Below are 72,089 nucleotides of genomic sequence, written 5' to 3'. Positions count from 1 at the left end.
CTACTATCTCCGAATTCAAAATAATGATTGAGTTCATGACAACTATAACGAATCATCATTCCTCCATTACATCAACGTATGCCATGGGATGCTTACAGGTTGACAAAGCTAGTCAGAAAGAAAATCCATTGAAACACACAACGATTGACATTCAGTCCAATATATCAATCTCCTATAGTTATGACATGCACAGATCAGTTTCTTCAAGATCTTGAGGTGTGAGGCTGCTGAAAAGACTTCCTAGGTGCCATCAGAATGTTATTTTGCATCTATCTCGCTTCTCTAGATTTGAGTGAAGCCAAATAGTTTTAGGTTTCTGTGCAAAATTGAATACAGAAAACAGATATCAAAAGAAAAGGATTAAGAGGTCAAGATGTGCAGGTCATAATAGATGCTGTGAAAGTAGGGCAAATGTTGAGAGGGAAAACCACAAAATCTTAAAACATAAATCAATCATCACTTAAGAGACCAGAGTGGGGTTACATGCTCGGTCAATTAAATAAAAATGCCAAATTCAGGAATGACAATGTGAGTGAATAAACAAAAAATGCCACGCCTGCAGGCTATGGTGCAAGCCATCAGTGAGGGCAATAAAACATTTTTTTAATATGTGTTTAATAAGCATATTACACTTAACACATATTAATTTGTTGAATTACAAGAAAGAAAAGTAATAAGCATGAATAACAATTCGTACAGCAGAATTAATCAAGTGTAAGCAAGAATAATACAGCTAAAACAATTTTAAAAACTGACTATAAATTATTCACACATACAAGCAATAGGGTACAATGCAGCAAACTACTAAATATTAAGACCATAAGACCATAAGACATAGGAGCAGAAATTAGGCCATTCAGCCCATCGAGTCCGCTCTGCCAATCAATCATGATTGATGAGTTTCTCAACCCCATTCTCCCGCTTTCTCCCCATAATCCTTGATCCCCTTGACAATCAAGAACCTATCTATCTCCGTCTTAAATATACTGAATGACCTGGCCTCCACAGCCTTCTGTGGCAGTGAATTCCATAGATTCATCACTCTCTGGCTGAAGAAGTTTCTCCTTATCTCCGTTCTAAAAGATCTTCCCTTTACTCTAAGGCTATGCCCTTGGTTCCTAGTCTCTCCTACCAATGGAAACATCTTGCCAACATCCACTCTGTCCAGGCCGTTCAGTATTCTGTAAGTTTCAATTAGATCCCCCCTCATCCTTCTAAACTCCATCAAGGATAGACCCAGAGTGCTCAAATGTTTCTCATATGCTAAGCTTTTCATTCATTCTGACAGGCCTGCTGTAACCAAGGTTCCTTTATATTAGGATATTGATAAATCAGAAGATTGTGTTATTTTCTAAAATACGCACACAATATATTAACCCATAAAATTCATATTTATCATCTCGATAAAGAAAATACTATATTCAACTATAGGCAAACCTCACTATGTAATGGGCACACAATTGCAGAGGTCAGTGGTTGGAAAACTATATGGCATGGATGATGTCAATTAGTTGCACAGGAAATACTTCAGATTTGCAGAATTATAATGCACATTTTGTCTATCCAAACATATTTCAGAAGATTTAAATTACTATTGTCTTGTAATTTGAACGATTTATTGTCTGTGCAGTGAAAACTTGTTAAAGCAGGTATGATAAGCTTTACCAATCCCAAAATTTCCTATTTTCCTCCACCTGACTGAAACTTAACTATGTTTCTCTGGAACACTACTTCCTGTTCTATGACAGTGTGGTAAATGGTCTAACAGTTCTATTATGCAAGGATTCAGATCTGGTGGTTAACAATGTTGTGATAACTTTTACCGATTTGACTGAATTCTGGTCATTTTGTTTTATTTTACTTTACACTAATTAATATAGAATTAATGTTGTGGGTTTTTTTTGTCAGAATAGAATATTTTCAGCATTTTATGCCTTTTCTTCAGGTTTCTAATTTTTAGCTTTGTTATTTACCTCCAATCGTTCAGTCCTGACCTGTTTCAGGAAACATTCCATTCAGCTACATTGAATGTGAATTTATTGGCACTGTCTATCATGTCTATGCCTCCAGACTACATACTTGAGATAGTTATCACATGAACAGCTTTTGATTTGGACAGTCTTGTCAGTTCATGTTTCAATTTCTCTTAATTTCCGGAAGAATGGAGAACTGTAGGTGTAAAGTATTCAAGGTAGTTTCCGATATTTCTGATTTATCTTAAAAAATGCAACTAGTTTAAAGTTAGTTTCAGCATGTCATAGCCAGGAACCCTGCACATTACCATGCACTGTAATGCACAACAGAGCAATTGCACATTCCTTTCTGTATTGCATTTGAAGGCTAATATTCTGACTGTCTAACTCAAAAGCCTAAAATCCTGGAAATGCTTGAACGTGGTTCAGGAAGCAGTTCAGAGAGATTTGAAATCACAAGTTTCAGTCATGCACCTCTCCACAGAAGTGGAAGGTTTCCATGATGAGTGTCATTTAAAAAGAAACGGAACGGGGGAACATAAAAGGTGAACTTTAAACAATGACAAAAAAAACACAGATAGTACAAGAAATAGATGACTTGTAAACATATAAGAATGTTGGACAGGATCTATTCACCCTGTTACTTATGTCTAGATGATCTGTCCACCATGATACAGACAATCCATACTCAGAATATAATCTCCTGGGAAATAAAAATAAAGATAAAAGTCTAAGCCAGTTAGGAAAACTAAATCTGGAAAATTTCTCTTCAATCTCTTCAGGCATTCAAAACTAAGACAGAAAATTCTGACGTATGTAATATCCTGTGATCAGTTTCAAAGTCAATGGGAAGAAAACTCGGGATGGATGACATATGGGCTGTCAGCTCATTCTTACCATTTACTCCACTGCATGAATCTACAAACTTTCTAATGATACCTGATAAAATTTAGGCCAATTGTATTGTAACAAAAAGCAGAAAAAGATGCAAACATATAGTAACTCTCTGTCATGGGTACAGACCCCAGATCAGTTTCACCTCACTTCTTACCAGATAGGTAGATGTGTTAATAGCTAAAGCAATAGCCCAAGAAAACAAATGTTGCTATTACATCAACAGAAAGTGTATATGTACCCTACGTAATCACACTGTTGCTGGGATCCAAACAGTGGCAGGTGGGACAGCCATCACAGTGACATTATGAAAAGCTAGCCCTGTTGTATTTGCTTGGGGGTTCCCTCAAGGAGATATTTTTGACCTCAGATCATGTTGAAACGTAATTATAAAATGACTATTATACAGGATTGCTTTTTATCTTATGTCAATGAAGGAATGGTTTCCTATATGCATCAGGCCCTGTCTTTTGATTTATTGAACATCATTAATTGTGTAGGTGTAAAATGAATTTAAATTGCTTGTTAATGCAGGGAGTTCACTGCTAGAAAAAGTAAGTGGAAGATAGGAGATTCTACGGAAAAAGGGACAATAAAATCTAATGTCCAATTTAATATAGTTAGGCTAAAGCAATAGCTCGAGAAAACAAATGTTGCTATTATATCAACAGAAAGTGTATATGTACCCCACATAATCACACCATTGCTGGTATCCAAACAGTGGCATTGTGAAAAGCTAACCCTGTTATATTTGCTTAGAGGTTCCCTCATTGTCAGTCACTCAGTGCCTGATTGAGGGATGCGGCATCAGAGAGTGGAGGTCCTGTTGAAAGCCATCCTCTGCCCTTTCTTCAAAACTCTAGGTCATTGCCAGCTAGGGAGCCCTCCCTGTAAAACCCAATCCCTCTCTCATTCACTTACGGCCTGGAGCTACGATCTCTGGTGGTACATTGCCAACAGTGAGTACCACATCCCCCAGTGACAGTGATGACAGTGAGGTACCTCTGGCCTCTGATTGGCTAGTATAGCCCCATGGTGATGGGATTGTGTCCCTGGTGCCTTGGATTTGGAGAAACCCATTGCTGGTCACGTCAGTGCCTGACTAGCATTTAAAATGGTGAGCCTTCCACAAAGGAGTATAGAGGGACTGTCTTATAAGGGTGTGGAAGAGAGGTGAGTAGGGGCTGGGGGAGAGCGGCCAGCAGTGAGGGTTTGGAGGTACCGCCCAATAATGAGGTGTGTTGAAGGCAACATCAGCAGTGGAGGTGGTTAGATCAGCGACGAACATGTTCCTGGGGTCAGCCAGAAGGTTCTATCATGGTGGTGGGATGTTATTTCCGCTGTCTGTATATGCATGGTTGACCATCTTTGGCCACCTTGCCGTTGGCAAAACACACAAAGAGACAAACAGCTAGCTTACCATTCTACTTGCTTGCAAGCCTGAAGGATGAGCAAATTGACTACATTTTCAGCACAAATGTGAGCAAGCTCAGAACCAAACAGTAAGAATAATTCATATTGTAATGAAAATTTAATAGAAATGCTCCCTAAATATTCATTATTATTGTTCTCAATTATATCTTCATTTGTAGCTCTAGAAGTAAATGTTACAATTATATCTCAAATTTGCAATACATTATTGGATCAGTACACTGCCTTTTTGTTTAGTATTACGGAGAAATCTGATTAATGTAAGAAATTGATTCTTTCCAATTTCAAAGAGCAGTGCAGTACATATAGTGCCCTTAGCTATAATTGCACGGACTTTTTTCTCTGTAAAGTGGTTTTATATCTGATTCTCAACTTTCCATTGGAGTTCAATAAATTTAACCCAGTGCTGCTATCCAATTTGTCAGCAGACATTCTGGATGGTTAATGACAATGGAGAAAGCAGGTTTCAATGCAGTTACTAAGCTTGTACATACAGTACCTGAAATCTAACAATACCTGAAGTGTATCAGACAAAATAACTGGATCTTGACTTTGGGTTGAATTTAACCAGCCTCTAAACAATGTGAGTTATGTGAGCTACAGTGAGGCAATTGGGTTAAATAGGTGAGATGAAAATCTAGATATTGACAGAAAAATTTTCCACAGAAGATTTTATTGGCTCGATGAGAATCTTGCTTGTGAGCGGTGAGGCATCTCAATTTTACCTCATTTATGTGCAGATTACTAATTTCTAGGTGGCAGAGAGAATGTAGATGATACAAATTCCTGACATAAAAGCCAGAGCAGTTACTTAACATTTGCAGGTTGCTGGCAAATTGTCCGAGAATTAATTAGCCCCAACATTTCTCATCATCTGTGGGCATGCTCCATGGGAAGCCATCGCTTACACCCTTTGACCCACGTGGGTTGGCATCAGCAAAGCACCAGTCTCATCTCATCATCGTGGCAATTTCAGATTAACACGTGATAGAGGTCGTCATGTCAATACAACACTTTGATGCTCACTGTGTATTGTCCTGTCTTTGCAAAAGCATATGTATTTGCTTGTATTTGTGCATGTATGTGTGTGTGCTCTGCATGAATGTATGTGTGTGTTTGTTCGAGTATGTATGTGTGTACATTAATGTGCATGCATGTATACGTTTGTATATATATATATATATAAGTGTACTCAAGTGACTGTACAAATGCTCTATGTTTGATGTTGCATCTTTATTATTTTTCTCAGATTTAGCAGCTAATGCATTTGTTCTTTCTTTAACTTAAGAAAATATTTTGACTGGCTCCGTATTCCTGACAATAATAATAGATAGCTACATTTTGATTAGGTGGAGTTAATGACATAATGGTATTGTCACTGGACAAGTATTACAGAGATCCCAGGTAGTGGTCTGGAGACCCAGATTTCAACCCCACCAAGGCAGATGGTCAAATCTGCATTCAAATAAAATCTGGACTTAAAAAGGCTAATTTAGGTTCATGTAATCATGATTGATTGTCCAGAAAAAAAAACTATCTAGTTCGCTTGAGGAAGGATAATTGCTGTCCTTACATGGTCTGACCTACATGTTATTTCAGACCCACAGTGCTGTGTTTGCCTCTTAGTAAGCCACTCAGTAATATCAACCATTAGGAAGTCTCAGAAAAGGAATGAAACTCTAAGGATCACCTCAAATTAACCTAGACACCAGAAAGACAATGGCAACTCAGCCTTGTCGATACTGTCATAGTCCTCTTTCCTGACATTTGGGAGCTGGTATCAAAATTAGGAAAGCTGTTCCACAGACCAATTAAGCTACAGCCTGATATAGTCAGCTCCTTAGACAGGACCTTCCAAACCATCTAGAAGGACAAGTGCAGCCAATACATGCAAACACCACCACCTGAAAGCTCCCCTCCACAATGCTCATTATCCCGAATTCAAAATACATCGTCTTCCATAAACTGTCGCTGGGTCATAATCCTGGAAATCCCTGCAGACTGCAATGTGGGTCTACCCGCACCATGGACTGCAGCAGTTCAAAAGGCCAGCTCTGAACCAGCTTCTGAGGGGTAATTAGTGATGGGCAGTAAACACTGACTCCGCTAGCAAAATGCACATTCCTCTGAGGTTTTGTCTTAAACTGGGACAAAGTATAGCTTCATATTAAAAAGAAGGTAAACCTTTGTCATGACCACCCAAGAGGGTTGACCTCAGAGCCACCTCATTGCTTCTTATCTCATCGTAGCAAATGGTTCCCATCTTTGTATGAAAATAGTTATGGCAAATCACTGATACGCCCATAATAGTCTCTTATGCCGATAACAGTAAGCAATCAGAGTCCAAACCAGGCTGAGGAGCACAGAAATCAGTTACTTAAAAGCAAATGTGTTATATTCACAAACTGAAGGCATATGCACATTGTTGGATTGGCATCATTTTACAATGTTTCATTTCAGCAAGTTCCACATACTATTGATGGCAGCCAACATTCTACTCCTGTCTGCCCCCACCACTTGTCCTCCTTATCTGAGTATAGTGATTCACCCAGAGTTACCTTTGTGCCTAGTCAATAGTCAGAAACTCAGATCTCTACTTGCTTTTTTTCTGAAGAAGGGTCTAGGCCCGAAACGTCAGCTTTCCTGCTCCTCTGATGCTGCTTGGCCTGCTGTGTTCATCCAGCTCTACACCTTGTTATATCAGATTCTCCAGCATCGGCAGTTCTTACTACCTCTCTACTTGCTAAACGTCCTTTGATTTCCAGGTCTTCTCCTGAGAACCAGATCTAGGCACATGCCTCCAACATTTCTACAGAACCAAGCAGTGGTTCTGGCCTCACGTTTCAATTTACTTCTTGCACTGTCCACATCTGCCAAATAAAGAATACCAAGGTGTAAGTGGAAATGGGGAATTGAGGCCATAATCAGATCAGCCATGACATTATTGAATAGCAGGTAGGCTCAAAGTGACCAGCTCCTGCTCCTAATTTGTATGTTCATACCACCTAAAAAAATAGGGAAAAGTCCATTTTAAAATAAAAAATCCATGCAGTGTTTAAATCGAGATCAGTTTCCTTTTTTAAAAAAAAGGGAATTAGAAAGATGCAGTGAGTGGTGAAGTTTAATTTAGATGACAAGAATCTTTCCATTAAGGTGTCACTTTAAGTGGCTAGCAATGGGTCCTTTCAAGTTCCAGGACCTCAGGGTAAAGATCCTGCCTCTGATCTCTTTCATCTCTATTCCAGGTATTGCCACAGGGAGGGGAGAGAGATGGTCGCTGTCTGGGACAGGTGTGGTGGTGGTGCTGGGGTGGCTCTCAGCCATGCCTACTTTTCCGATGCCATGTTCCCCCTCCGCCCCACCTCCCAGAAGCTCTGTACATAGTGACTGCTCCATCCGCCTCCGGTTTAACAACGGTAGAGGTGGGATGAGGGTCATAAGTGGACATGAATTGTCCATGTAAGTTGGAAAGGTGATGCTTCACTCTGCAAGCTCCCGCCTGATTAAAATGTCATCTGCCTCCAAACCCCACCTTGGAGGAGAGTATTAAAATTCACCCAATGAAACTAAGCAAAAGACCATCTCATGGGAAAGTGATACCGATCAGATTGTGAAGAACAAGTTTATTGAAATCCATATCATAGTGAACAGGAACCTTAATCAGACCATCTCCCCATGCTAGATGCTTCAAGTACATCTATTATATCCTTTTGTGACAATTAATTACTTTCTATCTCTAATCTTACTTTATATAGGGAACAAAATAGTATTGACAGTGCACTGACCCTCATTAACGTCTGCTTCAGAATTCAAACATGAATCATAATTATTTGAAAATGTTTTAAATTGTGATGTCAGTAACAGAGAGTACTGCTGCAGGCAGATATTAATGAGGAGCCCTATTAATATAGAAATTTTTATGATTTCAAATTAAGTATATTACTTACATGAAACTCTATGGGTTTAAGCTGATGGAAAGACGAACAATATTCTAATGCATCTTGTATAAAACAACCATTTCTCATAATTTTAGTGAATTGAGCAATGTGCAAAGTCTCAAATGTGTTTTATTTCATTTCCAAGCAACTACCTTGGGTATTAATTAATGAAAAGTTCACATAAAGTCAGCATGATAAAGGGTAGGGAATTTCATTTTTCTTTTAAATGTTATTTGATTGCGTCGCAATACAGCAATAAAACATTAAGGGAAAATGGTAGTATGGTGGTAATGTAATAATGTCCCTGGACTTATAATCAAAGGCTCAGATTAGCATTTCTGAGGTCATGGGTTCAAATCAACCCCAGCAGCAGGTGGGAATTTAACTTTACTCAATGAGTCTGGAATATAAAGGTAGTCTCAGTAATGATGACTTGACATCTATCACTGATGTTTATAAAAACGTATCTCATTCACTGGTGCTCTTTGGAGAAGAAAATCTGCCATCCTTACCTGATCTGGTCTACAGACCATCAGTAATATGGTTGATTCTTAACTGCCAAAATGACCTAATCAAATGCTACCTTACTATCAAGGGCAGTCAATCTCATTTCACCACTGGAATTCAAACCTTCTGCCCAAGTGTGGCATCAAGGAGCAGTACCATTGGAGTTTAGAAGAATGAGAGGTGACTTTATGGAAACAAGAAGGATTCTTAGGTGGCTTGACGAGTTAGATGCAGAGAGGTTGTTTCCCCTTGTGGAAGAGTCTAGTACCAGAGGGCATAATCTCAGATTAAGGATCACCCATTTAAAACAGAGATGAGGAGATTTTTTTTTCTCTGTCTTAAAGTCTGTGGAATTTGTTTTCACCGAGTTAAGAGGTTGAGTTATTAAGTATTCTCAAGACTGAGGTGGGCAGATTTTTAATCAGCAAGAGAGTCAAGATGTATGGGAATAAGGCAGGAAAGTAAAATTGAGGATTATCAAATCAGATTATCAGATTTGATCTCATTGCATGGTGGAATAGACTTGATGGACCAAATGGCCTACTTCTGGTCCTACCTCTTGTGGCCTTATGGAGGTGGAGATTGATAAGACCAGAGTTGGTTTGCTAAATGTCAACTTTTAAGTGCAGTCAAAACAAATTGCTGCAAAATTACCTTAAAATGAGAATCTTGACTTAGAATACCCAATGTCCCACATAGGTGTGCATATCGCTCACTTTTTTTTCCTTTATCTATATCCAGCAGTGCTCTTTTTTCCTTTATTAGTTTTATGTCCAGAAGTGCTCTGACTCACAACTGAATATTTCTATGCTCCCCCCCCGCTGCCAATCACCAAATCACCCTCGTATTTTTTACTTTTTAGCCACCACCAGTAAATCACCCGTGTTTTCCAACTGATTAACATATGTACTGAGCCCCTTAAAGGCAGTGCAATGACCCCAAAGGAAAGGTGGGGAGAGCAGGAGGGGTCAAAATAAAACTGAAGTTGAAACAGAGTGCCTCACTTTTTTTTTCATATCCAGAAGTGTTACCACATACAGCCAAATGGCTTCCCCAACACCAAATCACCATTCTTCTTTTTTTGTTTTTAACCATCAACCAACATCAGTAAATCATCCATGTAGCACATTCTCCCTGTGTTTGTGTGGGTCTTCTCTGGATGCTCTGGTCTCCTCCCACAGTCCAAAGACGTGTAGGTCAGATGGATTGGAAATGCTAAATTGTCTGTTTTTTCACATCTCTGCAGACCCATCCCTGAGTCTGCTTTCTGTAAGTTTAACCTATTTTTCTAATTGACCTGTTATTACACTTGACCTGGGACTTGAGCCTGGGCCTCTTGGTCCAGGAGTAAGGACTCTACCACTGTGCCACAGGAGGGCTCCCAGGGGTGCCTCACTTATCTTATTCTAAAGATTAACAACAGCTGCCTCTACATTGGATTATTGCTTGAGTCTAACCGGTAACACTAAAGCTATACAATTTACCAGCAGAAGTCAGAAATAAGCTTATTGATGAAGACCTAGTGGGAAGGATCACAGAACCAAGTATCACATCTACCTACACAGGCAATGTCAATGAGTCAGGCCAGTTGGTCAATTAACAATTATTGTCTAGAATAATGTGAACCCACCTGGCTGAGTTATTATCCATGGAGCCTGTCAGGGAAGATTTCCTCAGCTTCAAATCCCCAAATGCGTGATATATTGCATTCAAGTTTAAAGGCAGAAACGGAAAACCATGGAGACACTAAGCAGCTCAGGCAACATCTGGCAAGAGAACATCAATTAGTCATTATTTCAGGTACAAACCCTGACACAGCTCTGCAAGATAATATAACTGTGTAGTAAAAGAAAGAAATAGAATAAAGGGCTAGGTTAAAGCAGACAACAACCATAATGTTCCTTGATTATGGAGGACATTTATGATTCTAGTTAAGTTTTTGCTATAGGCATAACATGCTTGAGGGTTGCCTTTTGTGTTGATCAGGGAGCAGCATGATTCATTATAAAGTGCACTGCACACTCCTTCCATTATGGCACAGACACTTCCTCTGGACTGGTTGTTCCCATTATGATTGTTGATGGTCTGTCGATTCAGCTCCAGGACATCCCTGCAGGTGTTCCTCAGGTTGATGTCCTAGGCCCAAATTTCTTTATCTGCTTCATCAATGACCTTCTTTCCATCATAAGGTCAGAAGTGAGGATGTTCATTGATAATTGTACAATGTTCATCACCATTCATGGCTCCTTAGATACCAAAGCTGTCTGTATCCAAAAACAGCAAGACCTAGACAATATCAAGGTTTGAGCTGACAAATAGCAAGCAACACTTGGGTCACAGAAGTATCAGACAATGGCCATATTCAACAAGAAAGAATCGAAGTATCATTCTTTGATGATTAATTGCATTACTATCAACAAATCCCTCACTATCATTAACCAGAAACTAAACTGGACCAACATAAAATTACAGCGATACAAGGGCAGGTCAGAGACTGGGAATTCTGTAGAAAGTAACTCATCTCCTGCCTCCCCAAAGCCTGTCCATCATCTATGAGGCACAAGTCAGGAATGTGATGGAATACTTCCCACTTATTTGGCTGAGTGCAGTTCCAACAACACTCAAGAAGATCAACAACATCCAAGCAGCGAGTGTTTCCACCACTCCTGCAGCACAGTTCCATGAATAGGAGGCCAGTTACATAATTAACGAGTTGAAGTGCAGACTGTTGCATGAAAAAAGTTGGCATGGGCTATGTCAGACCATCTAACATTTTGTTCCTGTGACTACTGCAGTTTCAAAACTTCAATATACCATTCCTACATATGACTCCCCATCTGGGCTCCTTTAATTAGAAACCCTTCCTTTGATAAATCCAGTGCATGATCCTTCCGCCATCCCTGATTAATTGGGGAAGCTGGAAGCAAGATGCTAATGCCATGGTTTAGTTAAAGAGCCTCAGCAAAACCACTGCAGTTGTCAAAGGGTTCCTGACCTTCTGCGTGTTCCATCAATTCAGCAGGGATTATCAGTTCCAAATTCCACTCTCAATAACTGCACGTCTCTGTAACCATATTATGGTCAGCAGTGAACATTGGGTATAAGACCTTGAGGAAGGATTTGTAGTGGTGCTATCAGATGACATTGATTCTCTGTTGGCAGACAGCACTGTGTGTTGCTACTTGTTGCTATCCATTGTTGTCACTGAAGATCAAATTAACAATCCGCCAAACATTTTCCAATTTGTGGGTTTGAAGATAAATATTGGGCCAGTATATTGTGAGAAATTCTTCTGATCATCTTTCAAAGAACATTTTGAGATCCTTTTTGCATCCAACTAACAGGTACAGTTTAATGGTTAATATTACACCTGAAAGAGGGCACCCAAAAGTACAGCATTGCTGCAGTAGGGCTCTGAAGTGTCAGGGTAGATTTTGTGCTCAAAGGCTCTGGAGTGGGACTTGGACCCCAAACTCTGACATCAAAGTGAGAGTGATAATACTCCACCATGTCTGCACCCCGTTTTCTTAAGCGATTCTTGAAATACTGTTTCTCCAAATGAGACTACAAGTGGAACAGTTAATGGTCCTATGGGGATAAACCCTCCTCTGCCTGCACGAGCATCTCTCATCCCAACTGAGATTGTAAACTTCTGCAGCACTTCATTGAATGCCTGCACCAATGCTGAAAAGCTGTTTTAGATGAAGCAATGAAAAGGGATTCTATTTGTTCAATGTGAGCATAAGCAAATGCTTACTTTTCAGATCTCAGAGTTTTAGTTATGGTGGGTGAATCTTCAAGGTACACACAGCAGTGTTTTGTCCCGATGGAGCTGCGGAATCAGGTTTTGCAGATGTCGAAATGGAACATGGCGGAATCAAGTGAGAAAAGAGATTGGTGGCTGAACACCAATCTGGAACTCTGACCTAATTTCTGACACCAGCCATTTCAGGCATATGAGGAAATGGGTAGATCTGGAACTCTACAAGTTATTTTAGATGTGACAGCAGTGCCATTGTGTTAATTGTTTAAAACGGAGTTTCTGGTGTTTTCAAGAGGACAGATGAGTTTTTGAGGATCTTCTAAACCATGGCAACTCAGTCCAAATGTGAGTGCCATCAGAGGTCATTGAAAAGGATGAAAAAGTTTTGGAAAATTTGGAATTAAGCAACATTTCCAACTCAATTCCCAATTCCTGCCTCACTTAATGGAAATCTGGCCTTTTGTATCTGAAGCAAGGGAACCAAAAGATTATTGAAAGAAGCCACAGAGCAAGACAAGGGGAGGCAACAGCTTAGTGGTATTATTGCTAGCCTATTAGTCCAGGAACTCAGCTAATGTTCTGGGGATTTGGGTTCAAATCCTGCCGTATCAGATGGTGGAACTTGAATTCAATTAGAAATCTGGAATTAAGAGTCTAATGATGATCATGAATCTAGTGTCAAATTGAAGGAAATTGCCATTCTTACCTGGTCTGGCCAACATATGACTCCAGACCCACAGCAATGTGGTTGACTGGGTAATTAGGGATGGGCAATAAATGCTGGCCTAGCTAGATGCCCACATTTTGTGGGTGAATTTAAAAAAGGAAGAAATTTATGAACATGTTTATTTCAATAGATTTATAGTTGAATGGTAAAAGTTGGTTAGATTTTATAGCATTGTTCTGATCTTAAGGATAAGCAATAACTACCGGAGATTCAGCTATAGACAGTCAGTACAATGAACAGGATGGGTTTCATGTATTTTACATTCTTAAAGATTTTGTTTGAAAAGAAAATCTTGCATTGTAGCCATGAATTGACTTTGTTTAGTCATCATGTTGAATTTTGTTTCATTACAGATAAATCAGCAAATTCAGGACAATGTGAAAACTTAAACTAGTGTATTGACCTGCATCAGGCTGCATGTTCATTCAGATTTTGCTGAATGCAAGCTAATGTATTTTCCCAGACAGCTCAGGTTCACAACAAGTTATAAATCCAGGGCAACCACTATGTATATTCATCAGAAGCTTTTTAAAAATCATAGCCATTATACTAGCATAATACATGTAACTAAGTTACAGTGTGGTACAAATCATTAGTTTTCTCTGCATCCTCTATCAAATATGAATATGTATATACCCACTACATGCAGGAACTTGGCAGATGTTATGGAAAATCCATTTCACAAACTTTGGAGTAAAATTCAATAGGCAAAGAAAATTTTATGGGGAAAGATTCCAAGTTCATGCTTTTGATATAGTCTTTTGTTTAGTTTGGGCATAGAAATCAGTGCATTTATTTCAGAGGTTGTACAACTTTCCATTGGTCAGCAAGGCCCGTGTTCGATTCCAGCCTCGGGCGACTGTCTGTGTGGAGTTTGTACATTCACCCTGTGTCTGCGTGGGTTTTCTCCAGGTACTCTGGTTTCCTCCCACAGTCCAAAGATGTGCAGGTTAGATGGATTGGCCATGCTAAATTGCCCGTGGTGTTTAGAGATATGGAGATTAGGGGGATGGTCTGGGTGGGATGCTCTGAGGGTCAGCGTGGACTTGTTGGGCTGAAGGGTCTGTTTCCACGCTGTAGGGATTCTAAAAAAAATTAAAATGAATAGGCAGGAACTATGCAGGCTGTGAATCAGCTACACCCAAATTCACGAAATCCTGACAAGTGCTCTGTTGGGATGATTAACTTGTAAGATTTAATTTTCATCTCAACCTCATAGAATTAGTCAACAGAAGTGGTGAAGCTGAACCAACTTCTTGCAAAGAGAAAGATACATTGCTGAAGCACTTGCAATCTGTCATGAGGAGAACTGTACCTGACATGTGGGCAGGAGGTGGTGGACAATTTACATCATCAGCGGGGAACCACTTTGGAACCATCCACCTGGGCCATTTCCCTGGAGTGTGGGGAGGATGTGGGGGGTTGTCAGCTGGACCTCTTGCCCACAAGCAGCCAGTAGCCAATTCAGCTGCCTAATGGTGTATTAAGCTCTACTATCTGCGGCTGACTGTATTTGTCAAGTCAGCCTCCAGCTCTTTCACCCCATGCAGTAAGAGCCTTTTGGCTTTCATTTGTGACTGTTGACCTTGTCATGAAACCAACTGGGAAAATCCTGCTCATGATAACAGCCAGTGTATGCTGAAACCAGTCTTTGCTCCTTATTAACCGGTGCCTCTGCAAAGAAACACTAGACTAAGCAGAAAACTGACTGAATAACTCATTTGTTTGCGGGATAAAAACCTTGTGCAAAGGTATTTCTAAAATATTATTGACCGCTCATCCTTCATTCATTACCGTATGGTCCAAAATAACGCAATGAGGTCATGCTCTAAAAATACTGTCAGACCTTACATCAGAACATTGGTATCTGATAACTAATTAACTGCCTTTTATACCCTTAAGACATGTGAATACGTTATTATATATAGTAGGTGACACTTCTAGTGTTCTGCCTTTTGGGCAGTGATTTAGAATGTTAAAGCACAAAGAATATGTCAGCAGTGATAATGAACTACCAGAAGTCTATTTGTTTAGGCATTTTACTTCTTCCATAACAGTAGATAAATCCTCAATACAATCATATTAAATTCTGCAACTTTCTCTATGAGGGCTGTCTCATGCAAAGGTGATAATTTAAACATCTATGTTATTTTTATTGTTAATTAGTGCGTAGTAGATGTATTATTCATTCCTGCAAGAGTAAAATTCAATGCAAATTTTGTGGACGAACTATTAAGACAGGGCAAAAATCTGTAACGCTGCCCAAGTGTTGTACATGGAACAAAAAGCTGTTGGGGCCAGTTTGTTAGAAATATTCAAGACGAAGCTGGACATGGCCCTTGTGGCTAAAAGGATGAAGGGGTATGGAGAGAAAATGGGAATGGGATACTGAAAATGCATGGTCAGCCATGAATATATTGAATGACGGTGCAGGCTCAAAGGGCCGACTGGCCTATTCCTGTACATATTTTCTATGTTTCTATGATCTATGATCAAGAGGCAGGAAACAGTCTCTGAGGTTATGGTTCCTTCCACAGAATTGCACAAGTACAAAGCACCTATACCACTTATAATGAACAGTGAAATAGTTTATATGGGCTGGACATTACTTTGCAAAGCTCTTTAGTATGTAAGCAAACCTAGCAGGATGCTACAATGTAAATGGCAAGGCAATTGCGCAATTAAAGCAGCAATTATGTGTGACAGTTAAAAAAATAACAAAATCTAAAACAGGAACAGAATAAAGAGACAGCTGTGAAACATTCACACTGAGAAGTTATTGGAGCACAATGTGAACGCATGATGACCTGCCTTCTACCTGTCACTAGCTGAAAGAATGTGGTTTGGAGTGGATCAGCAGAGGAGCATTGCCTTTTTTCTGAATAAGGAAGCATTTAAGCTCCATCAAGAGTTAACAGGTTTCTGTTGACATCAGAGCCACAGCAAAGCTGTGCACTATATAAAGTCTCAAATCTGTCTGTGTCCACATCATATAAGACAGAAGAAACTCATCAGGACCCTATGGAAATCCTAATGTGCAGACATAATGTGGGAATTGCTTCAGATGTTTAAACATCTGGTGAGCTGACTCTGTGCTGCCAAGGCCTGTCCTCAAATGTCTCTGAACTTGTGTGACTCGAACTGGACCAATGTGATTTACATGACTAGCTATCTAGGAAATGTTAGACAATTTAAAACCTAGGTAAACAACCACATTCCTGGCCACCCAACTATTCCCCCAGCTCATCTACCTCTATGACCATCCAACTACTTCCTGAACCAACTCAACTAACATCCCAACTAGGCCTGATTAACCTGATCCACCCTGTTGATCAACCATCTACCCTCTCACAACCTTCCAACCAGCCCCAGTCTTCCTACCCCATCATCTGCCTACCTACCTCACCCAACTATTCACCCACTTGCCCACTCAGTTACTTACCCACTTACCCTGCCTCATGGTTTTGCTGTTTCACATGAGACAAAGCAGTCCCAATGGCTCTCAACCTAAAAGAAGGAGGTTGCAACATATCTGCTTTATGGTGACTAAGAGTCCGACCGCCTCATAAAATATGATGAGCACTACAGAGGATATATCATACAATGTTTGTCTCAGTCTTAATACAAAGCCAGCGGGCCCCTGTGTTGTTAAATCTGGAGGGCTCCATACATTGCAGATTAGCTTCAACTTGTGTTGAAACTGAGTTGATTCTTAAAGAAACGTACTCACAGGCTTTTCTTCAGATTTCATAATTTTATGCTAGTTACATGCTAGATCAACTTAGTTTATTTTATAGAATCTATGTTGGCCTTACTGACAAATAATACCACTTTAAAAACAAATGGCCATGCATCAAAATTAACAAGAGTAGAAGTTTGACTGCTCAGATTTAAATTAAATTCAATGTACACAAGATTAATACTTCTTCAGTGAAGTAGCAAATGCGTCAGATGGCTTTGATTTGGTTTCTAACTCATAGACCATATTTTACAAAAAATTGCAAAAGAAAGTAGGACATAAAATCTGCCTGTTTCCATGGATCCAATTTTAGTTTGATTCACATTCAGTTTTTTTTTAGTGGTTTTTCTAGTTTCCAATGTGGCAGTATCATATATGGGCTGAAAAAAATATCAAGAAATAGAGAGCTGGAGAATATGTATCCCCACATTGTGAAAAAGTGCCTGCCTCAGCTTCTTTTATTATGATGAGAAAAAGGCATTGAAACAAGGTGTGATGAATGTTCATTACATATTAATGCTGTTTGGGAAATTGGACTTTAAAGTGATGGAAAGATGGAGTTCAGTTATCAGTTTTGGCAAGGTCAGATTTGATTTTTTTTTAAAGCTTAGAAAATAATTTTGATTAGTGAGTTCAAAAAAGCATTTACAAGAAATCATGAGATTTTAGCTTGGAAGACTATTTGGGGAAATATTTGCTAAAGTGTTTATTGATTCATGTTTCATGACTGAGAGAGAAATGATAGAGGCCAGAAGAAATTTCATGCAGAAAGAAGAGGTCCTTAACAGTAGAAGTGCTGTTAATAGCAGTCTCCAAACAGCCTGGGCTGGGGAGAAGTCGTGAGAAATAAACTTCAAAGTAGAAAACTTGGGGACGTGTCAGAAACTGTGACATCCTACAAGACATTTGAAGATATGAGTTTGGGGAACACATGATAAATAATAAACTGGGTGAGATAGTAGTTTGTTTTAGGGGTCTCAGAGAGAGATGTTAACTAAAGAATATAGCCTCAGGTAGACGTGCAGAAATTTTCCCAAAGGAAACCAGTTACAGTCATGCCATGTCTCATTGACATTTAAATATTAAATAAAGTTAATGCCATGGTTAAAGTGATGAATCATTCTTTCTAATATTTGGAATGTAATGATTCTAATTGTTCTTATCCGGTGTAATACAGTTTGTATTTTTCTTTTATGTCACAAACTTCCATGTTCTTTTCTTAAAAGTACATTGACATCTTGTGAATATGTACAGTGACCGATCTCCATGGTAAACAAAAGGAAAATAAATAACATACCATCTATCAAACCAGTCTGGTGTCTGACTTGTTCAGTAATGCCATCAATTAGGATCATACCAAAGGATCATATTAGAGCAGAAAGCTATTTATTTTTGTCAACATTCATTATAATGATATAATACTTTACAACCAAACAAATACTCCAAAATAATCCAATTATTTTCACAAAGAAAATCTGAAATGCAGCTGTCAGGAAATTTTCCTATTGACCTCATTACATTCCCTTGTGACAGAATAAATTGAATAATAAGCATATACAGTTGTCACAACTCTTTAAAAGACCTCATCACTGGCCCATCACTACATTCACTCGTTTCCACTCAACACCTCATTCCCAAATGTATCCATTCCTTACCATTCCTTACCATTCCTTACCATTCCTCCATATTCCTCTATATTGATGTGATCCCATCACACACCCTTTCCCACCAGCTGACAGTACTGGATCAGACCACACTCTTCCATTCCATGGTCAACCTAACTCAGACCCAATTAACATGCTCAATAAAAAGTTTAGTCGCTCAGCATTATTTACGTTGTGCACTTTAATCAGATTAGCAGCTAATTTCAACTGCTTAAACTTGTTTTCTGTAAATAAAGATATAATTGGTTATTTTAAGGCGTTACTAAAAAACATAACTTCCTTATCCAAATCTGATCAAAACCTTTATCTTTCAAATTTCAAATGACAAAGTGTATAGTAGATGGCACTTGCATTTCAGCTTTCAAGATGACAGAGCATGATAGCAATTTTCCGCTATGCTCTCAGGCAGCACACCATGGGCAAGGTTTCCTCTTAAAATACTTGGAAGAACCTAAAGTTAAACTGATATAACCAATTGGGAAGTTTGCATCAAAGGGAATGAGAAAATAGAGAATTGCATGCTCAAAATATAAAGCGTTTAGAATGCATTGGAAAGTCTGCTTTGTTGCCTTGAAGTACTGCCCAGATATGTTGCATGGATTAGTAGCAATTTGAGGCTTCATCCCCAGGGATCATGATGTGAGATGAAATTTTAGAATTACATTTTGGGGAAACAGCTAACTTACAAAAAGAGATGATGGCCAGTAATTTCTTGTAAAATAATCATTCCTATAATGTTACATATTTTCTAGTTATCGTTTTCCTGTTATGCAATCAAAAATGATTTTTACATGATGAGTTTTTGCTGGTTTAGGGAATTCTTTTATATTTAAAAATGCTGCATGACCAGTACTTGAAGAAGATAGGAGACTTTAGCAGGAGTATGTTTCATCAAAGGGTGAGCATCCACGCCAGTAAAATGTCCTGGGAACCAACTGCACTCACTCAATGGCTGATGGTGATCGAATCAGTATAACTCCATAGAAATCCGGTGGAATTATAAAACACTGGCCATAATTACATTCTCATGTTTGGAGTGCTGATAATAGGCCCAAAAGGTAAGGCCAACCAGTCTTATTACAGGCATCAAGCAAATAACTGGTTACTAGAAATGGTGTATATCTACTGAAGCTGAACTTGGATGAAGAGAATTCCATGGAATTTCACTGTTCTTCCAACCAGCTAAGTGTGGTCTGAGGGCACTGGGGCCAATCAGGCTCCCTGGTGATGTGAGGGTTGGGGTGAAGGCAGCTGTTCTTGCCAGTATGCCCATGTTGCTGAGATTTTAGGGGTTTGGGGAGGTGGAGTTGGAAATGGTGGTAGGCAAGGAGTACCTGAATATTAAGACCTTATCAGTCCTGGTCAATTGCCTTTGATCGGCTACTAACGTGACTCAATTAAGCTCTGCACACAGAGGCTAACCTCTACCTTTCCCATGCTAGCGAAACCTCATGGCACAGGGGATAACAATGGGCACTAATTTCTGCACTTTGCCTTGCCATTTTACATTCTCTTCTTCCAGGTGCACACAAACCATTTCTGGGAACCAACGGTTTGCTTGATATTTATAAAATGCAGCAGGAGTCCTGTAATGAACAAAGGTTGTTTGCCTTATCTTTGGACTCCAAACACAAGAATACAATTATAGTCAGCGTCTCATAAACATACCAGATGTCTATGCAATTACGTATATAGTGATACCATCGCTATCACCCACTGAGTGAGGACTCAATACCCTTGCACAGCTGGTTCCCGGGACATTTTACTGGTGTGGATATTCACACTCTGATGAAATATACTCCTGTTTAACAGTCTCCTATCTCCTTCAAGTACTGGGTCATATGCCATTTTTAAACTGGAAAGAATTCCCTAAACCAGCAAAAATTGATCATTTAAACATCACTTGATTGTATAATAGGAAAATAATAACTGGAAAATATGTAACATTATAGGAAGGATGATTTTTCAAGAAATCACTGGTATTCTTTTCTTTTTTTAAGTCAGCTATTAGTTACCTCCTAGCCATCACAGAGTTAGTGAATCCACCCTGCTAGTATTGGCATTTGAGTTGTTACAATTCAGGAAAGCTGCTATTTGTTAACTGTCTATTCAAATTTATATAATTAAAACTGCTTGTCCATTAGTGGCTAGTAGACCAATGCATCACCAGCTTCAGATCTTTTTTCTGACTTTTTTTTCTCTCTGTTCCTATGCTGTGGTATGGTTCACAAGTCTTGTTTTAATGAATACCTCAGCAGCAGTTTATTCACTTCAGAGGACCCGCACTGTCCTCACACAAGGTCAAGAAGTGAAATTACTGCATTGTATTTAGTGCGAGATCATTGGCTGGTCTTCCTCTTTCCAGGTATTTTTTCTACTCAACTGTTCAAAAACATTCTGGAGCCCTTGTGTCCAATTGATCTTGGAACATTAGTTCATTTTATTGCTCAATGAGCCATTGAAGCAACTCAGCAATTTGATTTTGCAAAAGTAAATGATTACACCACTGATGACGGCTTATCATTAAAAACATTTATGAATGTTTGGCTAAACCAGAATAATCTGTACACCTCTGCTACATAATTAACATTCACTGTTAACATCCACCTTAAATATGTTTTACCTGTCCAATCATCCTGCAATTTCCCTTTTAACCCACTCAAATATTTACTCCTTTATTATTCTATCCTTATCTTTCAATGGTCTATTTGAAAATGATTAAGATGATGACATTAATATAATTCTAAACACTGAATACTGTTTCACCAAACGCGAAAGGCGTCCTTGTATTCTTCCGGATATCTCTTTACATGTTCTCTAAACAGTTTTGCACTAGTGAACATTTGGAATGCCAGTCATGCAGTGGTCAGAAAGAGTTCACCACCCTTGGTGACTCACTAGCACACTGAAACTCAGGCTCATTGAATTCACCGATCACAGGAGCAAATCCTGAAAGAAGGCTTTGAAGTTTTTCTTCTGATCACAATCACTTGGCATATTATTTTCATACAAACCTATTCACTGCTCTATAGCACTAATTTAAGAAATATTACTCTTCACTGTAACTGCCCTGCGATCAAAGCAGTGCTAACTAACTTTGATGTCTTTATCTTGCCACGATAAAGGCATTTCCATTCCACACATATTAGCAGGAAGAATGGCAGGAATTCAAGCAAGTGAATTCGGGTAGCACCTGATCTTTAAAATGCAGGGAGCAATGTTTAAAGTAATTATAGGATTCAGAATTTGAAAAAGCCTGAAATGGTTTAATTGGTAGTTATGATAAAGTCAACATTACTTTCAACACAGGGTTCAATGTTATTTTGTGAAACATATTAGCTCTATCCATGAGGCGTTTGGCCCTTATGCTCTATTCAACAAGTATAAAGGTAAAGTCACATTGTCTCAGAGGACCAAATGGCTGCTCTCATCAGAAAGCGGCAACTGATGGTTGCTTAACCTGAGTGTCCTCCGTGCCCAGAGGAAGGACGAGATTGAGGAACAGTGGCCTTCATGATGACCTCAGTTGAAAGACAATATTAATCATATACTGTTAGGGTGGAAGAGAGTATAACCGGGGAGGGAGGGGTCTTTGATTATGTTGGCTGCTTTCCCGCGGCGGTGGGAACTACACACTGAGTCAATAGAAGGAAGGCTGGTTTTTGTGATGGACTGGGCTGCGTTCACACCTGTCTGTATTTTCTTGCAGTCTTGGGCACAGCAGTTGCCATACCAAGCTGTGCTGCATGCAGATAGAATGCTTTCCATGGTGCATCTGTAAAAATCGGCAAAAGTCATAATGGACATGCCAAATTTCCTTAGCCTTCTGAGGAAGTAGAGACGTTGGTGTGCTTTGTTGACCATTGATGTGGATGGGCCAGGACAGATTGTTACTGATTTTTACTCCTAGGAACTTGAAGCTCTTGACCAGCTCCACCTCAGCACCATTGACACGGACAGAGTTGAGTCCTCCACTCCACTTCCTGAAGTCGATGACCAGTTCCTTCGTTTTGCTGATATTGAGGGAGAGACTGGTGTCTTTACACCGTGCCACTAAACTCTCTATCTCTTTCCTGTATTCTGTCTTGTTGTTTGAGATCCTACCCAAGACAATAGTGCCATCAGCAAATTTGTACATGGGAGTTAGAGCTGAATGTGGCTACACTGTCGTGAGTGCACATAGAGTAAAGTAAGGGGCTGAGTACACAGCCGTGCAGGTTGATGACTATCATGGAAGTCAAAGAAACAACTCTTATGTCACAAATTAAGTTAACTTTTCCCTAAACTAGGCTGACTGCCTGAAAAGCACATATACTGCCCACTGTGGTAAGCTTGATTGGGTTGCTGGATTCAATTCACTGAGCTTCATATCAGCAGGGTACTACGGTTCAGGATCTTCTTGGTACAAAGCTGGATCTCACATGTCCTTCTTCCGTCTTCTCAGGTTGCAGGTCTCAGCAGGCCGGTCACTGAGAGCTATTTCCAGATGTCCAATTTTATCCCTTTCTGAGCCCTTCTGGAATGTTCCTTAGATCATAGAATCCCTACAGCGTGGAAACAGGCCCTTCGGCCCAACACGTCAATGCCGACCCTCAGAGCATCCAGCCAGAACCCATCCCCCTATAACCTCCCCTAATCTACTCATCCCTGAACACCATGAGCAATTTAGCATGGCCAATTCACCTAGCCTGCACATCTTTGGACTGTGGGAAGAAACCGGAGCACCCAGAGGAAACCCACGCAGACCCAGGGAGAATGTGTAAACTCCACATAGACAGTCGTCTGAGGCGCCGGGTCCCTGGCGCTGTCAGGCAGCAGTGCTAACCACTGAGCCATTGTACCATGTTCTCTGGTTTCAGCCAATGGGGTCACAGGGCAGGGATTCATAGCATTCAATGAGTTTAGGCCAGGTCAACCCAGGTGCATATGTCCCCTTTCAAGATACAATTAATCCAAGGCGCCAAGGAGTCTGGTTGTAACTGAGGTATGAACAAACATAATTTCTCTCCTTATTGTCCTGGCTAAGAACTCCTTGATGGGTTTTAAGTCATAACGATCCTCTTATTGCTTTGATTGAGCCCCTCTGTTCAATATGCAAAACAGGTCTGAACTGGTCCCTGTTGGCTTTTGACCTGTGGTAACCTTGGCCTCTTTTCATTCATCAGGCCTTGCTTGCAGAAGCTATATTTAATTTAGAGTGTCTAATTCTGCATTGGGCCTAGTTGCTTAGCCTGTTGGCCACTTGGCTACAACACACCGACCATGAATTTCTACAGAGTTCTCCTGCTCTCTGCCTGTACGTTCTTCCAGAGATCAATAGAATATTTCAAGCTTAAAGCATAAATGGCTATTTTTACAGTTTACTGTAGTTCTTCAGAGGTCCTGCCAGATTGGAAAATCTGCGATTTTTCTCCCCAAGAAAGAGAAACTTGAGAGAAGATTTGATAGAGGTATTCAAATTTGTGAGGGGTCTAGGTAGAGTAACTGGGGAAAAACTGCTCCCATTGAAGGAAAAATCAAAAATTAGAGGACACAGATTTAACGTGATTGACAAAAGAAACAACAGTGACATGAGGAAAAGCTTTTATATGCTGCAAGTGGTTGATATCTGGGATGCACTGCTTAAGTATGTGGTGCAGGCAGATTCAAGCAAAGTTTTCAATAAAAAGGAACTGGATAATCACTTGAAAAAGAAGTAGCAGTTGGATCTACAGGGATTGGATAGGTGAATGGGGCTTATTGAATTGCTCTTACGGGGAGACAGTATGTAAATGGTAACCTGAATGGCCTCCTTCTGTGCTGTAATTATTCTATAATCCTATGAACCAATGTCACAGGTTAACATCAATTTGACCTTTTGCAGATCTGGATTTTTATTTTTCAGACTGGGGCTGCCTTCCCTGTTACTTGCGCGGTCCTTCGCATTTACTTGGCCCCAAGGTGAGGCAAAAATGAAATTACACTCAAAATAAAACAGGAAACTGAACTGCAAGCAGGTGCTTTTAGCCTCAGATGATAATAGCAACCAATGTGTGTGAGGTGACAATTGTTCAAGATTGGGCTGGGCAACCTCCTTTATTCGTCAAATCAAGCTTATTACTTGTGTAGCTGGAACTGTGATATTAATCAATGTCTTAGATCCAGAAATGGATAACTTGCATGACGCTCATTCAAGGTGTTGAGTGGTTAAGCGAAGCTAAACCATTCATTGCCTACTGGTAGTCAATCTCTCAAAATTATCAGAGGGCTCCATGTGAAAAATTCTGTTTTGCAGGACTCAGTGTTAGGTTCATGTTTACTGCTGAAACCAGATAGAACTAGTTTTATGCAGCTCATTAGTTAGCTCATATTATGGGAAAAGATTAGATCCGTTCTTTCAAAGATGAATAGTGCTAACAATAATTAATTTGAATAGGAAAACAGAGAAAGGGAAGGATTGAATACACTACAAAAAGCAGCAGATGGTGAGGAGTATGTCTCAAAGTGTAACATAATCTTAGTGTTTCTGATGATAACCACTTAATCTTCACTGCTGCAGTTCACAATGTCATCAGAACTGTTGCACTAAGTAACTTCTTGCAATCCATTCCCAATCGGCTATTATTGTCTATAAATTATTTGTAACTCTAGTGGCCAGGGAATACTTTTAAGCCTTATAAGCAGCAAGCCTGTCTTTTGTTTTTCTGTTAGTTTTATCTGATTTATTCAGAAAGGAATATGGAATATTAAGGAAGTGCTTGTGTGCTACATATCTAACACCTGTTCTTTCAAACGAACAATATGTGTGATTAAAGAACATTTGGAAAGCACAAAAAGCAATCAGTTTCTCAGCTTGCTATTGCTGAAAATTTGTCATCGCACCAGCATCTGGCAGAATGACTCTCACACAAAGAAGGCAATACATTCAGGTGGCTTTTAATAAAGCAATAGCTAAGGCAATTTCAAGGCAAATGTGTTTTTTTTTATTATTCATTCATGGGATGTGTATTACAATGGCTGCGCCAGCATTTATTGCCTAACCTTCAGTGCTCTTGGAGAAAATGGTAGTGAAACACTGAATTATGGCATTGTGAAATCCAATTGAATATTAATTGTAAAACTCGGGGTCTGACCGAATATGAAACCATCATGGGTGCAGTGTATTCAGATAAGACTCAACAATTTATTAAGTTGTCAAAATGAGTACAACAGAAATAACACATAACAAAAACTAAAACAACACTTAACAAGGCAGTGGACACAGCTGATTTAGTGGACTACTGGCCCTCTGTTGTTTGGGGTGCTGTCTCTATGAAAGCTCTTCTTCAGTTTCTCTGCATTCTGCACACTATGCCATTGAAAAGCATACTTCATTAACCTTTTCCCAATCACAACCACTGATGTCCCTGAACTCTGAGAGATGCAAGAAGTGCATGATTAGATTCTTACTAGCTAGGCGAGGCTTGTACAGCGAATGGCTATCTCCTAATATCCATTATTTCAAGACAGGAGCTCATTGTGTCAGATTTTGCTTACTTAGTGAGAATTTTTAATTCAATCCTACACACCTTTCAGTATCTGTGTGCTATTGATTCAATCAGTCACCTTGAAATGAATGACTACATTTTGGATGCTTCCAGGTGGGTGACATATTTTACTGTGACTAGTGTGTTTGGAGTGGCTGTTTTAGTTCTGAAAATAGATTGCAAAGTTATTTTACAACACTAGACAAAGCCAAGTCAAACTAATATTGAGGATTTAACAGAGAATAGTATGTGAAATTCTACATTTCAATCGTCAGTATTTACAAGATGGACCAGTTAAGATATTCTTGTATATTTGCTTGGTAGCAATCATAAGTGATAAATGTCAGAAGGAATTGTATAATGGACTTCAATGTGGACTTCACAAGATTCAAAATCTCCCCTCCCCCTACCGCATCCCAAAACCAGCCCAGCTCGTCCCCGCCTCCCTAACCTGTCCTTCCTCCCACCTATCCCCTCCTCCCACCTCAAGCCCCACCCCCATCTCCTACCTACTAACCTCATCCCGCCCCCTTGACCTGTCCGTTCTCCCTGGACTGACCTATCTCCTCCCTACCTCCCCACCTATACTCACCTTTACTGGCTCCATCCCCGCCTCTTTGACCGGTCTGTCTCCTCTCCACCTATCTTCTCCTCTATCCATCTTCTATCCGCCTCCACCTCTCTCTCTATTTATTTCCCCTCCCCCATTTCTGAAGAAGGGTCTAGGCCCGAAACGTCAGCCTTCCTGCTCCTCTGATGCTGTTTGGCCTGCTGTGTTCATCCAGCTCTACACCTTGTTATCTCAGATTCTCCAGCATCTGCAGTTCCTACTATCTCTGTATAGTCCTAAAGCTAGTCAACCATCAACAGAAATTACACCTTAATACAAAAGGTACATTTACCATTGTACTAACTACTAATTTCTACACCATTTTGTGCAAAGACTAAAGTAGGTACAACAGTGCTGTTAAATAGGGAGTTCCAGTATTCTGGCCCAGTAGCAGTACAGGAACTGCAATATAGTTATAGAGTCATAGAGATATACAGCACAGAAACAGACTCTTTGGTCCAACTTGTTCATGCTGACCAGATGTCCTTAAATGACCTAGACCCACTGGCCAGCAAATGGCCCATATCTCTCTAAACCCTTCCTATTCATACACCCATCCAGATGCCTCTTAAATATTGTAATTGTACCAGTCTCCACCACTTCTGGCACTTCTTCTGTGTGGAAAAATTGCCCCTTAGGTCCCTTTTATATCTTTCCCCCTCACCTTAAACCTATGCTCTCTAGTTTTGGACTCCCCCATCCCGGGGAAAAGACCTTGGCTAGGTAACCTATCCATGTTCCTCATGATTTTATAAACTTCTATAAGGTCATCCCTCAACCTTCAATGCTCCAGGAAAACTGCCTCAGTCTATTCAGCCTCTCCCTATAGCTCAAACCCTCCAACCCTGGCAACATCTTTAAAATCTTTCCTGAACCCTTTCAAGTTTCACAACATCCTTCTTATAGTACGGAGACCAGAATTGCATTCAGTACTCCAAAAATGGTCTAACCAATGTCCTGTACAGCTGCACAATGACGTCCCAACTTCGATACATAATGCACTAACCAATAAAGGCAAGCATACCAATGGCTTCTTCACAATCCTATCTACTTGTGAGTCCACTTTCATGGAACTATGAACCTGCACTCCAAGGTCTCTTTGTTCAGCAACACTACCTAGCACCTTAGCATTGGCCCATCTGATCAAGATCCCATTGCACTCTGAGGTAACCTTCCTCACTGTCCACTGCACCTCCAATTTTGGTGTCATCTGCAAACTTACTAACCATACCTTCTATATTCACATACAAATCATTTATATAAATGACAAAAGGCAGTGAACCGTCACCGATCCTTGTGGCACACCACTGGTCACAGGCCTCCAGTCTGAAAAGCAACCCTCCACCACCACCCTCTGCTTTCTACCTTTAAGCCAGTTCTGTGTCAAAATGGCTCATTCTCCCTGTATTCCTTGTGATCTACCCCTACTAACCAGTCTGCCATGAGGAACTTTGTTGAATGCCTTACTTAAGTCCATATAGATCACATTCACCACTCTTCTCTCATCCATCTTCTTTGTTACTTCAAAAAACTCAACTCAGTTCATGAGACACGATTTCCCATGCACAAAGCCGTATTGACTATCCTTAATCAGTCCTTGCCTTTCCAAATACATGTAAATCCCATCCCTCGGAATTCCCTCCAGAAACTTGCCCACCACTGATGTCAGGCTCACTGGTCTATAGTTCCCTGGCTTTTCCTTACCACCATTCTTAAACAATGGTACCACATTAGCCAACCTCCATCTTCCGACACCTCACCTGTGGCTATCAGTGATCGAAATATCTCAGCAAGGGACCCAGCAATCACTTCCGTAGCTTCCCACAGAATTCTAGGGTACACCTGATCAGGTCCCAGGGATTTATCCGCCTTTATGCATTTTAAGACATCCAGCACCTCTTGATTGATTGATTGAGTGTTTGATTTATTGTAGATATTTTGCAAAATGTCGTTATTTATTCCTCTACGTTGAAGAGCATATTGTTCGTTCCCATGTGTCTGTTGCTCTTGTGCTTTTAGGTGTCACTCAATGTTCACTGCATCAATAAGGAGTCAATTATAAAGTTTTCTTGAGTGCAAAAAGAGAAATTTTTTTAATATCTAAACTTAAAAAGGAATTTAACATACTGTTTAAAATTTTAAGGATGTCCTTAGGGAATAGGGTTGTTTAACTGGTGTCATATAAACTGAGAAATTCAACTAGGCATGGTGAATAAATATAGTGACAGAGGAGCAGGTCAGAGGCTAGAAATAATACAAAATGTGACTCACCTTCTGACATCCCAGAGCTGTCCACCATCTACAAGACACAAATCAGGAGTGAGATGGAATACTTCCAACTTGCCTGGATGGGTGCAGCTCCAACAACACTCAAAAAGATTGATACCATCCAAGGAAAAGCAGCCCGCTTAATTGGCACGACATTCACAAACATACATCCCTCACCACTGATGGTCAGTAGCAGCAGTGTGTCCTTTCTACAAGATGCACTGCAGAAATCCACCAAAGATCCTTCAACAGCACCTTCCAAACCCATAACCGCTTCTATCTAGAAGGACAAGGGCAGTAGATACAAGCGAATACCACGTGCAAGTTCCCCTCCAAGCCACTCACCCTCCTGATCTTGGAAGTATCTCACCATTCGTTCACCGTCACTTGGTCAAAATCCTAGAAATCCCTCCCTAAGGGCATTGTGGGTCAACCCACAGCAGATAGACTGCTGTGGTTCAAGAAGGCAGCTCACCACCACCTTCTCAAGGGCAACTAGGGATGGGCAAGAAATGCTGGCCAGACAGCAATGCCCATACGCCACAAGACAATTTTTTTTAAATCCTGCAAAAGTATATATTTCAGTTCTCCTCTGAGTTCTTGCATTCTCATCTTTTTTTTAATCAGTTCTGTCACCAGGCACTTTCCTTCTTGATAGGCCAAGAGACCACTTCCTCCAGCTGGTTCCAAATGCAGACAAATAAAATCCCTTGTTGCTGCTATGCCAAAACCAATCTTTGAAATACAATCTGGTTTGTGTGTTTCAATGTTTGAGTTCATTGTTTCCAAGCCTTGATGATGTCATTCTTTTCCAATTTGTGAAATGTATCATCAAAGTATAAATTAAAGTCGAAGATGAGGGCCTTTTATATCATACAGCTTGGCTTAGTTTCAATGTCCGTTGATAAAAGATTAATCTCAGTTCAGATGGTTTTGTTTATTTCACATGTAGCACCTGATTGTTGTGGCCATTTTATGTCAATGTTTTAAATAAAAATATTATACCCAAGTCCTGATACGACCAAGTCAGAAGTCACACAACACCAGGTTATAGTCCAACAGGTTTGTTTGAAATCACAAGCTTTTGAAGCACTGCTCCTTCATCAGGTGAAGTGGAGGGAAGCGCACAGGCACATAATTATAGGTGGAGAGATCCTTGCAAGATAATTCCAGGTATTAAGAGCGTCGAAAGATAAATACAAATAGTGTGAGGGGAGTGTCAATAGGATGAATAACAAGTCTTTTCAAGTAATTAAAAGTGCCAAATGGTGTGAATAATTAACAGCTGAATAGCAACTGAAGGGATGCCCTATATTAGCAGGATAATAGGTCAGCACAACATCGTGGGCTGAAGGGCCTGTACTATGCTGTACTGTTCTATGTTCTATGTTCTATGACCTGATTAATTAAGGCAGGGAGATAATTACAAAAAAATCAAAAATAAGATGGTGCTAGAGATAAACCAAATGGTTGGAATAATATGATAGGTATAAGAGTGATATGACTAACCATTCACTTTCTTTATAACAGATTTTGGGTGAAAAATATCCAACCACTAATTTTCCTTTATAAATACAAAACTATAAATTTATTATAAAGCAAAATGTATTCAATGAAATTTAAGCTTGGGGTTAATCTGTGAAAAAAAAAACAAAAAACCACACACGCACGCTCAAACACACACACACACATAAACATACACACAAATGTACGTGCACAGTAAAAAGGTGTAAACAGATATTTTTCTGCTGATATATATTTTAGAAACAAAAACAAACATTCTAGCCAATGGTGGTTATTCCTGAAGACATTATGACAGGGTATAAAATCACAAGAAGTTTGATGGTCTGGTATTCATGTGGTCAAGTCACTAATCATGCATGGTTGTCCCTGGGGTCTTTTCAAGCTCAGTTTGCTTAAGGAACATAATATTAAAGGACAGAATCTTCCCAGCCCTTGAACAATGGGGCCTATGGCAAGAAATTTGTGAAAATCAGGTGAGATATCCATTTTGTCAAAGTCGAGAATAAAAAGTCCAGTGCTCCAACCAAAAGTTAGACTTCAAGATGGGATTCTCACTGGTGAATGGCTATTAGTATGGATTATCGCTTACTAACAGCCTCATTGTTACTTAATCTTGCATAATTAATATGCAGTCTTCCATCCTGCCACCTACCAGAATGGTCTCTGGCTGCTGGGCCGGGTGGTCTGAGACAGTGCTCTGGTGCTGTTGGCACCGTAAAAACCATTCCAACACATCCAACATTCAGGTAATGATGCAGCCACCACCTATTGTTACAAAGCTGCTTCATATTTAATACTTCTTTGAAAAATTGTTTTTAAAGGATTGTGGAAAAATTGATCCTTTCCATGTGCATACTCGGATTAAGTTTGAAAGAAGATCACTGAAAAGCCATTGAAGACATTGGGCAGAATCTTAGCAGAAATTGGTATTGTGTCATTTTTGCCAAGCTTCATGGAGGATTTCTTCTGGGAGGCTGAGTGAATTTCTTGTGCTTTGTTATAAAGGGACCTGAGTACAAGAATAAAGCAAAAGAATAAGTCTTGCAACAACTGTAAGAGGTTTTGCCAAGACCATACTTGGAACACCGTGTACAATTGAGGAAGGATACACTGAAATTGAGTCATAAAGTGAAGGTTTGTTACATCGGCTTCTGCATTGAGAGGGTACCCAATGAAAAGAGGTTGAGCAAATTAGGCCTACACTGTCTGGAGTTGAGAAGAGTGAGGAGTGATCCTATTGAAACATGCACAGTTGTGAAGCAGCTTGGCAGCATAGACACCGAGAGGTTGTTTCCCCTGGCTAAAGGATCAGGAACATGATGAAGACAGTCTTAGGATAAGAGACTGATCATTTAGGTCTGAATGAAGACATTTCTTTGCTTGAAATCTCATGAATCTTTGGAATGGTCTAATCCAAGAGTTTTTGATTTCTCTATTTGAAGTGAACTTCCATATGTTAACCCATATAACATATACCACAGAAACTGAGGGGGGAAGGATTCTTATTGAGACAGATATCTGGGAGTTTATTAACAACTTATTATGCACACTAATATGACATATTAGAATTGCATAGACGCTGGATTCTATGTTTGTCTTAGTTTACATCCATAGTTGACTGGCTGACTAACTGACTGACTGTCTGCACAGTAAGTAAGATGGAGGCCATTTATCCTGAAGAGTCATATGTCATGTTGTTGTCTAAAAGATCTAGTGCCTTTCTGAGATCTATGTAATAACAGCATCATCATTGAATATGAGATAGATAATAGAAATGAATGGACTTTTGGTCTCTCAGGATATCATGAAAATAGGGAGCACATGGGAAAGTGAAGTTAAAACTCATGACCATAATGAATGGTGGAGCAGGATCAATGGGCCATAGAGTCTTTTTCTGCTCCTAGTTGTAATGTTCTTATGTTTGTAGACCTGTGTGAAAATAATGGGAGGCACCACGTGCTGAACGGCAAGATTCCACTCTTAAAATTTCCACAGTTACATGAGTACTTTTGCAATAAAATAAACATTTAAGACTGAATTTCCATAAAGACAAATGTCTCCGATTTAACTAAAATGGTGCCTGAACCTGATTCTGGCATCTGCTATTTTATCACGGGGCGAGCAAATTGTACTTTGAACATCTATGGTTCATAGAGGCAAACAAGGGCAGCTGCCTTCAGTCAGATCCAGTTCCATTGGCAAGATGTCTCAAAGAGAACCTTCAAACTTCAGACCTACCAGGAGAAGTCCTAAACTGGTCAAGATTTTTTAGAGCTATCCTTTTGGATGGGTTCAGGGATACCTTTGGGAGAGGTACGGTGCCATATATGAATGGCAGTGTGTCCTTTGGAAGAGGTTATTTTTCCTTTGCGGGAGGTCAAGTGCTATTTGAGATTGTTGAAAGTTGACGGAGCTATGTCCATAAAGTGAATAACTGCTCCTGAATCGTCAAATCTATTAGAACTGTGAAGCTGTAAAAGGAACTGTCAGACTGGCAAAGCATCTAATTGCCCTGGGCTTTAGATGTTTTGAATATCAAAACTATCTGTAATGTAAAGAAAAAGTCAATGCTCGCTATTTCATTCTGTCAATTGGGGATATAAGCTTGAGGGGTATTATTAAAAGATTTGTGCTGCATGGCTAATTTAACAACATATCATTGAGAGCATGGAGAGTGGTTGAAAGTGCATAGGTTGCATTGGAAAGTATGAGAGGCCATGGGAGTGCATGAAGGGTGTGAGGGGTAAGGATTATTTCACAGTAAAGTTTTTCAATTATTGTGTTAAAGCTGCAACAAAACCAAAATCACTTACATAGGCTTTTCTCACAGCCAACCTGTGCATACACCAACATGACTACAATTTCAACCTGCACTCCCTGGACCCAAAATCAGAACATCCTGGGTTTGCAGAGCCAGTGATTTTTCCTACCCTCAGCTCCTGACCCAGAGTTGAAAACTTAGACTCTAAAAATCGTTTGCTGTTCTATTTAGATACAGTGTAGCAAGATCTCCATTAATGAATATTCTTTGATTCACTGATCTGTTTAAGGATCTATAGACAGAATATGATTGATCAATATAAGACAAGTGTGGGCCCAGAAATAGACTAATGTTCTCACTGTAGATGTAATTAGGAATGGCATGAACAATGACGAACAGAAACAAACAGAATTATTGGAGAAAAGATGAGATGATCAGCTTTAAGAGTGAAGAGTTGCGAGCAAATAAAGCCCAGTGGGCATCAATTCCTCAACAATAATGAAAGATTGAGCTTAGAAATTGCTGTCCTTCAATTTGAGGAAGACACCTTCTCAGGGTTGTAGGTTTCTGCCATTGGTCTTCATGTTGCTGAATAGGCCAACTCATGATCCAGAGATAACAAGGTGTAGAGCTGGATGAACACAGCAGGCCAAGCAGCATCAGAGGAGCAGGAAGGCCGACGCTTCGGGCCTAGACCCTTCTTCAGAAAATGACTCATGATCCACACACTTTTAGGCATACGGGTCAGGATGTTTCATAAAAGAGTGGAGTCCAGAGTGCAGGATTTGCTTCCTTTTTTCTTCTACCTCTGCCAACTCTGTCTCTTCTTTAAGGCATTGGAATCAAATCTGTAACAGCTTAAGTGACCAATTGCCACCATACTGAATGATTGATAGAAATCTCCTCCCAGACATTATTCTCAATGCTCTCTTTAGGGATATCTTCAGAGTGATTTCGAAGCATTTTCTTTGTCCTCGCTTGGAACTTCAGCCAGTTGAAAAACTGGACGTACTCATGGAGATGTTTTTCAGCTATTCTTGGTGACAGCAAACTTCATGCCCAGGCCCAGGTGTCTAGTAAAAAAGACTTTTTCGATTGCAATGTTCTGGAATTGATTTGGATGCATCAAACTTTTTTAAATTGGGCATGAACTGCACTTGGAATTCCTCTCTTGGTTAGGCTGCTTTAGGGCTATTACATTGATCTGTATCCTCTTGGGCCTTTGGACCATGTGATGTTCTTGGTGCTCTCTAGATGGTCATCACTGATCAAACAATTTGGTGGTCTTCCCATCAGGAGTCAGTCCCCTGGGAGGTTTGCAGGATACAAACATCCCTTAGATCTTTGACTCAAACACTGACAAAATCCACAAAGTGTGAATCCAGGATCTAAATCGATTCCAAGATAACAAGGTGTAGAGCTGGATGAAGACAGCAGGCCAAGCAGCATCAGAGGAGCAGGAAGGCTGATGTTTTGGGTCTAGACCCTTCTCCTGCTGTGTTCATCCAGCCCTACACCTTGTTATCTCAGATTCTCCAGCATCTGCAGTTCCTACTATCTCTAAATTGATTCCATGTGGTTTTGAATTTGTCCCCCTGATTAAAAAGTGTGTTTGTTATAATGAGCTCAAATGTACTGACCTCAAATTGTCAGCAGGAAGCCATAATTTGTAGATGCTTTTGCCAATTATTATTCTTCAGACATCAGAGACACATCGAACCATTGCATTAGATTCCCAAAAAGATGAGTTTTTTTCTCTTCTTTTGGGGTGACAGGGAGGACATATGAAGGTTATAGTAGAATATTTCTTCAACATCTTTATTAGAGTGACAGATCAGGATGGCAGGTGACAGGATAAGCATTAATGATGGTGCTTTATGGATTATGTAGGAAATAAAATGAGAAGTCCTGAGTCTTTCATTTGTACAATTAAGGAATTCTAGTAGCACATCTAAGTTCCTATTTTTTGGATGAAAGAAACAACTCCTTTGATATGAGGGTCAATGTCAGTCTTTCCTTTCCAGTAGAAGGTATATCATGTTGTTCATTCCTTCAGCTGACCCTCCCAAGAAAAGTGAGTTTCACAGAGAATCAATTTTGAGTCTTGATAGCTCAGGTGATAAGATTGATGTTGTTCTTTCTTCACAATCATTCTTGGGATTATACATGAATGCATTAACATTCCAAGTTGAAAATAGTAAAGGCACTTTTTTCCTTTTCAACCCGAAAATCTTGCTGCCACATGGTGTGGTTCCCCAGCCATGAGACAGTGGGTCAATCTATATTTAGGGATCTCTTCTATTTGGGGTGAGCAGTAGGTATCTTGCAAAGGACTGCTATCCCAATATAGCTGTCTAGTGGCATTCGTGTTTCCATTGCTTGTTTACAGATTTATGATTAGGAACTCATCGGTTCACACTTTATTCCTGTTTCCAATCTCCATTGCCGTAAAAACTTTCAAATGGACCCTGGTAGAAGCCTGCTTATAATTTTATTTAAAGTGAGGACACTGGGGCATTGTCACTGTCCACAGTATTTCGAAAGGTTGGTGAAATGTTGAACCACCAAGAACTGGATCTCCCAGCTGCAGTTTCCTTCTTCTGGCTTTGCAGCAAATGATACACAGACTTTGTTCACTGGTCTTCCACAGAGACCCTCCACTATGCTTTCTTTTTTTTCTCATATTTTTTGCTAGAATTGTGAGTGATGTTAGGAGTGAACTTTGAACAGCTGCATGTTTTAAGAAAAGAAAACGAACACAGATGTTTGCTGTTAGGTGACTGGCCTGGAAGATAATGCAACTTAATGACCAATCTAAAGAAAACTGCAGGTGATTCGACACAATGTGTTGTCATGTCCAGAGTTAGCAGTTGGTTAGATGTTGAGTTGGTCAATCAAGGGAAGACTGATGCTAACCAGCCAACTTCAGACAATATTGATTAAGAAAGAAAAACAAAAAAGAAAACTGGTCCTGATTGGTTTTGGTGGGTGCAGAATGATTTTGAAAGCTTTGGGACTATTCCAGTTAAAGAATTATTGAATGTTCTGAGAAAAGAATCCCAGTCTGTGAGAAATCAGTCAATACTTCTGGAAGTCTACTGAATCTGTCTGCATTTACTGGTGACTTTGAAATCAGATATACTGTTACATGTCTGTGAATAATTCATTCTCCAATGATTGCATAAAGGCTTCATATGCATATTTTGAAACTGTTTAATTGAACTGGAAAAATACAATTCTTTTATTTTCTTTTTTCACTTATCCCTTAACTGTGTCCGTCAGTAGGTCTATCTGTATGTCAGTGGGGATTATGATCAAAGAAGATTAGTTTTATATCTTAGATGTTAATTAAATCACCTTGTTCTTTAGATTCATCCTGCCAAGCTTGCAGTGTTAATAATACATTTTTTTTGTTTAAATTATAAGCTTGGTGCGAAGATATGTTATTCATAAAGTCTGATTAGGAATAACTGGATAATTTTGAAGGTCATTGAATATTTTAATTTTTTTTGTTTTGTGGATCCAGTGATAATAAAACTGATTTTGTTTGGCTACCTATCCCTGTGTCGTAACACTGCCATTGAGGTGTTTTGAATTCTGCTTTGTATAGCATTGGCCTCGGACCCTACTCACATACGCAGCCATGGTGGTAGCGAAGTTATCCTGAGGTCATTGCTCCAGGCATCATTAGAACATCCCAGCCTGTCCAGCAAATCAAGGCGGTGATTCACAGTGGGTGCCAGCCATGGCTCAGGAGGCACTCTTGTTGCATTCAAATCACACTTAAGATCTTAAGCACAGACACAAGGTTGACACACCAGTGGATGATCAATGGAATACTTTGTGTTTAGAGGTGCTCTCTCTGAGACATTAGTAGATCAATGCTTAAAATGCTTGCGTGTGATGTTCCTTTATCCATGATTTTATTGCATTCATCAAACTACTCAATTTACACAGGATAATGTCTTCACTAAAATCCTGAAAGTCCACAGTATTTTGCATCAGTCATTTCTAGTCTCTGATGCTTAAGTACATTGTTGCATTTAATAAAAATAAAATAGTGAATTCAACGCTTGCCACATTCATGTGTTTAATTTTCCATCATGCCTTGGTTAAGTATTATTGACTGACCCCTGTACAAAATATAATCCAATCAGTAGAAGGTATTCTTTTTTCTGTGCTTTTAATTCATTTATAAATGCTCAACAATTGCCAGTTTTCAGCTGTTTTGATTCCTTATAAAAATACTTAATGCATGTCTTCCAAGCTGATTCTAATACTACGGCTTTTCTTCTAAAACTGTCGAACAGCCCATAAAATATTAAATTTTAAATACATTTGAGGTTTATTGTTAGGCAAACTAATTGCAATGATAATGTTATGAATGGTGAGCACTTAAAGAACATCATTTCACAATGCATCTGCTGAGACCATATTTCTTACTAAATGTCTGTTACCATGGGAACTATTTTGATGCCATGCTGTGAAGTTCTGTTTGCTAATTTGTATTCCACGCTCGCTGCTGGGCTCTACTTTTCATTGCCATGGTTACTTATGAAAGTGCGTCTCAGTGATGACTGTCATGAGATTTTTTCATTCTGTTTAACACCTTTGCATCTGTGTTATTGATTCTGAATTAAAGATGATTTGTGTAACCACAAAGGATTCACTGATGAAGTGTGCTGATCTGCTAAGGGTGGATGATCATTTTTACCTGATGGTTGGCAAGGAAACATGCTGATAAATGACAAAGATCCCAGTTAAAACTAGCTCCATTTCCTCTCGTGATATACCAGTTTGGTGCCTTTGTTGTCATCTGACTTTACTATTTGGATATTTTTCTTGCTGGCCTTCCATGCTGCAGCCTCCATAAACTTAAGCTCATCCAAACTTCACTGTTAGTCTCCTCACTTGCATTCTCCAAGTCACATTCTCCAATCACCCCGTTTTTGCTGAATGAACATCTGTAGAAATTGCTCCAATACTCTGAACTCTTCTAGATCTACAACACTCTGAGATCTCTGCACTCCTCCAATTCTGGTACCTTGTGCATCCCTGATTTTCCTCATTTCATCAAGAAGCTCAACTCTAATCAGGATGAAGCAGCTCTGTCGACTGGCACCACATCCATCATATTAAACATTCGCTTCCTCCAGTGCCAACAGTATGGACCATCAACATGATGCACAGCAGCAACTCAAGGATCCCCTGGATTGCACGTCCTCAACCATGGGAGAACCATCACATATAAGTTCTCCTCCAAGCCATAAACCATCTTAGCTTGGAATTGACCGTGGCTGTAGCTATTTACAATATGTATTAATGACTTAGATCATGAATCATAAAATCCCTACAGTGTGGAAGCTGGCCATTCAACCCATTGAGTCCACGTCGACCTTCCAAAGAGCATCCCACCTAGACCCACCCCACTACCCTATCCCATCCTGCATATCCCTGAACACTATGGGGAACTTAGAATGGCCAATCCACCTAACATGCACATCTTTGGATTGTGGGAGGAAACAAGAGCACCCATCGGAAACCCACGCAGTCACAGAGAGAATGTGCAAACTCTACAGAGACAGCAGCCCGCGAATAGAATCGAACTTGGGTCCCTGGTGCTGTGAGGTAGCAGTGCTAACCACTGAATGAAGGGAATGCATTATAGCCAGGTTTTCGGATGACCCAGAAACAGATAGACAGGTTAATGCTAAGGAAAAGAATGACACAAAGAATATGCAAAGGGAATACAGACTCGTAAGTGAGTGGGCAAAAACATGGGAAATGGAATACAATGTTGGAAAAATTTGAGGTTATGCACTTTGGCAGGAAAAACTATTGATCTGAATGTTATTTAAATGCAAACTGCAGCAAAACGGATTTGGGGGTTCTTGTGCATGAATCACAAAAAGCTAGCATCCAAGTTCAGCAGGAAATGGGGAAGACAATTGGAATTTATTACAATTGTGTGCAGTATAAATATAGGAAAATCTTGCTAAAACTATACAAGGGTCTAGGCTACAATGAGAATTTTATTTATCATTTTGGTTCCTTTTTCAAAGCAAAAATATGCTAGCATTGGAGGCTGCCCAGAGAAAGCTCACTTGGGTATGGAGGTACAGTCTTGTGAAGAGCGGTTTAGTAATCTGAGCCTGAAATCATTGGAATTAAGAAAAATGAGAGACAACCTCATTGAAACATATTAGATTTGCAGGTTGTGGAGAGGTTCTTTCCACTTGTAGGGATGCCTAGTACCACAGGGCATAATATCTGAGTAAGAGTTTGCATATTTAAAACAGAGATGAGGGAATTTCTTTTCTAAGAGTGTAGTGGATGTGTGGAATTTTTTACTATGGATAACTGTCGAGGCTGGGACATTATAGATATATAAGGCTCAGAGACAGGTTTTTAATCAGGAAAGGAATCAAGATTATGCAAACAAACAGGAGAGTGGAGTTGAGGAGCAGACTTGATGGATCGAATGGCCTACTTCTGTTCTATGTCTTATAGTCTTAGGAAGACCATCTGGCTGAAGATGGAAGCAAATACTTCAGTCTTTTCTTTTGCACTGATGTGCTGGGATCTATTATTATTGAGGATAGAGATATCTGTGGATCCTTCTTTTTTCTATTCACTTACATGTGTGCATCTGTGGCTGGACCAGCATCACTAGTTGCCCTTGAGAAGGTGGTGATGAGCTGTCCTCTTGAACTGCTGCTATCCATTTGGTGTAGGTAGACAGATACATTAGGAAGGGAGGCTCAGGGTTTTAACCCAGTGACGCTGAAGGAACAGGGATATATTTCCAAGTCAGGATGGTGAGTGGCTTGGTGGGGAACTTGCTTTTGGTGGTGTTCCCATGTATCGGCTGCCCTTAAACCTCTAGATGGTAATGTTAATGGGTTTAGAAGGTGTTGTCTAAAGATCCTTGTTGGATTTCTGCAGTACCTCTTGTAGATGGTACACATTATTGCTACTGTCACTAACGAAGGACTAAGGCACGGAGAGTTGTGCTTATAATTTAGGTTAGACAGCCCACTGAAGAGAGATAGTACTCAAATATTCAGGAACAAAAAATGAAATTGCCGGAGAAACTCAGCAGGTCTGGCAGCATCTTTGGGAAGAAAGCAGAGTTAATGTTTCGAGTACAATGACCCTTATTCAGAACTGAAGAATTGTGTGACACCATTGTTTAAGAAAGGGACAAAGGATAAACCAGAAAACTACAGACCTGTCAACGCGACATCAATGGTGGAAAACTGATGGAGGGCATAATATGGGATAAAGTAAATATATACTGAGATTAAAAAAAAATGTTAATATTAGGCAGACAACATGGCTTTGTCAAGGGCAGGTCATGCCTGACAAATTTAATTGAATTCTTTGACAAGGTGACACCAGCAGTGGATGAGGATAGCATTGTGGATGTCGTACGTTGGACTTTCAGAAAGCATTTGATACAGTGCCACATGGCAGGTTGGTTAGCAATTTAGAAGTGTTTGGAATTGATGGGTCCTTAGCAGCAGGGCCTAGAAGTGGGTTAAATGATAGGAAACACAGGGTAGGCACAGATCAGCATTTCTCAGCCTGGAGACAAGTTGAAAGTGGTGTTCTCCAGGGATCGGTATAGGGAACCTTGTTTTTTTCTGATTTACATAAATAATTTTTCGATATATGTTGAAGGTAAAACCTCTAATTTTTTTAAAATGTTCATTTTTCTATAAGTGATTCCAGACATCACCTTTCATGTGTTTGTGGGTGTCTCTGCAGAGGACCTTTGGGTTTATAAACAGAGGCATAGAGTATAAAGTGACGCTACCCCTCTACAAATCATTGGCCAGACTACATTTGGAGTATTCCGTTCAGTTCTGAACACCTTATTTAGGGAAAGATGCTAAAGTCCTGGTGAGAGGTCAAACGAGATTTACGAGAATGATACCAGGAATTAAGGATTTTAGATACAAGTAAAGATTAGAGATATTGGGTTTATTCTGCTTGGAGCAGAGAAGATCATGTTGATGTATTCAAAATTATGATAAGTTTTGACAGGACAAAGAAGAATATTCTGTTTCCACTAGTTGGAATGTCAGTAATTAGGGGTCACAATTTCAAGTTTGTCAGCAAGGGAGCTAGGAATGAGATGAGGAGAAACCTCTTTAATCAGAGAGTTGTTGGAATTTGGGGTGCACTGCCTGGGCAAGTGTTGGAGACAGATTCCATAGGAGATTTCAAAAGAGAGCTGGATATAGTTTTGAATGTGATGAACTTAGAGAGCTGCAGAGATAGAGCTGGAGAATGGGTCCTGCGTGTAGCTCTTTTGGGAGCCAGTACACACACAATGGGTTGAATAGCCTCCTTCGTTACTGTAAAATTCTATGATTCTATGTCTCTATAATTCTGGAATTGATGTTATGTAAGTGATGTTATTGCACTGGAGAGGGTGCAGAGGTGATTTACCAGGATGTTGCCTTGCCTGGAGAGTCTCAGTTCTGAACAGAGATTGAACAGACTGGGTTTGTTTTCTGTACAGCACAGGAGACTGAGAGGTGACATGACTGCGATGTATAAAACTAAGAGGGAACATGACTGAGATGTATAAAATTATGAGGGGAATAGATTGGGTAGAGAGAAAGAAACTTTTCCTGTTGAATAATGGATCGATGACCAGGGGGCAAAGGTTTCCAGGAGATGTGTGGAAAAACCTTTTCACCCAGAAGGTGGTGTGAATCTGGAACTCAATGTTTGTAAAGGTAGTAGTAGAGACAGAAACCACCACAACATTTAAGAAGTATTTAGATGTGCACTTGTGATGCCAAGATGTGGGTCAAGCACTGGAAAATGGGATTAGAATAGTTTGGTGGTTGTTTTTAACTGCGTGAACACAATTGACCAAAGAGCCTTTCTTGGAGCTATAGATTCCCATGACTCTATGAATCTAACCAGTTGAAACCTGGTAACGTTATGCTGTCTGTGTCCATTAAAGGCCCACTTATGGGCTATGCCCCTAACTCTGCAATTTCCCCTCCACACTGTCAATCCTAGCTGCCAACTCTCATAACCTGAGGCCTGCCAACATGCCCAGCAAAGACACCAGATAAGGAGGGATAAAAGTCACTATGACCCAATGCCACATGCATGGATTGTTCCCACAACTTGTAGATGGTGCAGTGGGTTGTCAGCATAGACCTCCATCCATTGAGTCTCATGTGTGGCCATGAACTACTGCTGAATGATGTGAAAGTACATTTAGTGCCTCTGCAGAGAGACCCACAAACACATGAAAGGTGATGTCTGGAATCATTTATAGAAAAATGAATATTTACAACAAAAAAGTATTGTTTCACTTGTGTTGCCAAAGTGCGTGCAATAAGTTTTTTCTTTCTCACCCTCCCACTCCATCTCAATGTATTCCCTGGTTCCGCAGTTGGGCTGCAGCGAACCAGTTTTAGTTTGGAGACTGTTGGCCCTGGAGCTTTGATGGCAATCCAAGGGGCACATGACTTAGCCAAAATAAGTAAAATTCAGTCCATTTTGTTTTCTGTGCAGGAAATGTGAGATCAATGAAGGATGTCAGACATCTAGACCATTAAGATTTGAGAAGTAAAATCCAAGGCTGACTCTAAAACCATAGCATGTAATAATAAGATGAATTAGGGTTAAGATCTGAACAAATGATTTTTCTGCATGTTAAAGTTATAATGATAGATATTTGAAATGGCAAACCCATTAAATTGGGAGTTACGAAAGGAATTCAATGTGATTTTAACTCTTGCATATTATCTGTGACCTGCAGTCTTTGAAACAGTTAATGTTGTAAATCATTCTCAAATGTAAATTCAATGCAGGGAATTGGTTTCAGACAAGGATTCTTATAGATCCATCCGTGACCATGTTGATTTTTTTTCCTTACGTAGCTCGCAGCTTTTTATATGCAGCAAGAGAACGGAACATCTGTATTGGGTTTTAAAATTCCCTTTGGTGCTACAGTTTTCATCTGTTATCTCTAATCTCCAGGGCCACAATATGACAGACAGATTTATGTGCCACTGTTCCCCAGTCTGTTGAAGAAATGCGTTTGATCTGTTGACATGATTCTTGAGGTTTATTGAAACAGAAGTAAAGAGCTGTTTCATTAATACGTTACTTTATAGCCACCTATCTCCCATGAGAAAGATTTCTTTTAATTTAGTCATTTTTTTTTGCCTACTTCAAATCAGTTTTATAAACTCAAATTGAGTGACACAGTTAGCAGCAACGCAATAAAGCAGAATCTTTTGGATATCAATATCACACAAAGTGGTGTATATTAGCAACATTTAGTGCTAAGCAGAACCAGAGACCTGACTTCAAAACAGTCAAATTTGAGCAAATCCAAGGTAAGGAGTTGGGGGTTGGGTGGGGTGAGGCAGTGATGGTGTGATTAACTGGGAATACTGGGAAATTTTCTTTCTCTAAAAGTGAAACAAGATTGGAGTTTGTAGCAACATGGGGAATGCAAGTGCCAGAGATACATTTTGATCCATCTTCAAGGAATACAAAGGTGGCTTGTACCCTGTCTTTATTAGAACTGATTGTAAGTTGGCTGCCTGCAGTGAGTGCCTCATGGCAGAGTTCACATGACTACAGCAAACCCAGGAAGACCATCAACATCCAAATATCCCCCCTTCATTGAAACAAAAACAGAAATTTGTGTACACAATTTACACTGTGTATTACCCAAGTTACTTATAGTGCAAACAACTATTCCCCTACATTAACAAAGTTTTCATGATTCTAAAATATAACAAAGAACTGCAGATTCTGGAATCTGAAACAAACAAAAACAGAAATTACTGGAGAAACTCAGCAGGCCTGGCAGCAGTTGTGAAGAGAGCACAGTATTAAAATTTAATTCAGTGACCGTATCGCATATATAGGTGTTGTCACCTTTTCCCTTAATATCTGATAGTTGGAATTTGGAATAATATGCTCTCTGTTTCCGATTCAAAATCTTCTCAGCTTACTCTGTTAATTCTGCCACTGCCTGAGATACCTCTTTCTTCCAGTTGCAATCCTTTGCTGGGCATAAACAATCTTTTTGCACTTTTTTACACTTCAGCATCAAGTGTCCTTTGTGGTCCTGCAATTGGACCCTTTCTGCCACGGGCTGTTTGCCTGATTGTCAGTAGATGTACCTTGTGAAATACTATAAATCTTTTCTGGTGGGTTTAGGGTTACCAGTCTGAGCTGTTAACTTACTTCTGCTGACATGTGTGACATTAGTTTTATGTTTAATATCCAGAATTCCAGATCTTCAGTCTTGCATTGGGCTCTCGGATAAATTGTTCTCTCAGGGTGAGTATCATTCCATTGCAGAGCGTCATCTTGAAGATTTCACTTTTGGATTTCCATCTGATGTAAATGTACACAGGCCCATGAAGCTCATGATGTTGCTGAAAGCACTAGTGTCTGCCTGCAACTGTATATTAGATTGATGCTGTTATTCTGCTGTCTTCATTGTAATTTTAACAAACCATATTTTCTGCTTTGGATTTGACATTGGCAACCTGCACTATGGTGTAGATTGAATTGTCTGAATTTTTGGCCAACATCTCTCCAGTACCAACATTTAATTCCTAAGAATCATAATCTGATATTTCGGCAGTAATCATCTGGATAGGGTTTTACAGGCTTATTTATCATCTTCTTGGATTAATACTTGCAAGTAAAATAGTTTAACCTCTTGATGTTTAAAACACTGTTTTCCCTATACTAGACATGCTTTTTTTGTTTTATGTGATGATCTCCACAAGATTTGCATCTTACCTTTTACCTTTGATCATTCTGCTGGCCTTTCTATGGTTTTTCTCCACAGTGTTGCACTAAATCTAGATTTGTAGAGGGATCTAGGTGTTCTAGTGCATGAGTGACAAAACATTAGTTTGCAGGTACATCAAGAGACCAAGAGGGCTAATGGAATGCTGACAAACACAGAAAAGTTTAGAGAAACTCAGCAGGTCTGGCAGAAATTGCAGAGGGAGAAATAGATTTAATGTTTTGAGTCCACTATGACTTCTTCAGAAGACTAGGTCGTCCTTTTATGAGACAGAGGAGGAGAATTTCCTTTCTCTCAGTGTGTTGAACAACTTTTGAACCCACTGCCTCAGAAAGCAGTCCAGTCAACAGCATTGAATGTTTTTAAGGCAGAGGTAGATAGATTATCGTTAGGCAAAAGAATCAAGTTATTAACAAATGTTTCAAAGTATTATTGAACAAAAACTTGCCTACAAAAATAGTTCATAGTATTATTCTGTTCTTTCTCCAAGAATATTTGATTAACACAAATGCTTGCAAGCCTTAACACACAATTGCAAAGGTTAGGCCACACAAACATAACATGCTGACAGTGTTATTATTCATTTGGCTCAGATGAAAAAGGTTAATAGACTGAAACTGAAAAGGACAGGGTATTCCGGGATTGATATGGACAACCGATACTCAGTAGGAAGCAAGACATTTACGAGAAAGTATTGCCATAAATTCACCCCCATTCTTGCGAAATTGAAGTGAAATATTGAACTTCACCTTTTCGAATGAGAAAAATAAATGAGAGGCTCTATGCCAGACAGTTGTTACGTGTTAACAATGACAGTTGTTAATCCTCTGTCTTTTTGGGATTATATTCCAAGTGAAATCAGTGGAAACCAAAATAACGTGCCAGGGACAACTGTAAACAGCAGCTCATTATATGTTTTCCCAATCAATAATAAACCATACATATATGGTGGCTACAAGAATAGGTCAATGTTTGAGAATTTGGAATTTGGTATCCCCTTCTGATTCCACACAGCCTATGCCCAATCTACAAGAAGTGTGATGGAATACTTTCCACTTGCCCGGATAAGTTCACCTTCAACTAGCTCAAGAAGTTTGACACTTTCAAAAGCAAAGCAGTCCATCCACATCCACCATCTGAAAGCATTCACTCCCTCGACCCTGAAGCACTGTGGCAGCAATATTTACTGTCTCCAAATGCACCCAACTCACTAAGGATCCTTAGACAGAACCTTCTAAAATCAAAAAGTCTACCATCCACAAGGCCAAGGGCAGTAGATGCATGGGACACCACTACCTGCCCTCCTATTCCCCTCCCTTCCCTTGTCCGCCTTCCGCAGGGACCATTCCCTCCAGGACACCCTGGTCCACACTTCCTTCACCCCAAACATCACACCACAGCCCTACAGCACCTTCCCCTATAACTGGCGAAGGTGCAACACCTGCCCATTTACCTCCTCTCTTCCCAGTATCCAAGGGCCCAACCATACCTTCCTGGTGAAGCAACACTGCACCTGCACTTCCAAGAATCTAGTCTACTGCATTTACTGCTTACAATGTGGTCTCCTCTACATTGGGGAAACAAAGCATAGACTAGGTGACTGCTTTGCAGAACATCTACATTCTACTCGCAAAAAAAACTGTGAACTACCTGTAGCCTGCTACTTTAATGCACTACCCTGTTCCCTGGACTAACATCTCTGCCTCTGGCTTGTTGTAGTGTTCTAGTGAAGTTCAACGCAAGCTGGAAGAACAACACCTCATTTTCTGCTTGGGGACCCTGCAGCCCTCCAAACTCAATATTGAGTTCAATAATTTTAGGGCCTAAGCTCTCCCATGTCCCAGCCCCCCACCCCACACACCAGGCCTTGTTACCACGTAGCCTGCCATTACACACCCCCTGTTGTTCGTCACTAATAGTCCCCATTAACAGCTATTCATCCTCCCAGCCAGATTATTATCAATTCCTTTGTGTATCCAACTGCTCTTCTCTCTCTTTGGGCTCTATCCTATCGTTTACTCCCTACCCCAACCACCTCTCTATTTTCTGAACATAAACTGACGTTTTCCCAGCCACCATCAGTTCTGAGGAAGGGTCACTGGACCCGAAATGTTAACTCTGATTTTTTCTTCACAGATGCTGCGGAGCATTTCCAGCAACTTCTGTTTTTGTTCCACTACCTGCAAGTTCCCCTTCATGTCACTCATTATCCTGACTTGGAAATACATCATGGAAATGTCTCCCTAATATCACTATAGGTTTATCTACACAAATATGGCATTCAGTGGTTTAAGAAGCAGCTTGCCACACTTTCTCAGTGGCAACTAGAAACGGGAGGCAAATGCTGGTCCAGCTGATGGTGATCCCATCCCACGAGAGAATTTCGTAAATTGCTAATAGCTACATAATTTGGTTACTATCAGGTTGAAGTCATCATTTCTTTTTTCAATTGGGTCCAGACACTGACTGTAGACAAGTAATTTGATGTGCCAACCTACTGCTTAGTCTGATCCAGTCTGTGCCCAACATCCGGACAGACGTACTTTTCTACATGAGGTAGTAATTGCCAATCTAATGCCCTAATCATGGCCAATTCTTTCCTTCCAGGTTGCCACATTGGGTCAGCTGATTGCATTCCAGTTTCCAGGGAACTTTCCAAGGCTGGACCGGGAACCAGTTTGGCTGCCTACTACACAGGTTGACAACCAATTAGTTCAAAGCCAATTAAACCCAATTAGGGCCAATTTTACCTCAGTGTTGCTATTTTACCATTACAGAAGGAGCAGTCCACTAACTGCAGAAGCTACTGATTCACACATGGTGGGAGGTCATTGGGACATCAGAGTCATAAGGCTTCATTGCTCAATGATACTGTTACAGGGACAAAAGGCTGGAAACACCTTCTTGAAAGTACGTAGTGAAGAGTTTCCCCTTCAACCTGAATGACCTACTAGCCTCATCCGTTTTGTTTCATAGTTCTACGCAAGCAGCCATAGTAAGGCACCCTCATACTCAGCTGACTGCCTCGACTGTACTCAGCTAGCCAAATGGAGTTGCTGGTTTGGCATTGCTGTAGGCTGTCCCACGTGTTTAAATATGGCTCCACAAAGAAACCAGCCCAGCGAGGTTAATTCATTGAATACTTCCAGCACAGAAGGGGGCCATTAAATTCTTTTGTGTTTGTACAGGCCTTCAGTGGGAGCAATTCATGTAATATCACACTGTTACCTTCTCTCTGTAGATGTGCAAATGTTTTACTACATGTGCTTGCCTCTGCCTCCACCACACTTCCAGGCAACGCAATCCAAATCCTAACCACTCATAGTGTAACACCTGTTTCTCTCATGCTTCTTTTACCTGCTTATTCACCTCTGGTGCCCTGCCCCCATTGCCAAGGGCAATAGTTTCATTATGTCTGTCTACATTTTCTCATATTTTGGACACTTCTAGCAAATCTCTTCTCAACGTTCTCTGCTCTCAAGAGAACAATCCCAGTTTCTCTTATCTTTCATTGTAACTGAAACCATTCACATAAATCTTTTCTCACTCAAGCATTCATGTCATTTTTTATGAAATCTGGTGCCCAGGACTGAGATCAAACAGTACAGTTCAGGCTGCATCAATCTTCTATGAACGCTAACCATAATATCCTTGCTTTTGTACTCTGTTTCTGATAACAAAGCTCAATATTTTGTAATCAATTTCTCAAACATCTGATGGCATTTTCAATCAATTGTGCACAGGTTCCTCCAGATCTCTATGTTCTTGCACATCCCTGGATCCTTTTTTTTATTGCCTGCACTTGTTCTTCCTGTCAAAATGAGTCATTTCATAATTCTCTGCATGAAGTTTCATCTACCACATGCCATCCCATTTCATCTCCTGTTTTGATGAGGTCTAACGCTTTTCACATTCATATTCTAAGTTTGATATAATCTGTAAATTTTGAAATCATGTCCTATAGTCTCAAGTCTATGCTATAGAAAGATATCACAAAAATATCACTATATATCTCCCTGCAGTCTATAGAACACCACCATTGTCTCTCAGTCAACATTGTATTTATAATAATTAAAGCAAAATACTGCAGATTCAGGAGATGTGAAATAAAAACAGAGAGCACTCATGGAGACACTCAACAGATCTGGCAGCATCTGAGGAGAGAGAAACACACGAAATGTTTCAAGTCCCATATGCCTCTGCTTTTATTCCATGACAAGCCTATTATGTGGCAATTCATCAAACAGTTTTCCAAATTTCCACATACATCATGTCAACAACATTTGCCTCATCAGTCCATTCTACTAGCTCATCAGACTTGTAGCACCACTGCTATCACCCTAACAGAAATAACAGAGTAAAGGTTGGTCATCAAACATGATACAGCTCTGCACCTTGTTATCTCATGATACATTGGTGGTTTGCTTGTCTTAGTTCTACTTTAAAACATATGGAATTTGATCGTTTTAACCACAATTATGCAACAATAAGATAAGAATGTATCTTCATGTTGTCTGTAAGCTACCCAATGAAAAATCTCCAAACTCCGAGACCTAGGTCTCAGCTCCGCCCTCTGCAACTGGATCCTCAGCTTTCTGACCCATAGGCCACAATCAGTTAAGAGAGACAACGTCACCTCCTCCACAATAATCCTCAACACCGGCACCCGCACAAGGATGTGTATTCAGGCCCCTACTGTACTCCCCGTACACCCTTAACTTTGTGGCCAAATTTTGTCTGAACGTCATCTACAAAGTTTGTTGACAACATCACCATGGTAGGCTGGATATCAAACAACGACGAGACAGAATACAGGAAAGAGATAGTGTGCTTGGCGTCCTGGTGCAAAGATAACAATCTCTCCCTCAATCTCTACAAAACTAAAGAACTGATCATTGACTTCAGGTAAAAAGGAGGGGGACACACCCCCATCTACATCAACGGAGCTGAAGTGGAGAAGGTGGAGAGCGTCAAGTTCCTTGGAGTGACAATAACCAACAATCTGCCCTGGACCACCCACATAGATGCAACACTCAAGAAGGCACAACAATGCCTCCTCTTCCTCAGGAGGCTTAGGAAATTCCAGACGTCCATAAGAACCCTCACTAACTTTTACAAATGCACTATAGAAAGCATCCTGTCTGGGTGTATCATGGCTTGGTACGGCAAATCCTCTGCCCAGGACCATAAGAAACTACAGAAAGTTGTGAACAGAGCCCAGGCCATCACGCAAGCTAACCTCCTATCCACGGACTCCATCTATCCTTGTCATTGCTGCAGAAAAGCAGCCAACATCATCAAAGACCCCTCCCACCCCAGTTATAATCTCTTCCAATCTCTTCTGTCAGGCAGAAGATACAAAAGCTTAAACACATGTACCAATAGATTTAAGAACAGCTTCTCCCCTGCTCTTATTAGACTGCTGAATAGAACTCTCAAATTTCAAATCTAATGTTGATATTGTTAGTGTACACCTCCTATGCAGTTATAACTCTGCATGCCTTGCTCTGTTCAATCACCCTAGGATCTGTATGTCATTGTGTGTTATGATCTGCCTGTGCTGCACGCAAAACAAAACTTTTCACTGTACTGTTACTGTTCAGTAATGCATGTGCGGGCAACATGAGTTGACAACATACTACTGTGTTTGGGGAAATTGAAGGTAAATGAATAGATCAGGATTACGAAACTACCAAACAGTCATTAAAACCCAAACAAAAACAGAAATTGCTGGAAAAGCTCAAGCAATCTGGCAGCATCTGTGGAAATAAATCAAAGATAACGTTTGGGTCCAGTCACCCTTCCTCAGAACTCCTCAGTTATGAGAAAGGGTGACTGGACCTGAAACAGTAACTCTGATTTCTCTCCACTGGTGCTGCCAGAACTGCTGAGCTTTTCCAGCAATTTCTGTTTTTGTTTCTGATTTCCAGCATTCATAGTTCTTTTGTTTTTGTAGTAAAAACCCATCTGGTTCACTAAAATTCTCTATAAGGAAGGAAATCTGCGTTCCTCACCAAGTTAGGTTTAACTGTGACTCAGGACTCACAGTAATGCAGTTGAATCCTAAATGCTGTTAAAAATAGCCTAGAAAACTACTTGGTTGGGTTAAATCACTGCAGAAGCATTGCAGCTTAAAACCAGAGAGATTAACCAGCAATGACCTAGGCAATTAATATAAATGTTGTGATTTAATCACCAAAATGGTCACATATTTTCCTTTTGTATTGCTATCCAAAATAAATGTGTCCAGGTTTCTTTTGTGAATTCAAAATATCCTGTTTATTATAAAACAAACTTCACAGGGGCCCTTGCAGTGCAGTGGTAGCATGCCTACCACTGAGCCAGGAGGCCTGGCTTTCAAGTCCCACCTGCTTCAGGGGTGTGTGAACGGGTTGGTTAGAAAATATCTAGAACAATCTTCACTCCTGAAAGCAAGTGACAAAGCCAGTTGGCTTCAAAGCTTGAATTGGGAAATTGAACTATATGCCCTTTTATGCAAACAGATACAGCAGAACAACATAAAACACAACAAAGACTCTGCAGAGATTTTATTTTTTGCAAAGGGCAAAAGAATAAAACATCCCACCCTCTGGTGGTTTTAAAACCAAAGTACACAATTTTATGAAGTCTTACAGTTCACCCTATTTCTTTTGTTGATGAAATTAAATTGCTGATAGCCATAGAGAGATAGAAAATCTTCCAATAACACAGTGTGGAGCTGGAGGAACACAGCAGGCCAGGCAGCATCAGAGGAGCAGGAAAGCTGATGTTTCCAGTCAGGACCCTTCTTCAGAAATAATTTCAGAAAAAAATTCCTGACCCGTTATCTCAGATTCCAGCATTGGCAGTTCTTACCATCTCTGAGAAAATCTTCCAAACCGGTTTAGATGGAATTCAAGCTGGACCCAATTCTTTGGACAGTGGTCACCGATCAGGATTTACAAGGTAATTGGAATATTAAGGTTTAGAAACTTTATCACATTTCCTTCAAGCAAAAGTCATGGAGACATGTGCTTGCAACTGTATTCCTACCTTGGAGGAATTTTCTTTTTCTTGAACTGTAAGAGCATAAGATGTAGGAGCAGAATTAGGACATTCACCCCTTTCAGTCTGCTCCATCATTTGATCAGGGTTGATTCTGAAACCCATTCTCCTTGATCCTCTTACTAATCAAGAACCTATCTATCTCTGTCTTAAAGACACTCAATAACTTGACCTCCATAACCTTCTGTGGCAATAAGTGACACAGATTCATTACTCTCTGGCTGAAGAAATTTCTCCCCACTCACTTCTAAAGAGTCATGCCTTCACTCTGGGGCTGTGCTCTTGGGCCCTAGTCTGTCCTGCTAGAGGAAACATCTTCTCCACTTTCACTCTATCTAGGGCTGTCAGTATTCTGTAAGTTTCAATCAGATTCCCTTGCATTCTTCCAAACTTCATTGAGTAATTAATTAATCACTCCTTAATTAAATTAAACAATACTGTGCGCAGCACTCCAGGTATGGTCTCACCAGTGCCTTATACCACTGAAGCATAATTTCCCTACTTTTGTATTCAATTCTCCTCATAATAAATGATAGCATTCTATTAGCTTTCTGAACTGCTTGTTGCACCTACATATTAACAATTTTCAATACATGTATGAGGACATCTAGATCCCACTGCAATATAGGAAGTGATGATCTGGTGGTATTAGCACTGGAGCTAATCCAATTACTAATCCAGAGAACAAGGTAATGTTGTGGGATTCGGTTTCAAATTTGGCCATGGCAAATGGCAAAATTTGAATTCAATAAAAATCTGAAATTAAGGGTCTAAAGTTGACTGTGAAATTGTTATCAATTATAGTAAAAACCCATATGATTCATGAACATCCTTAAGGGAAGGGAACTGCTGGCCTACATGGGACTCCAAGCCAACAGGAATTTGTTTGACTCTTAACTATCCTCTGGGCAATACATTCTGGTCTAGCCAGCAATACCACATAAAAAAACTGAGAGCTCTGCAATCTCTAACAATTTAGATAATATGCTTCTTTTACATTCTTCCTGACAAAATGGACAATATCGTATTTTCCAGTATTACACACCATTTGTCAGATTCACATGACCTATCTATATCCCTAACAGCAAATTTGGCAACCAAACTTTCATATCCCCTCTTCCAAGTCATTTACATAAATTGTAACATGTTCAGACTCAAACACTGATTTCTGTAGCACACCATTTATTACAACTTCCCAATCTAAAAATGACCCACTAGTTTCCTGTTTCCTGTTAACTATACAATCTTCTATCTATACCGATAACATAAAGTCACCAGAGTCCCAGCGGACCATATGTCCTCCTTTCATTAAGGAACTTAAACAAGAAGTTAGAAGAGCTAAAAGGGGCCATCAGCTTGGCAAACAGGATGAAGGAAAATCCCAAGGCTTTTTTATATACATATAAAGAGCAAGAGGGTAACTAGATAAGGGGTAGGTTCTCTCAAGGACAAAGGAGGAAAATTATACATGGAGCTGGAGGATATGGGTGAGGTCCTTAAAAATACTTTGGATCAGTATTCTGAAAGGATCAGGACATCATGGATGGTGAGCCTTGAGACAAGTATGTTGCGATTCTAGGGCATGTCAACATTAAAAAAAGGAAGAGGGGTTGGGTGTTTTGAAAAGCTTTAAGCTAGACAAGTCTGCAGGACTTGATGGGATCTATCCAAGAAAACTGAGGGAGGTGAGGGAGCAAATTACTGGGGACTTTACAAAATCTTTGTATCCTCTTTAGTCACAGGTGAGGTCCTAGAAGACTGGAGAGTAGTCAACGTTGTTCCTTAGTTTAAGAAGGGCAACAGGGATAATCTGGGAAAGTACAGGCTGATGAGCCTTATGAGAGTGGTAGGGGAATGTATTTGAGAAGATTCTTAGGGACAGGATTTACTCAAATTTGGAAAAATATGGACTTTTTAGCGACAGGCAGTATGACTTTGTGTGGGGAGATTGTGTCGCACAAACTTGATTGAGGTTTTTTGAGGAAATGACAAAGATGACTGATAATTGCAGGGTGATAAATGTTGTCTATATGGACTTTAGTAAGGCCTTTGACAAGGTCCTTCATGGCAGTGTGATGTAGGAGGTGAAGTCACATGGGATCCACAGCGAACTGATAAGATTGATACAGAACTGTTGTGGTCATAAAAGACAGAGTAGCGGTGTTTTTCTGACTGGAGACCTGTGACCAGTGGTGTTCAACAGGCATTAGTGTTGTTCTTAATACATATATACAAATGATTTGGAGGAGAATGTAGGTCGTCTGATCAGTAAGTTTACAGATAACACAAGATTTAGGGGAGCTTCAGATAGTGAGGAGGATTGCTAAAGGATACAGGTAGATTGGAGACTGGGCAGAAAAATGGCAGATGGAACTTAATGCAGACAAGTATGAGTTGATGCATTTTCATAGAATCCCTACAGTGCAGAAAGAGGCCATTTGGCCAAACGAGTATGCACTGACCAGTCAAAGAGCATCCCACACAGACCCAGCCACCAAGCTATCCTGCAATCCACCTAGCCTACATATCCCTAGACCCTATGGACAATTTAGCATGGCCAATCCACCTAACCTGCACATCTGTTATCTGTGGGAAGAAACTGGGGCTCCTGGTGGAAAGCACGCAGACACAGGGAGAACATGCAAACTCCACACAGTCACCCAAGGCTGGAATTGAACTGGGGTCTCTGATGCTGTGAGGCAGCAGTGCGAACCACTGAGCCACTGTGCTGCCCTTTTGGAAGGTCTACTGCAGGAGGGAGGTATACAGTAAATGGCAGAACCGTTAGCAGCATCAACATACAGAGTGATCTCAGTGACAAGTCCACAGTTCCCTGAAAGTGGCAACACAAATGGATAAGGTGGTCAAGAAGACATATAGCATGCTTGCCTTCATCAGTCAGGGCATAGAGTATAAAAATTGGCAAGACATGCTGCAGCTATATAGAACTTTAGTAAGACCACATTAGGAATATTGAGTACGGTTCTGGTTGCCACACTACCAGAGGGATGGGGAGGCTTTGGAGAGGGTACAGAAAATATAAACCAAGATGCTGCCTGGTTTAGAGGGTATTAGCTATGAGGAGAGATTGGACAAACGTGATTTGTTTTCACTTAAATGTTGAAGGTCAAGGGTTGACCTGATAAAAGTTGACTATAGTTTGAGAGGCATAGATAGAATGGATGGCCGGAGTATTTTTTTTTCCCTGGGGTAGAAATGTCAGTTATAAGGGGACGTAGGTTTAAGATAAAAGGGGAAATATTTAAAGGTGATGTGAGAGGCAAGTTTTTTTTACTTAGAAAGTGGTAAGTGCCTAGAATGCATTGCCAGAGGAGATGGCAGAAACAGATACAATCGCAATGTTTAAAAGGCATTTTGACAGGTATGTGAAAAGGCAGAGAATAGAGGGACCCTGTGGAGGCAAAGGTTTTAGTTTAGAAAGGTGTCATGTGTCAGCAGAGGCTTGTTGGGCCGAAGGGCCTGTTCCTATGCTGTACTCTTCTTTGTTCTTTGACTGGCGGTGAATTTAGCATGAAAGTCACCACACCTCAGGCGTGAATTGATGTTGAGAAAGTGAGATCTTCAGAGTAATCTCAGTCAGTGCGTTACTCTGCATCCACTAACTGAGCTATCCAGCCCCTGATCCAGGCCAATATGTCACTCCTCACAGTGTGAACTTCTAGTTTCTGTGACAATCTTAGATCACTACCAAGATTTCGGTTATTGTCCCTGTGTAACTTTACAACTTGCTGCCTTGAGATACTTTACTACATTGAAGGTGTTATATAAAAGTAAGGTGTTGTTGTAGGAGGCAGAAAATGATTGAGAGTTCTGCAACAAGTATCACCCGAAAAATATACTGATACTGTCTATGTGTATTTTTGCAGTCAAGTGTGGATTAAAATCCTGTTATGGTTGTTGTGCTCTTCTTTTGGAAGTGGATGTATTGCTTCAAGCCAGTGCAAATATCATACGATCAAAAGTAAAATAAAAGGAAACACTGAAGTCTCACACCATATTTAAATAGTCAGCATGAGATTTGGTCACAGCATGCACATGATGTCAACGCAATGGAAAGTAAGTTTGCATACTTTTCAGTTGACTGAGATTCTGAAGATGCAGAGGTAAACTGAGTTTGAGCTGAATACGTTGAAAACTTGCTTTTGACCACATCTTGAATATAAATTTGAAATAAATTGTGCTTAAATATTGCTAAATTCGTTCACATATGCTTACATAAGATTATTACGTAACCCATTGGACAGTATGGTTTGTATTCAACCTTGAATATTAGCTGAATGTTGGGCTGCACATTTTGGCTCCATGCTTCTATTAGTGTTGCCACAATAAACGTCAGAGCCCTAAATGTGGCATATACAGTGCTTCCTGCTTCTTACAGTGTAACTGGCTGTAGTGCCCCATGCCAGGAAGCTTGCTTCTGCAGGAAGCTCTCAAGTTTGCTGGAGGCTTTGAGAAGAGCAATTTATGACATCAAACAGCTCCTCAAGCTTATTGGATGAGTTTCTTGCGAAATAGACTGCACGGTTCCAACAAATAACCTTAAGCACTCATAGCTTGAATGGAACAGTCCATTAAAGCTATTTGAAGGTCCTATGTTAAAAAGTACAGCATTGAGCTCCTCCAGCTTGGTCTGATATTCAATAAAGTCATGTCCAATTTCATTTTCTAATTTCCTGTCTGTCCACTAAAAGCTTTGAGTTCTATGTAGATCAAAAATCTGTCCAATACAATATATTCAATCTCAATGCAGAAGAAAGCCACTCAGTGCTGACCCTCCAAACTAGCAGATCATTTATTGCCATTTTCTTGCCTTCTCCACATAATATGGTTCCGTTTCAAATAACTGTCTAATCCCCTATTGAATGCCTCAACTGAACCTGCCTCCACCACACTGTCTGGTAACGAGCCTCTAAGGAAGAAAATTCCATTTCACCACCAGCATAAATGGATGGCTCTTTATTTTGAAATTATGCCTCTGAGGTTTAGAATCCTCAACAAGGGGAAACACCTTCTCGGAATCTACCCTATTAAGCCACTTCAGAATCTTACATGTTTCAAGAAGATCACCTCTCATGATCCAAATTAGGCACAATCTATTCACCTGTTCCTTCTAAGACATCTTCTTTCATTTGTGGATCGATCTAGTGAACCTTCCCTGAACTGTTTCCAATGTAAGAATAATCATCTTAAATAACGAGACAAAGACTATCAGCAGTACTCTATGTGTGGTTTCACCACTGTTCTCTACAGGCGTAGGAAGACTTCACTGCCTTTCTACTCCACTCCCCATCACAATAAATGCCAATGTTCCATACTTTTTTTACATTTGAGCCATGTTTAAAGACACCCAGAAGCTTCTAAACAGCAGCATTTTGCAGTCTTTCTCCACTTAAACAATATTCTGCTTTTCTGTTCTTCCACGAAAGTGGACAACTTCAAATTGCAGCCATGCCCATCGATAAAGATCTGAAATTGCTAATCCTATTTTCCACCTTTAGGCACATAGCACTGGACAGCCATAGATGAGATGGGACAAATGGCTTCCCTCTGTGCTTTAAACATCTATGAGTCTATGAGTTCATTATTGTGATAGGACTCCACTCAGCTCCTGTTCTGCTCAGGGACTTGTGAGAGTTGTCCCAGAGGGAAAAGAACAATAAATGACAGTGCTGGAGTTCTGTGATTTGGTAACCAAAAATGCAAGTGCCTATATGCAAATAATTAGGAGGAACTTAACAATAATCTCCACCTAATTCCTTGTTCCACTGCAAAGTGGATGTCCCAATGGAAGAAGTTGTCCTCTAGGCCCCAGCATTTAATGCTTTGGCAGCACAAGTGAATATTTAAATGCTGCTCAAATGTTGCAATGTTTCAGTCATAATCTCTGTCCCTTTCTCCTCTGCTTCCCATTGGCAAGATTATCCATTTCCTTGACGCACAACGGAGGATAATCAGTCCCAGTGTTTTGTATTTTATTGTTACAGAAGCTATCACTTTAGATGTTGCACTTTTTCTTGGTGTTGTTCCCAAGATGTGAGATAATTCCACATGCTTTTCGTCTAGGTCAGCCTCATTTATTTCATGCGATATTTTGTACGCTAATCCAGAATTTCATTCACTGTATAAACAAAAGTTAAGCAATGTAGCCCACTTTGCATGATTTACATTCTGAATGATCAGTTGCAATTTAATGTCTTCTACAGACAAACAGATACCATCATGACTTGTGTCATTCTATGTATAAAGAAAGAACAGAAAAGAGGTCATCTGGCCTCTTAACTCTGTTTTGTTTCACAGCAGAATATCCATTCCCTATTTCATTTTAAATGTAGTGTCCATTTTTCATAAATCCATGAGGATGTGGGTGTGACATATTGAAAACCATAACCATCCTAACTTGGAACTATCTTACCATTTCTTAAGTGCCATCGGATCAAAATCTTGGAACTCTCTCCCTAACAGGACTATAGGTGTGCCTGCATCTCATAGACTGCAGTGGTTCAAGAAGACAGCTCCTTGCTGCCTGCTGAAAGGCAATTAAGAATGAGCAACAAATGCTGGCCTAACCAGCAGCACTCAGATCCCATGAATGAAAACAAAGGATATAAATAATGCCACAGTAGAACCAAACTGGCTTCATGGTAATGTATCAGGTGATGGAATGATGTCACTATCAGCTCTTCATGACTGGTGTATCCTGAACCACAACTACTTCATCCTGTCATGAGACACCTGTATAAGACTACTCTTTTTTATGACGTAAATATTGTTATAATTCCTTTTTAAAGCAACTATATTAGTAGTTTTTCTTTTTAATGCTTCACAGGCTTTGCTTCAAAAACAGGATGTGGCAAAAAATTGCATATTCTAGCCGTTGTTTACGTAAAGGAATTTTCTTAATGTCAGCTTTAATTCTTTTTTGAATTATCTAATTATTTGTGGCTACAGACTATAATTTTCCAATATGGAAATAAATGTACTTATCTTTTCTTAATATTAATCCTTTTTGTTTCTTCCTGTAGAAAAGTCTTAGTTTATGATGTCTCTCTTCATAACTGTAACCTATGCTGCATATTTGCTATTATTTTCAATGCTACATTAAGCAGTCTAAAGCTGTACTCAATGTTTTAAATGTGGCCTAATTAAAGTATTGTAAGCATTCAACATTTTGTATTCTGCTTTTGCACTGTACATTAAGAGGATTCATTATGCAGGTACAATTCAATCTATTGAATTTCCATTCTACTGAATATTTTCCCAAAATATTGAAATCTGGTACTACATTTTGAGATACAAAAGCAAGGATTCCAGTTCTCTTTAGGCTTAACACTGCCTGTTTAATGAACAGTCCAAGCCACAAAGTCCCTTAATTTGAAATCTTACCATTTAAAGCATATTTCTTATTTCACATTTTTCCTGAGAGTCTCTCTGCTCTGGTTTTATCTTTAACAAGGTTTAGTTTATCTTCCAATTGGAATACCATCAAAAATTTAGACATCAGCCATGAATTTCCTCAGACATTATACATTCCTTCCCTTCTTGGTCCCACAAATAACTTCAGGTAAATACCTTGTGCCCTCTTCCTTATTCGTCTGGTTTTTACTGATGGAGAACCAACAGCAGTATCTGTCCAGTAGGCTGTTACAATGCCTTTGTGTAGACTAATAAAGCCATGAAATGATTAAGGTAGTGGATGGATGGTCCTGATAAAGTGGAGTTGGAGCAGGAAAAAGTCAGTAACTCAACAAAGTTGATTTTAATGCTTTCCTGCTCCTCTAATGCGGCTTGGCCTGCTGTGTTCATCCAGCCCTACACCTTGTTACCTCAGATTCTCCAGCATCAGCAGTTCCTACTATCTCTGATTTTAACTCTTGTCTGTATCTTGTTTTCATCAGGAGGAGAAAGTTAAAACATCCTGTTGTAATGTACCTGTTAATACAACCTTCTCTAATTTATCAATATCAGCCGTCCTTGATTTTCTTCCCATTTATCAGCATTTTATAACATAACTCCACTTCTGTGAGAATCTCTTGCCAGATCAACCTGAAAAGAATATTTTTTGCATTTTTAAAATTTATGTTCGAGCTCGTTTTCTCACACAATGCTATTGACCCCAAACTCTCATGTGCTAGTTTTTATCTTCTTGTACAACCTTGTTGCAATCTTTCCCTGTTGATCTACTCCAATGCTAACTCAGCCGTAGACAGTGGGAATAATGAACTTTCATTCACACAGGCATTGGCTAAGTGCCTGTGTAACATGGCAGTGTTATGCTGCAGAGATAGGAATAGGATTAAAATTCTCAGTGTATCATTTACGAAACTCAAAATGGCTCAAGACGTTTTTGTAGTATTCTGCAGTAGCAGCTGGTAAGGAGAATATTTTGTTATAGGTTGGAATGACTGCCAGTCCTGATAACAGTTGGCAGATGAGATTTTGTGACATTTTTAAAGAAGGTTAGTCAGTAGAGGGATAGACAGGTGAATCAGGTCATTGGAAGGAACCAATAAATAGAAGAACAAAATGTTACTAAGGTCAACCTGGAGCCATTCTTGAATAAAAAGGAACACCACCACCTGCAAGGCCCCCTCCAAGCCTAACTTGGAAATGTATCGCCATTTCTCCACAGTCACTGGGTCAAAATCCTGAAATTCCCTCCCTACTGGCATTGTATGTCTACCTACAGCACATGGACTGCAATAATTCAAGAAGGCAGCTCAACCTCACCTTCTCAAGGGGAACTAGGGACGGGTAATAAATGCTGGCCAGCCAGTGACACCCATGTCCCATGAGAGAAGAAAAAAAGAAAAGACCCTAGAGTGCCTGTGGGAGGAAACTTAGAAAAATATATGGCTCACATGCTACATGGAGGGAAATGACAGTGGCAAGGAGTGTCACCTCTCTAACCCCAGAATTACAAAATTGTGCTGGAATAAGTTCAATAATGCTGTAAGGACCAGCAGGGTAAAATACTCCCTGCTGTATTTTCCTTTTTCAGCACTGTGAATGAGAGTATAACCCAGAGGGAAGTACCTGTAAAATATTCACAGTAATACTTGGAAATGAATGTATTAGTCATGCTAGAGCACTACCAACTTCCTTATCAGGTTTTAATTACGTGGAGAACCATAAAGCTCTTCCTCTTCCATTTAGTCCATTATATCAGCTGTTTGATTGCATCAGGAAGGCATACCTCAAATGCTAGCCTTAATTTAAATGATGTGTCCGTGTTACAAAGAAACTCAAAAACAATTCCTGAGGGAGGTATTGGAGTACGGACAGCATTCTATATAATAGAGAACTGATCTGCTATGAGGGACAAAAACACTGGTGGAAAGGCCACCATTTTTAACCTGTTTTAGTTTACAACTGCTATGTTAGGGTAAGGGTAGGCAGTGGGTGAAGTTAGGATTTTAAAAATAAGGGATCTTCCACTTAAGATAAAGATGAAGAGGAACTTTTCCTCTCAGAGGGTTGTTGAGTCTTTGGAACTTTCTTCTCCAAAGACAATGGACAGTGAATATTTTTAAGGCACAAATAGATAGATTCTTGACTAACCACAGAGCCAAAGGTTATTGGGGGTAGATTGAATGAAGAGTTGATGCTCCAATCAGATCAGCCATGACAGTATTGAATGAAGGAACTGAATGGCTTCCTCCTCTTCCTAACTCATATGTTCATATGAAAAGAAGAAGTATGAAGAGAAAAACTGCTGCTAAAGATGAGATGATGTCAGCACTGCAATGAGGAGCAGACCAAAAGGAGCCATTAGAGTAGGGTGAAGCATGAACTGAGAACATTAAAGCAGAGAAAATATTGCTAAAAGTGTTTGGTCATGCTGTAAGGTTGGATCATAGTACCCTACAGTGTGGAAACAGGCCATTTGGCCCAATAAGTCCACACTGCTCCTCTAAAGAGCAGCCCACCTAGACCCATTCCCCTAACGCTGCATTTCCCACTTCTAACATACCTAACCTATACATCCCTGGGCACTATGGGCAATTTAGCATAGCCAATCCACCTAATCCTGCACATCTTTGGACTGTGGGAGGAAACTGGAGCACCCAGAGGAAACCCACACAGACACAGGGAGAAACGTGCAAACTCCATGCAGACAGTCGCCCAAGGCTGGAATTGAATCTGGGTCCCTGGTGCTGTGAGGCAGCAATGCTAACCACTGAGCCACCGTGCCACCCCTAAATGCAATGGATGGGTAAGAATAATGTGTGGATATAGGCAAAGAGGCTAAAACATCATTATAAACTCTATTCAGAGACAATTAGAGCAGTTCTGTGGCCTGCGGGTTGGGTGGGGAAAGTAACTTGATTGGGTTTTTTGAAGAAGTGACATAAAGGATTGATGAAGGCAGAGTGGTTGACGTGATCCTACATGGACTTCAGTAAGGTGTTAGACAAGGTTAGCAAGGGCAGATCGCATGGAATACAGGGAGTACTAGCCACTTGAATACAGAACTGGCTCGAAGATAGAAAGCATAGGTGGTGGTGGAAGGTTGATTTTCAGACTGGAAGCTTGTGACCACAAGGATGGGTGCTGGGTCCACTGCTTTTCATCATTTATATAAATGATTTGGATGTGAACATAGGAGGTATGTTTAGTAAGTTGGAGGTGTAGTGGACAGCGAAGAAGGTTAACTCAGAGTACAATGGGACCGTCATTAGTTGGGCCAATGGGCAGAGGAGTGGCAGATGGAGTTCAGTTTAGATAACTGTGGGGTGCTGCATTTTGGACAGCCTAATCAGGGCAGGACTTATCCACTCAATGGTAAGTTCCTTGGCAGTGTTGCTGAACAAAGAGACCTTGGGATGCAGGTTCATAGTTCCTTGAAAATGGAGTCTCAGGTAGACAGAATAGGGAAGAAGGTGTTTGGTGTGCTTGTCTTTATTGGTTAGTGCATTGGAGTTGGGAGTTCATGTTGCAGCTGTACAAGACATTGGTTAGGCCACTTTTGGAATACTTCGTTCAATTCTAGTCTCCCTGCTGTAGGAAGGATGTTGCAAAACTTGAAAGCACATCAGGAAAGATTTACAAGGATGTGGTCAGGGTTGGAGGGTTTGAACTATAGGGAGGGGCTGAGTAGACTGCGGCTACTTTCCCTAGAGCTTTAGAGGCAGAGGGGTGACCTTATAGAAGTTTATAAAATCATGACGAGCACAGATAGGGTAAACAAGCAAGGTCTTTTCCCCAAGGTAGGGAAATCTAAAACTAGAGGGCATAGGTTTAAGGTGAGAGGGGAAAGATTTAAAAGGGACCTAAGAGGCACCTTTTCATGCAGAAGGTGGTATGTATATGGAATGAACTGCCAGAGGACATGGTAGAGGCGGGTACAATTATAACATTTAAATGGCATCTGGATGGGTATATGAATAAGAAGGATTTAGAGGGAAATGGGCCAAATGCTGGCAAATAGGCTTAGATTAATTTAGGACATCTGGTCAGCGTGGATGAGTTGGACTGAAGGGTCTGTTTCCATGCTGTACAGCTCTATGATTCTATGGCTGTATAACAAGGTCCACTGTTTAAGCCACCATTGTGTGAGCATCAAATAAACTGAAAAACAATAATTTCATATCTAGATAAGTGAATATAGAGACAGACAGGTGGAAAAATATTTTGACTTTAAAAACTTGCCCCAGTTATACATTAATGTACAAATTCAACTCTTCTTCAAACACATTTAAGACTATTGCCACTTACCAATGCTTTGAATATTTAAAGCAATTCAGTTATTTTCAATGTCAAAGTTAACATAAACTATTAGTCACATCATGATAAGCCAATAACAATTATGTTGCTCCATGCTGCAATAAGCAAGCAGCACAATGCAATTATAAAACAATGTGAAAAATGATGTAAACCCAAGAAACCCAAATGTTAAATCACTTCTCTCAATTCTCCAGCTCTATTTTAAGGATGAATGTGTATTTAAGAGTAAGAATGCTTCGCAGAATTGTGTTCACTGCTTCAGAGATATGTTTCCTGCTCAAAGGAGAGGAATTAAATTGAAAGTTTATTACCTTTAATTCCCTAGTGAATTGCAATCATAAAACTGGGAAGTGTGTGTCGATGCAAAACCTAAATAGTTTTATAGGGTTTTCAATTTTACTCACTGCTGCCTATTTTATTTAATCATCATCAGTGCCAGCAAGTGTCTGGACCCTCCCATGACTGAGTGAGCCATGTATTCCCATATGATTACCAATCACAATTACTTTTGCTGCTACATTGACAACAGGTTTACTGATTGAATGAACAGTTTCTTTATGAAGCGCTGATCTTGCAACTTTCCCTCCTTCATAAAGTCTGAAGTGCGGATGTTTGCAGATGATTGCAAAATGTTAAACACTATTTGTGACTCCTCAGATACTGAGTGTAGCTCATGTTCAAATGCAACAAGATCTGGACAATATCCAGGCTTGGGCTGACAAGTGGCAATGACCATAAGAAACAATCTAATCATTGCCCTTTGACATTCAATTGTGTTACCATCACTGAATCCCCCACTATCAAAATCCTTGGGCTTACCATTGACCAAAAACTCAACTGGGGTTGTCACATGAACACGGTGGCTACAAGAGCAGGTCAAAGGCTAGCAATACTGTGATGAGTAACTTACCTCCTGACTCCTCAAAGCCTGTTCATTAGCTACAAGGCACAAGTCAGGAGTATGATGGAATACCTCCCTGAAAGGGTACAGCTCCAATAACACTCAAGAAACTTGATACCATCCAGTACAAAACAGCTCGTTTCATTGGCACCATATCCACAAGCATCTATCCCCTCTACAACCATTGCTCGGTAGCAGCAGTGTGTACTATCTCCAAGATGCACGGCAGAAATTCACCAAAGATCCTTAGACAGCACCTTCCAAGCCCATGACCACTTCCATCCAGAAGGGAAAGGGATCAAATACATGGGAACACCACCACCTGCAAGTTCCCCTCCAAGGCACTCACCATCCTGACTTGGAAATATATCACCATTCCTTTACTGTTGCTGGGTCAAAATCCTGGAATTCCCTCCCTGAGGGCATTGTGATTCAACCCACAGCATTTGGACTGCTGTGGTTCAAGACAGCAGCTCACCATCACCTTCTCTAGGACAACTAGGAATAGACAATAAAATGCTGGCCAGCCAGCAATGCCATGACTGCCAATCCCATGACTGAATAATGAAAAAAAATTGTTTGCAATATCAGCTGCAAGAAAGTAAATGAGGCATCTCTTTCAGTCTATTATTGGTGTAAAATGTTGCCATGACTAGGAATCTCCAAACCAAACCAATGAAAAATTAAAATCAGAATTGAAAATGTTGGGAATATATAATCACATAAAAGACAAAAATCCTGTGGAGTTCCTTGGGAGGCTTTGCTACATTAAAGGCTTTATAGAAATACAAAAGTGATTGCTAGTGATGTCTTCCCCACAGTGTTCCTCATGTTGGACCCTTGTTATCACTCCCTACTCTGTGAGGACATAACAACCCTCAACATAGCTACAGTGGCAGAAAGTAAGTCAGTGGAAATATGGTTTCACTTTTTCTGATGCCAAAGAATGTACTTATTAGTTCATGACTTAATGTTGCACTATTGATAGGAAGCTTCATGCCCCCTAGCACCACATGGCAGGAGAATGTGATCAATGAAGAATTAGAGAATGATGTACCAGGGACACTTGAAATTACAGTACTTGCTACGAGTGGATGAAGCTTCTCCTGAGGAAAACTTTTCTGCCAATGATGTTGATAGTGGCCTCCACTCTTGGTTTAAGCATCGTAGTAGAATGGAAGTATTTCTTGTGGGCAATTTCACTGCAAAGACAGTATCAGTTAATGATTGGCTCACAAATGGATGTAGTCCACAGCTCTCAGAGGCAGGTTGTCATCCTTTCAGTGGAGGGGAGGCTTGACGGAAACTAATCAGATGCTCAACTGATGTAAAATGTGGCCAGGTATTCTCCAAACAGTTGAGGCAGAGCTGCCCTGATTTTAAGGCCCATTATCAAGGTCCCCACTGTATGACTAATTTCAGCCCTGATCTACATCTCACCCTGATTGTTTAACACTGCAGTATAACAAGCTCCCATCACAGAGACACAGTATTGAAACTGGGCTAGCATTGAGAACTTTAATCATTGACCTATATTGGTAGGATTGGGTTTAATACTCTAATCAGCTTCATTCATTTTAAGTTCTTCTGATGAGATTAGGTTTATTATCTTAATGGTGAAAGACTCGAAAAGAGAAAAGGGATTTTGGTATTCGGTTTTAAAAATCATTTAAAGCACTTTCACAGATACAAATGAAATGAATAAAGGTAATGGATCGTTGACTTTATTTCAAGGGGGATGATATTCAAAGGGAGATGTAGTTGTCTTTGGTCAGACCATCTCAGGAATAACTTAATTTAATTTAGGGATGGCACATTAGGAATTGGAGGGATGAGGACAGCATGAATTCCTTAAATAATATTGGGACTTAAAGGGTTAAACCACAAGGATGGTTGCTGTAGACATGGTTTCTTTCAGTTTATAATCTTGAGGAATGAATATGATAAATAGATCTGATGGGGTAGGCTCTGTGAGAAATTTGCCTCTAGTTTTACTTATTGGAGCTTAGAAGAATGAGAGGTGACCTTATGAAAACATAAAGGATTCTTAGAGGACTTGACAGGGTAGATGCAGGAAGATTGTTTCCCGTTGTGCGACAGTCTAGGACCAAATGACATAATGTCAGAATAAGAGGCCACACATTTAAAATATGGATTAAGAACAATTTCTTCTTTCAAAACAGTTGTGAATCTGTGTAATTCTTTACCTAAGAGTGCTGTAGAGGCTGAATCAATAGTATATTTAGGGCTGAGATAGACAGAATTTTAATCAGCAAGGCAATCAAGGGTTATGGGGAAAAGTTTGGAAAATGAAGTTGAGAATTGTCAGATCGGCCCTGATGTGATTGAAAGGCAGTGAAATTCAATGGGCTGAATGGCCTACTTTTGCTCTGATGTCTTATGGCCCTGTAGCTTTACAAACCAGAAAATGGGGCATGAGTTTGAATATGTAGTTGGGTCGTTCAGGTGAGAGATTGGGAAGTATCAGTCTGAGCAAAACAGTTGAAACCTAAAATTATTCAAAATATTGTAGATGCAGTGTCATTTTTCTTTCAGATGTCAATTGATAGACGTTAATCAAGGGATTTGGAACAAATGGAGCTGAGGCACAGTCAGTCATGGTCTAAGATAAAATTATTTCTAATGTTCTTGTGGTATTAGCAGACTTGATGGCCTGAGGATATTACTTGTACAACCACCTTCCTATGTCTAGGGTAGGGAGATTCATGCATTGGTTTATACTATTCGGGTTGTGCTCGAACTCAGACTTTAATTTATATTGATTAATAGAGCCTTCATAGTGGGAAAGAAAGAAAATCTCTTATTAATACTGATCTCTACCAGTTAATTAAGGTCAGCAAAGGGCTTTTCAATGACCTTAATCTTCAAAAAGTTTGTCATTTGCAACAAGATGAGATACATAACATGATGCTTCTATTTTTGTATCCCCAAGAATAATCAAATTAAAATTTTAAATTGGTCTTTTTCCTCCAGCATATTAAACATAAAATGTGTATTTTTTGTTTAGCAATTCCATCGTAGAAAAGTCCACTTTACCGCAACATAAACCTCAAACTCAGTAACATAGACTCATGCTTGTCTACACAACAGGCTATTCTTAGTAAGCGGAAATATTTCAAGATCTGGGAAACTGGAAAGTTCCCCATCTCTGCTGCATAGTCACTCCGGACCTACAACAAATGAGGAACAAAATAATTCCTTTCCTCTCCATTTACATCATGGTCAGGTTGTTGCAACTGACATTTCAAGGGAATTTCGTTAGCACATGATAATGTGGAAACTTTCCATCATAGGTATTAGGGAATTTTGTTGGTAACAATTTGTGGCTTTATGCACCAACAATTAAACTATTGTCAATGCCATTACTCTGAGGAAACAGCAAGTGAGCTGTTTGAAGGTCATCCTCATTCCCTTAATACCACTTCCTTATAATGGAGTTGTATCTTTGGAGGAAGTTCCTGGTAAGCCAAGGATATTCCCATCTTTCTCAATTGCTTATTTTTAATTTTTTTTGTTTACTCTCACAAGTACTGAGATTACTTAAACTTAAGCACCACACAAACTTTATTATATTTTTAACCACAGTTACTAAAATTAGTAATAATGCTGTTGTTATATTTATTTGTATCTTCTTCCAAGTTCAATCATAATTGATGAGTGCTCTTTGATAGTCAGGCCATCTATTTCTGATTCTACTCCTGCAATGTTGGAATGGAACTTATGCTAACTCTGCAATTGACCAGGCTCAGTTTCCTGCATCCCAAGTCATCATATATTCACTGCAGGATTTCTACTTACAAGTGGGAGGATATCTTTGGTTCCCAACCAAAATATAGATGGTGCTGCAGAGGAATGCCATTCCCGCATCAGATCCCTTGTTTGGGCTTAAGACCTTCCACAGGTAAGTTATATTAGCAAGTGGAACAAGATAAGGCTCTTTTGAAGCCCTCTGCCCTCAAAAAAGGCTTTGGAATCATTTTCATTGCTACCTTACGCCCACCATTGTGCCTTATTTGACCTAGGCTGCTGTGAAACAGGTCCAGAATGAAAGGAGTGATGAACAGAGTAGTGAAACATTTTTCCTGCTGTTGTATTTCCCACTTTCAGGGAGAGCAATACCTGGGCATTAATTGATGATGTTACAGGAGGCATTTCTGAAAGCTGCTCAACATCACCCAAAACAAAAAATCCAATTAACAAGCAATGAATGAGTGACAGAGGTCCATCACTTTGTTCTGACTGCTAAGCGCCGAGATAATTCTTTTCATTCTGTTTGGGATCCTGCATCAATTCAGATGGATACACTTTTCCTTTCGAACATGACAGCCCAGAAATTGAACAGAGCTAGGAGTGGTATGGTAGTTTAGTGGGCAGTGAATGGGTAGGGGTCTCTGTCTCAGTCTCCTACACCAAACCCAGCAGACAGACTGCCACAAGTTACAAGGAAACAACATGAATAACAGAACTCAGAATTATAATGGTTCGCCAGTAATGGTCCTAAGACATTTCAGGAAACTGGTTAATGTTACGGTTATATATAGGCTTGTTGGGCCAAAGGGTCTGTTTCCACACTGTAGAGACGTTATGATTTATTCTATGATCTATGATTAATATGTAACCTCAACTTGGTGCAAAAGGGTTAAACTGAGATTTACAAGAGTCACACATCTAGTGATGCATGAGGTAAGCAATACTCATGCTCATATTTGATTCCAGAGTTAGTTTTATTCCTGGAATAGGTCATCAGCCCTGTACCTGGAGGCTACAGCTTTGAGGAGCACTACTTGCATCAATTGTGGCTGACCAGGAGATCGTCCTGCCTTTAATGCCTGCTGTAGGTGTAGTTTTACAGGTTTTAAAGTCTTACAGGATTTGCAAGTTGATAAATCAACCTGCTTGGCCATGTTGCGCATGTACCTTCAGCAGCAACGATTCCTGGAGTAGAATTGAAACCAATAGCTTTTGGCTCAAAGGCAGGGACACTACCCACACAAGCCCTCACCAAAACTGGTTAGTGAACATTTCTGGGGAAGTTCAAAAAGGTGCAAAATGGTTAACAGTAACTCCAAGTTAAATCTCCTGACTGACAGCTGCCCATCATGTGAATCGGTTAGTCATTGTTTCAGTTTACTTAGTCTTCTGAAGTACGTGCTCCAAATATGAGGATTGACCTATTTAGAAATGCTTAAAGGAATTGAAAGTCTAGCAGCAGCTGCTAATGCATTCTGTAGAAAAGCACAAATGCCATAGATTATTTTCTGATAGCTTTGAAGCCAAGGTTGCAGGGAATAAAATGAGCAATCACCTCATTGAGCACAACAGCACACCAAGGAGAAGATTTTATCGATTTGCTATGAAATACCTTAAGTGACTCTCTTTCTGTGTCAGAAAATATCAAAACCACAAACTTAATCTTGTTTTATTTTGGATAAGTCCACTTGTGTTGGTTTCTTTGCAGGGATTCCTTTCCCAAAGACCACATTTTCTCACCACATCTTGCCAAGTTGCCTTATTAATTCCCCACACCAGCCCTATGGCATTTCATATATCTGACTTCAACCCCATCTGACCAGACCCCATTCCCAGAACAACTCACTACTCAGCGGATATTCCAGAATTCACTGGCATCTCTCATGTTGCGCAACTTTAAAAGCTGCATTGTGCACCCGAACAAGCACTGTTAGTCTGGATCTGCCTTGCATGGTTCTTGACATTTGCCCCAGACACGGTGGACAGCAGAGAGTCACACCCTGGAGATCCTGCTGGACAGGTTAGTGCACAGGCGAGATTTTGTCTTTCCCTGGAACAGAGGTGGAAGCCACCACACCAGACCAAGTTGGAATTTCCAAAATGGGTGAAAGCAGTCTCAGTTGTGTCAGAATGCCCTGTACTGAAGGAGGAAGGTCAATGATCTTCTCCATTCTGCCAGGGTAAATGCTACCATCTTCATCTCTGATACCTCACTTTACTCTGTCTCTGCTAACTGTGCCCATCTCCAACCAATGCTCATGCTTTACCACTCTCACCATTGCCTGAAACATCTCCCCCTCACACTCTCACCCACCCTAACCCCCAACACCCGTAACCCTGCATGCCCTCTGTGCTGCCTACTCACTCACTTGGCAAACCACCCCACCTGCACCAAGTAAAAGCTGTACCAACCAGTTTCATTTCCTTTAACACCCACCCCTCTCTCATTCCGAGAGGAAAGCAGCCCACAATAGGGCAGAGAGAGGGAGGAAGGGGAGTGAAGTTCCCAACATTCTGCTCCTCACGCTTTAGGAGGAAAGCACTTTGCCTCTGACCACCCAAGTGGCTGACTGACTGTGTCGAAGACCCGGGACTGGTATTAGAGACTGCCTTTGAATTACTGTGCCAGACTGTCCTGAGCAAAGGATATTCCCCTCACCTTGACTGAGGTGCGCTGACGACCATGACAAGGTGGTGAAATAGCAGCCTTGGCACTTTAACCTTCAGGATTGGGAGTAACAAGCACTGGGCGAGGGTACAGTACCACTGGAAAGCAGGATTTCGAAGGGCACTGTAAAGCATGGCAGGGAAGAATGTAATAAGGCAGGGAGAGTTATCTACAGTCAGAGGAATTCTGGCTTCAAGGTGTGAATGTGAATGACACATTCACCTCAGCGGAGGAAGGGTAGGCAGGTTTAGGCGAATGTGGGTGGGTTGGGTGCTGATTGGTGGATGTGTGAATCCTATCGTGTTGACTGGATGGGCTGCCAGAAAAAGGGTGTGGCCATTTGGGGGCTCACTGTCACAGGCAGAATGAGGCTGGGCACCACTGGAGGAGCAGTTCATATGGGCAGCTTCTATTATGCTAGGAATCTCAGGTATGTAATGGGGAAGAAAATGGTTCAGAGTGGGTGGGGTAAGTGACTCAACATGTGAGGGAGGGGACTGTAGCACACACCATTCAGAGGGCTTTAAAGAGGGGAACACCCTAGGTCATATGCACCTAAAAGGTTGAGCACAAGGTCCTGTACAATGTGTACTCCCTGGCCAGACTACACATTGACCCCATCTGAAGATGGCATTTCCCTGGCATAGCCATGGATGGACAAAACTTTCAAACCTACACCTTTGCGCACAGAGCAATCCAAATATTAGGGATTACCACCCAGAGGGGCCAAGGGTGCCAATGAGCACACAAAGCCATGTTAACACATTGCTGCCCCTGATAGTAGCTGATATCAGCAGCTTTGTGCACAAACTTCAACCCATGATGCCTCCAGTGTGGTCCT

The sequence above is a fragment of the Rhincodon typus genome, chromosome 1, assembly GCF_021869965.1.
Source record: "Rhincodon typus isolate 14 chromosome 1, sRhiTyp1.1, whole genome shotgun sequence".
Lineage (NCBI taxonomy): Eukaryota > Metazoa > Chordata > Chondrichthyes > Orectolobiformes > Rhincodontidae > Rhincodon > Rhincodon typus.
This window is presented reverse-complemented; position numbering follows the sequence as displayed.